Source organism: Anabrus simplex, chromosome 4 (genome assembly GCF_040414725.1).
Source record: "Anabrus simplex isolate iqAnaSimp1 chromosome 4, ASM4041472v1, whole genome shotgun sequence".
Classification (NCBI taxonomy): Eukaryota; Metazoa; Arthropoda; class Insecta; order Orthoptera; family Tettigoniidae; genus Anabrus; species Anabrus simplex.
Window position 1 is genome coordinate 106620819 of NC_090268.1, and position 72089 is coordinate 106692907.

The 72089-nt window shown below is 38.1% G+C and overlaps 1 protein-coding gene across 2 annotated transcripts; it reads left to right on the forward strand.

Annotated features, from left to right (window-relative positions):
• The first annotated feature begins 484 nt into the window (after positions 1–484).
• LOC136872449 (synaptic vesicle glycoprotein 2B) lies at positions 485–58339 on the forward strand. 2 transcript variants are annotated; one of them, XR_010859902.2, is made up of 13 exons: positions 485–573; positions 5296–5346; positions 14049–14210; positions 15892–16054; positions 19229–19350; positions 19461–19705; positions 22972–23153; positions 27409–27574; positions 34939–35053; positions 37575–37734; positions 39420–39547; positions 39756–39886; positions 58216–58339. XR_010859902.2 is itself a non-coding variant. In XM_067146268.2 (12 exons), exons 1-12 carry the CDS (start codon positions 516–518, stop codon positions 39803–39805), a joined length of 1602 nt encoding a protein of 533 aa, XP_067002369.1. In that variant the 5' UTR covers positions 485–515; the 3' UTR covers positions 39806–42273. The 2 variants fall into 2 exon arrangements, 1 of the variants encoding a protein (XP_067002369.1); XM_067146268.2 differs by lacking the exon at positions 58216–58339 and having other exon boundaries at positions 39756–42273.
• The last annotated feature ends 13750 nt before the right edge of the window (positions 58340–72089 follow it).

Genomic DNA, 72089 nt, shown 5'->3' on the forward strand with positions numbered 1-72089 from the left:
AGAGTGGATTCAGGACTGCCTTTGTCTCTAGTAATTAACCTGGTTCTCATTTTTGGTCTAGGCTGAGTGAACCTCAGGTGTCATGTGAATCAGGCATGCCCTTATCAGTTCGGCTAGGTAGGTCCGACCTTGCATAGATGATTTACTGCTTAATAATTTTGTAGCAAAAACGTCTTATACTGCGTACACATCTTTAAAATCGACTCCTTATGTATCTCTTCTTGATAAATTCATTGAATTGTCCAGTATCATTATCTTATTCAGAGCAGTTTCATATAATTAATTCCATCATGGTATCATCTAGGTGTTGTTCAGCATCACTCCATACAAGGTATTACATCACAAGTACAGTGGTTTCATAGCCTATTCTTTCCTTATCTGATAATTTATTTGTTTAACTTAAAATTACTCATCATAAATCAAAGTTGTAGGATTTGTGAAGGTTGGTGCAAGATTTTGCAATTATATAGGAAAGACTCTGACTCCTATGTACCAGTGTATCACACATACTGATAATGGTGAATAATTCCAATATGAGAATAACACGAAAGAAAAGTCAAACAGTTGTCAAATGTGAGTAATTGATAATTTGCATGATATATAATTTGTAATCAATAGAAAATAATTGTATATTGGAAGAACATGTTACTAAGATACAATAGTAGGGGCAATAATATTACTAGATATTCCTGAGAATTTTATAACTTAGTTACTTATCATCTGTTGTGTGTGTCCTTGGTAGGTCCTATACTAAAATGCTGTACACCTGTGTGGAGCCCTTGTTATTGAAGCTCTATCCATTGAATAGATTCAGTAAAACATAAATTTATTCATTTATACAGTAATTATTTAGAACAGGGCTGGCCCCGTGGTGTAGGGGTAACGTGCCTGTCTCTTAACCAGAGGCGCCGGGTTTGACTCCCGGCCAGGTCAGGGATTTTTACCTGGACCTGAGGGCTCTTTCGAGGTCAACTCAGCCTACATGATTAGAATTGAGGAGCTATCTGATGGTGAGATAGTGCCCCTGGTCTTGAAAGCCAAGAATAACAACCGAGAGGATTCGTTGTGCTGACAACATGACACCTCGTAATCTGCAGGCCTTTCGGGCTGAGCAGCGGTCACTTGGTAGGCCAAGGCCCTTCAAGGGCTGTAGTGCCATGAGGTTTAGTTTTTGGTTTATTTAGAACAGGGCTCCTCAATGATAATATTGATTATAGGATTGGAACATTAATTAAATCTACGGAACATAGTCTATCACAATGTCTTGAATATCTCGATATATTTCTCATTTAAAAATGTTTCCATTGTTTGGTGACTTGCTCGCAACTCCTAGAAAAAAATTAACTTCCATATTCTTGACTGGTGCTAAGAGCCTGTGTGGTTCAGGCGGCAGCACACCGGCCTCTCACCGCCGGATACCGTGGTTCAAATCCTGGTCACTCCATGTGAGATTTGTGCTGGACAAAGCGGAGGCAGGACTGGTTTTTCTCCGGGTACTCCAGTTTTTCCTGTCATTTTTCATTCCAGCAACACTCTCCACTATAATTTCATCTGTCAGTCAAATAATCATTGCCCCAGAGGAGTGTGACAGGCTTCGGCAGCCAGCACAATTCCTATCCTCGCTGCAAGTTGGGAGCTTCATTCATCCCATCCCTGACCCGGTCATTGACCGGAAAAAAGGTTGTAGGTTTTAAATACAATTCTTGACAGGTGCTATAGCCCAAATGAGAGAATGATGAGATCCTTAAACAAAGTGGATATTGATGTATTTAACTGTTCATTGTTTAATTTCAGAAATCACTTACATATCTGTATAAGTGATATTTTTTTCTGTGCTTGCTTGTACTATAATCTACATAATTTTTGTAAGTTTTTGAGACCTTCCATTGGTTGTAGTCTTGATAACGAGCTTTTGGGTTTTTTCTACGTCAAGAAAACAAGCCGAACTTCTTTACATTTCACAGAGAACTTTGCTCCGCGTCTTCAGAAGAAAATCTCGTCTGTTCACGTGGATGACTTCCTTAATAATGAAAGTTTGAATTTAAGTATGCTCAACCATTGGTCTATTGCAAGTGGTACTCTCGTTCGTCACCAGGTGGCTCACTGAGGACTAGCCTTCTGAGTGCGAGGTGATGACATTATCTTAACTCCAATTGAGATATTCCTTTTTCAATCGTATGTGCGTTTTGGAGTAAACAGCAAGGCCATCAGACAAACCAGGGATGAATGTGATAGAAAAAAAAAACAAATAAAAAATATGAAATAAAATAAAGTGGAACGTAGACTGACAGGATAGAAGAATAGAACAGAGTTGAAAAAGGAAAGAAAAGTGTTTAGCAGAAAAATGAGAAAATGAGTGTGTCAGATGGGGAGAGAGAAGAAGGAACTAGTACAATGAGTTGAGGACAGTAACAGATGTACAGAGATTATGAAAGTATAACACATAGTACATAGCGTAGAGTGAACCATCTGGTGATGAGGAGAATACAAATTTGGAAAACACCAAAACAAAATAACAATAGTGAAAGGACATTTCACTGGTTCTTCATTTTCTCTTTATACTGTGTTTTGTAATGTAGAAAGATGATATTACCATAAAATCTTCTTTTCCCTGGCCTTTTTTTCCACTTTATTGGGGTCAGCACTTGATGTGGTTTTGGTCTAGTTTTAGGGCCTGATGCTCTTCCTGACACCAACCCTACCAGGAGGGACGTATTTACTATTGTGTGTTTCTGTAATCATTAGCAGTGTAATGTGTTTTGCATAGATGAGGAGAAGTGTGCTAAGACAAACACAAACACCCTGTTCCTGAGCCAGAGGAATTAGCCATACACATACACTGAAAATTGCATTTGATTGTTTAAAAAAGTGTTCGTCGATCTGAAGATCGGACCCTGCACCTGCAGGAAAATGCTAATTTGAAGAAGAAGTTAAAATCTTCGATCTGGCTGGGGTCAAACCCAGAACCCTCTCTTATTAATATATATATACTCTAAGATTGCAAGTCTTCCATTCTGAGTGTATGGGAGGTCATGATGCAGTAGGAAATGGACCAAAGGATTTTATCTTTCAAAAATATTTACACCTGCTTGAAATTAGAAAAATGTCAGACTTCCTTTTGTCTCACACATGCTCTTTTGTGAGAACTGTACTAATCAAAAATCAAGAATTGATGATTGGTTTTAATGATGTTCCATCCAAAAGAATGGATATTGGCCTAGGAGATTAGCACATTTCCAGCCCCATTATGTACAGATAGCATACCTGGCTCTTACCTGGAGGCTCCAGGTCAGTCCAGGATTTCATTCTAGATTGAGGGTTAAAACGAGGTTCACTGAGCCTCGTGTAACTAGATGAGGAGCTGCCTGATATGAGAGGCAGTGAATCTAGTTGAGGAAGCCAAGCAATACAGCTGAGGATATTGTCACGCTGACCATGTGGCACTCTAGTATCTGTAGAACTTCTGGTTGGGCCCTTAGTGGGTTGCTGCATTATGGCTTTCTTTTTTATTGTTTTGACATGAATAAATATTGTCTTTGTAATAATGTAAAGCTAATGCAGTGAGCTTGCAGTTGTGAACAACAGTATTATGTAAGAAAGAAGTCAGTTCCTAGACTAAACTATCTTTACACCAGTCTGTTTTCAGACCAACTTGCTTTATGGGAGTGAAAGCCGGGTGAACTCAGGATATCTTATTCTTAAGCTAGAAGTAACCGACATGAAAACAGCGAGAATGATTGCTGGTACAAACAAGTGGCAATAATGGCAGGAGGGTACTCGGAACGAGGAGATACCGTCTAAGTTAGGTATGAACTTGATGGATGAAGCTGTATGCATAAACCGGCTTCGGTGGTGGGGTCATGTGAGGTGAATGGAGGAGGATAGGTTACCTAGGAGAATAATGGACTCTATTGTGGAGGGTAAATGAAGTAGAGGGAGACCAAGATGACAATGGTTAGACTCAGTTTCTAATGATTTGAAGATTAGAGGTATAGAACTAAAGGAGACCACAGAACTATTTACAAACAGAGGATTGTGGCAGTGTTTAGTAAAATCACAGAGGATTTCAGACTGAATGCTGAAACGGTCTATTATGATGATATATGTATTTTTGAATAATGATTCAATGAACTACGTTGCTACCATTAAAATTGCAGCTCTATAAACGATTGGGTGAATGGTGGATATCTTATTCATAAGTTAGAAGTAACAGACATGAAAGTAGTAAGAACGCTCGCTGGTTCAAATAGATGGGATCAATGACAGGAGGGTACTCAGAATGAGGAAACAAAGGCTATTTGGGAATGAATTTGATGGGTGAAGCTGTATGTATTAACTGGCTTTGGTGATGGGGTCATGTGAGGTGAATGGAGGAGGATAGATTACCTAGGAGAGTAATGGACTAGCCGTGGAGGATAAGAGAAGCAGGCGGAGAAAAATGCAATGATGTTTAGACTCAGTCTTCAATGATTTAAAGATAAGATATGTGTGATATCTGAAGCCATCTCTTTTCAGTTTTGACTCAGTTAATTTATAACTGTTAGGTTCTCCAGTCTGCTGAAATTAATTTTGAATAAATACATTTATAATCTATCTGAAAAAGATCCAATGTAGATTTTAATCATGGTACAGCCAGGCAATTTTGGAGGACAACATTAGAGAACTGTTGGCTTAAACATGTAGTTCTTTTATTTTTTCAGTGTTCGAATTTTGTATTATTTCATTGTATTGTTGTTGTTGTTGTTTTCTGGCTCATGCTAATTAATGTGTCTCATTTGGGTTTAATGTTATGTATAAGGTTAATTTTTTTATTATTTAACCCTCCTTTTCTATAAAATAAAATTTCTAATCACATACTTTAACAATTGGGAGATATCACTTTTAAAAACCAGATTTTGGGTTTTGAGTCTAATATTAAAATAGGTAAATTAAAAATGAATACCCAAACACAATGTTCATGTAAGAAGAAACTACAGCATTAGATCCATATTTCTGTTGCATAAGCTAGGTAGATATTTGAAAGATATTCTTTTCCAAGAACACAAGTAATTTGAGTTAGAAGCTGTATCATTTCATACTGTTTTACTGGAATATTAGTGCATATGATTCTACATCGTAGTGATCACCTTGTTATATTAGTCTTCATGATATGTGCCTCACTAGGTGTGGTTTTTGTATTTATAAATTTCTCATGTCTTGATGCTGTCTCAAACCCACATCCTACCACCTTGACTATAAGCAGAAATTTTTTTAAAGATAAACTATATTATGTTTCATTCTGTTCTCCACTTGCAGGTGGTGATGATCAAGAGGCTGTTGACTTTGAAACAGCTATTGCAGAGACAGGTTTGTAGTTTTTGAAGTTGCCTAAACCATAACTCAGTAGAAGACTGTGCAGTCCAGCTGGTAACATAACCAGTCTAAGATTGTAAAATTGAATTCTGGCACAATGAGTCAGTGTTGAAGGATGCTTAGAGGTTAGGGAGACAAGTAGATATACTAGCATGCTAAATAATTTCTTCTAGGGAAAAAATCATGGCATTGCAGTATCTTTTGGGATATTAACATTTATGGAATTGTAATGAAATCTTATTATGCTGCTTAACTACACCCTGATGGGGTTGCTGGTGTGGACTGTGTCTCATATGTGGACAATGTCCCTGTTTTGTAGCTTACCATACATTGCTGCTGCTCTGATGTCAACATTGTTATTCTTAGTTGCTGCTCTCTCTGGATAGAATGTGAATTATTTGCTCTTAAACATTTTCCTGGTAATTATATATTTGATTCCAGTTTGAGTGCATTATGGACAAAGTGATTAGTTTTCTTGAATATTGTTGAACTATCATTCTGCATTAGTGTGTTGTTTATCTTTTGTGTCCTCTGGCATGACTAAAATAAGAATTAGCTACATTCTAGCAATGTAAGTCCTACATAAGTATCAAATCAATATCTTTCATAGTAAGGATATAGTAAGATTGTAGTAAGGATGTAAAGGAGAGAGCATATTTGTCTCTGGTGAGACCCCAACTAGAGTATGGTTCCAGTACATGGGACCCTCACCAGGATTACTTGATTCAGGAACTGGAAAAATTCCAAAGAAAAGCAGCTCGAATTGTTCTGGGCGATTTCCGACAAAAGAGTAGCGTTACAAAAATGTTCCAAAGACTTGGGAGAAAGGAGGGGAGCTTCTAAACTAAGTGGTATGTTCCAAGCTGTCAGTGGAGAGATGACGTGGGAGGATATTGGTAGGATAAAAGTAAGAAAGATCACAATATGAAGTTAAAGGTGGAATTCAAGAGGACAAATTGGGGCAAATATTCATTTATTAGGGATTGGAATAACTTACCAAGGGAGATGTTCAATAAATTTTCAATTTCTTGCAATCATTTAAGAAAATGCTAGGAAAACAACAGATAGGGAATCTGCCACCAGGTCGACTGCTCTAAATTCAGATCAGTAGTGATTGACTGATTGATTGATACATTATTGACAAGAAATTTGCAAGACTGGAGACGAAGGATGACAGTTATCATAATTTTAGGAAGGATTTTCCGTCATAATCAGAAGTGATAGTGGAACTAAGGTTATATTTGGACTGTTTCTTGCATACAGATTGTACTTCCGTGTGAACCTGAAAGTAGAATCTACTTCTGACCTTCAGAAAGAGTAGACCCCTTGAATATCAACTAAGGCACAGTTCTGGTGAAACGTTGGGAGCTATTAACTCAATCTGACCATGGTCTACAAGCCTGGAAAATAATTTCTTCTATATTAATCAAGGTGCTGGCTGTGAAAGCCTAAGCTGTTATAACGAGTCTTTCATGACAGGTTTTGCCGGGCTGAGTGGCTCAGACGGTTAAGGTGCTGGCCTTCTAACCCCAACTTGGCAGGTTCGATCCTTGCTCAGTCCGGTGGTATTTGAAGGTGCTCAAATACGACAGCCTCGTGTCGGTAGATTTACTGGCACGTAAAAGAACTCCTGCGGGACTAAATTCCGGCCCCTCGGCATCTCCGAAGACCATAAGAGTAGTTAGTGAGACGTAAAGCAAATAACATTAGTATTATCATGACAGGTTTAAGAAGGTTTGTGCTGAAACAGATTATGGCTCTCACTACTCAGAGAAGTTCACCTGTTCTACCTCACAATTGTTTCTCCAGAATTCTGAACTGCTCAGTGAATGCTTGTACCTTCACCTGTCGCAAGACTGTCTTTACATTACCTGGATGGGCCGATGACCTTAGATGTTAGGCCCCTTTAAACAACAAACATCATCAAACATCATCACATTACCTGCATAATAAGTGAAACCTTGACACTTGTTAAAATACCAGCACTTTCTAATAAACTGATTGCCACAACACCTGTTTATTAAAATTGTAAAATATCTCATGTATCATAAATCAGATGTTATTAGATTTTTAGGTTCTTCCAATAGTAAAGAAGTATCTGTTATAGATGTCTTAGCATCTCACACAAGAAATCTTAGGACATTTAGGGTACACACTTTTATTTATCAAAAACTTGGATTTATAAATTTAAATTTTTCTTTATTGAATATAGCTCTCCCTTCAATCTGGTGAAAGACAATTTAATCCTCTTTCTTACTTCAGTTAATTATTTGGGAGATAGTGGGTTCAAACCTCACTGTCGGCAGCCCTGAAGATGGTTTTCCATGGTTTCCCCATTTTTCATACCAGGTAAATGCTGAGGCTGTGCCCTAATGAAGGCCACAGCTGCTTCCTTCCCACTCTTATACCTTTCCTGTCCCATTATCGCCATAAGACTTATTTGTGTTGGAGCAACGTAAAGCAACTTGCATGTTATAACAAGAACAGCTGGCAGACAACCAGACATCCTGGGGGTTGGATAAGACAATTACTAGGCTTGTTAAAATTTCAGTGTGGAGAGATGCTCTCAAAACAACCGGAAATGTAACAGCAGTTCATGCTATGGCTGGCAGGACTGGGGACAGCAAACATTGTAGGCATTGCCACAACAAGATTTAAACATTTGCGCACATTCTTGGTCACTGCTAGCACTGTCTGACCATATTGCAAGACAGAAGAAGATAAGATCTTCGATAGCTCAGGCCTTGAGAGAAACAGGCTTCATTGTGAATGAAGAAGTCCATGCGGATAAAGGGAGTGCTTGTCGGATTGACACCATCGCCTACGACACCACAGGCTACATAATAGACCCAATAATCCACTTCGAACCCTCTGCTAACCAGCTGGACAACGTTGATCAGGAAAATAACCACATTTACAAACCCAATATACCAATTTACAAGAAAGATTATGGCAGAAGATTAAAGTTATTGGCCTGCTAGTTGGAGCTAGGTGAATAATACCAAGGAAATTTCTTACATTATGTCATGTTTTTTGATTTTCGAACACACTGGTGAATGAAGTGACACTGATGGCTTTAAAATCATCGATCAGCATTTTACAGAACCACCTTCACTGAGACACTTTGTTGTTGTTGTTGTTGTTGTTGTTGATTTTTCTAATCTCTTGGACCTTCTTGAATATTATCATTGTTGTGTTATACTTTGCCTTTTAGATAAATAACCCTCAAGTGGGGGAAGTGTTTGCGGAATTTCTGTAGTAAATATTTATTTCTTCCAAACTGCAAAATATAGAAACACGATTCCAACGTTCCTGGAAAGAAAAAGAGTTCAATTTTCACTTTTGTAAGGTTTCAATATGAGCACCATGTGTTGCACGACAAATGTCAAAGCGGTGGTTCATTTCTTGCCACACATGAATCAGGTGGTCGCTAGTTATAGTATTCACAGCTTCAACAATTTGCTGTCGCAATCTTTCAAGAGTGTCAGGCATAAAGGGGATAAACACATGGTCTTTTATGTAGCCCCAGAGATAAAAATCACAAGGAGTGAGGTCTGGAGACCTGGGAGGCCACAGGCGATGAAGGTTATCTTCTGCTCCTCCTCTTCCAATCCAACGTCCTTGAATGATGTCATTTAGGTAACATCAAACATGCTGAAAGTCATGAAGTGGGGCACCATCTTGCATGAAGATGAAGTTGTTGGAATCATCTTCCATTTGAGAAAATAACCAGTTTTGAAGCATGTCTTAGATAGATTAGTCCTGCAAAAGTCTTTTCCATGAAGAAGAAAGGTTCAAAAATTTCCTGTACGGATATGGCACGGAAGACATTCACCTTCGGTGAATCTGTTTCATGTTCAATAACTGACGTAGGATTTTCACTTGCCCAAATTCTAATGTTATGCCAATTAACTTTACCGGAAAGATGAATGCATTCATCTGAAAAATTAATCGTTCAGAGAAATTGTCTTCTTCCATATCATCTAGCATGCTAATGCAAAAATCGTACCTTTTGTTGTAATCGTCTGGATGCAATTTCTGCAATAACTGCGGTTTGTACATCTTCAGGTGCAGACGGTGTTTCAGAACTCGCCATACCATTGGTTGAGGAATGTTAAGTTCCTTGTTTCCTTGTGCTGTGGATTCCTTTGGGCTCCTTTTGTAAACTGCACGAATACGCTCAACATTTTCATTCGATGTGCATGGACATCCCATGCTTTTCCTTTTGCAGATGCAACCGTCTTCTATGAACTTTCGATGCCACTGGTAAATCTACTTTTGCCGAGGCAGCTGTTTATTAAACTGATGGCGAAAAGCACATTGAACTCCAATAATGGACTCTAGTTTTGCTAATTGCTGCATAAAAAATCTTTTTCCTGTTGTGTTGCCATTTGCTTATACTCTAACCGACAAGCACCAGCGCGCTGCCTGCAATGCAGCCGAGCACAACCAGCACTAGTGCCAATGCTGCCGAGAATGGAATTTGCAACAGCGGTGCTTCTTCATGGATTGTTCAAATTTTAAACATTTGTTTGTCCAGGAGCATTGGAATTGTGGTTCTACCTTTTGTAATTTGGAAGAAATAAATGTTTGAAATCTGTTCCTTCTTTTTGAACAACCCTGTATATACTGTATATGTGTGGTAAGTATGTGAAAATTTGTTCAAGTAGCATTTGTAGTTGGTGAGCTATAAACATTTGAATATTACAAACTTTAAGCCAGCGAGTTATACCTTCTCCCTTAAGTGAAAAGGTGTGTTAAGCTAAAGAACACATTTTCTGTTTGCATAGGAACCATACTTGGGCCAGTGTACATTAGAAGAACATAAACGATTTAAAATTCAAATAATCTCTGGACGACATGTACAAAAACAATATTCAATACGTTATTTTAAAAGTGAAGCATCAGTGTACTGCCCCCGTTTTACCGAGTAGCTCAGTCGTTGAGCGAGAGTCCCAAGGTGCGGAACATTCGCTAAACGGCAACGCAAAAGTTTTGAAGACAGGGATAATCTAAGGACTAACGACAATGAAAAACACTAAAAATGGGTTTTAACATTTATTAAAAAATTAATAGCACTTTCCAAAAACCATCTATTATTTTAAAATCTTGGAATAAAATAATTAATTCTTCCCTGCTGGAATCCATCCGAAATTCTTCACCAAATTACAGTCTGCAAAGATATGAAACTGAATTTTACTAAATCACATTAGAAAATTAATTATCTCCTTATTTGAGAAAATCCTATCTTAATATATCAAAACCTGATTTTTTTAATCATTAATTGAATTGACAATATTTTTGCTATTTACTCATAAATCGACGAATTTTTCACCTCACAGCAAAAATCAAACAATTATTTCTTTTGATTAAATATTACTCTGATAAGTTATTTATACTTTAAATTACTTAATTAATTTAGTTTGAAATCCTTCATCCAACATATTATATTTTTAACCTTGTATAAACCGACTCAATGTTGTGCACAACTCATAATAAAATGCTTAAATTTTACGATGTATTAGGTTACTCTTTTTACACTTTGTGAGCTTAGTTCATTGACATGATCCTTGCTTAAACATTTTCCTCGAAGCACAAGATCCTAATCTATCTTATTTCACCATAAAATCGCTTAAAGATTTATAACTGAACCAAATAGTCTCACCGCAAAACATTAAAAAAAAATCGAAGAAATTACGCGTATTGCGTACTCATATCATGACGAAATATCACCATGAAAAATCATATTTACAAAATATCATCCATTCATCCATGTCACACTCAAGCTTAGGTCCACGGCAATATTATCAAATAAATTTAACGAAACCTAGCCCTTGATTTTTATTTTTGTAATTATTTGAAATTTGAGAAAATTTCCCAATGACGGTGTTGTATAAGGACTACCATTACGATCATTTGACTTGTGATGGTATCAGGATTATCACTTTTCAATGAAATAGAATTCACAACGATGTTCCAGGGGAATTTTACAATAGAAATCATCACTAAGAATTCCTTAAATTTGCCTACAGTCTCAGATAAATAAGCATTCGCGTATGCGGTCTATGAGTCACGACTTCAATATTATTATTCTCCTATTCTCTCAAAACATCGACCAATATGTGCTTCCCAAGAAGAAGTTATGTTCAAAGACATACTCTCTTCCTTAATCGACTCATGTAACGCACACACAAATAAAATCCTATCATAAAATCCATTTACAAGTCTCAAAATCCAAAATATCAGCAAATGTAAAAATGTGAACCTTCAAGTCACGACCATATTCCAGGCCCTATTTCAATAGAGCACATATTAATCACTCTTAAGCACAGTAATATTGATACTCATGACCCTTACATATTCTTTTAGACCGTAACAACGTCACTATTATTATTATTATTATTATTATTATTATTATTATTATTATTATTATTATTATTATTATTATTATTATTATTATTATTATTATTATTATTATTATTATTATTATTACGCGCGCGCGGTCGCATCATCGTAGGCTATAGCTTAATGAAATCATAGATGATTCTATCCTATCTCGAATCTATGATAAACCACGAATATCATCAAGGGAAAATCCTAAGTTTACAGAATACGTCGATATTCTGTCCCAAATAATTCCAAAATTATTTGAAACTAATAATTATTAACGTGTGGATCAAATAATTTTATCACTCTCCTATGTTAATTCTGGGACAGTGAGAACATGTCACGAAGCACGCACTCAAGTAAGACAAAATACAGGTCCCAAATACACTCTCTCACACATCAAATTCTACCAACACCAATGAAAGAAGAATGAAATTTCTAACTACAAAGACTAGTAGAAATTATCGCCAATATCTAAACAAGGACTACGTCTACAATATCATTACAACAGATGAACAGAAAAAATAGTTTGAAGTCTTATCTGTAGTGGACATGGCTTCTGGACTTGGCTGATGATCAGTTAAAATGGATCAGGTTTCATCTCGAGTGATACTCTCCCCTTGGCTGAATGATGCCTCACATTTTAGTTATTCATGGCCGCAGCAGATGAAGACATGGAACAGTTATAGATTTCTTTGTAACGTTGAGGTTCCATCCTTCGAAATAATTCAGGACTGCTTGCGATCTTCCGTCTTCAGGTAAAAAGCTGAAACTAATAAATTTGTTTTAGTAATAATTCCAAACACACACTCGATTCTTTATGATGGCACAGTTCTACGTATTTTAATGTTCCTCAGATTATTAATGAAATCTGAACTGCGACGTTTCAAACAAATATTACAATTTAAAATTTCCTCAGAAGCAGAAATATATCTTTCGTCAAATGGATGCCTATAATTTCCAACGTCATATAGGTCGTCTCCCAGCAATACAGGCAATTTTATTTTACGAAGCAATTAGCCAGATAAAACAGCTAAAGTCAGCGAAGCGAAGAAAAGTAAGGAATAAAGAGAGCAAATTTCCCCAGATACACGGGTATTTATTTCTTCAAGACGTAGGTGTGTCTGTTAGTTGAATCCCATTGGTTGAAATTTTGCGATCGAGCTAACCTTCCAATCCAATTGATGAAATATCATGACGTATCAATTCTCAAAGTATTGATCGCTTTTGGCCTGGTAAACCTGTAGTCACATGTCACACAACTGGGGTCTAGAGCAAGACACAAAAAACCCAAGACTGCTGCCGGCTCGTCAGGAAAAACCTGTTCTGCCGCTGGCGAGCGGAGACAGTGCAGAGTTGAAATCTCCTTCCTGAATGATAAATTAATGCATTGTTCCACCCCGATAATAAAATATTCTTCCCATACAGCCTAATTACCAATTTTCAAGGGTACAGTACCTAGCATAAAGAGTCTGACCTTGGAATGACATCATCGGGTGATTGCGAGAATACTGTCATCTTGAGGCACTAAAATTGCTGTGGTGCATGGCTAACAATTAACGTAGCTCTGGACTTCAGCATGGTAGCACTTTGTGTGAGGTATCATTTTATTTATCTTGGTGAGTTCTGCAAGTATAAGGTGTAAAAAAAAAAAAAAAAAAAAAAGTCAAATTGAGAATTATTGAGAAAGCTGTGGTAAAAGAATTACAAAAATATAGCTTTCTTCTGTAAAATGTTGTGATCTGCAGATAATAAATCAAAACTGCATTTGAGACAATAGAGTAATTTATCAAAATTTGAAATATATATTTTTTACAAGTTGCTTTACATCACACTGACACAGATAGGTCTAATGGCAATGATGGGATAGGAAAGGGCTAGGAATGGGAAGGAAGTGGCTATAGCCTTAATTAAGGTACAGTTTGCCTGGTGTGAAAACGGGAAACCACGGAAAACTATCTTCAGGGCTGCCAACAGTGGGGTTCGAACCCACTATCTCCCAAATGCAAGCTGATAGCTACGCACCCCTAAATGCACGGCCAACTCGCTCAGTGAATTTTGAAATAAAATCAGCCACATCGAGTATTAGATGCTTTCTACCAAGTACCTCAAAGTTAAGTACATAACAACAGTAAAATTTCAATTCTGTAATAAATAGATACTTTATTCTGACAATATTTATCATGCGGTAGGTAAGCATTTTACATAAAAACTTGTGGTCATAACCCTGGCACAGCCCTGTACAATTTCTTTTGTTTTATTCAGTGTGATTTATCATTTTTTTGTAATTTCTCTCTCTCTTTCTTCAGGATATGGCTTGTACAACTACTTGCTCTTGCTGTCGGCACTGTTTTCAGCTCTGAGCCATCAGAGCAATATTCAATTGGTATCTTACCTCCTTCCATCTGCTGAGTGCGATCTGCAGCTAACGCCATTTAATAAAGGTCTTCTCAACGCAGCACCTTTTATAGGTCAGTATACTGTACCAACATAGGTATTAAAATGTATGCTTTATAATATACTCACTTTAGTATATTTAGTATATTCTCTCTTTTAAACCTAAGATAGTAACAAGCAGGGGTGTCAACTTGAAGAACATACTGGAAAGCAAGCCTGGATCCTATATATTATCTTAGGCCTGGTTTTCAGTCTCAAGCAGAGGGTCTTCACATCATTCCCAAAATCTTATTAGAAAGAAACATACAAAGAAATAAATAGACAATATTCTTTTCCATTTATTTCAATTGATTTATAAATACAATATTACACATTCCACTACTGTGGGATTATATAGACTTGTTTACTCGTAAATAAAATTCAGTTTAAATTTTTACAGCAAAAGTGGGCTTGCTTATCTCTGCCCCTCAAATGAAAGTCATTAGCTATAGAATCCATGTCCAAAGGGTTGGACTCCTCACAATGAATGTTCAGGATTGAAAGATGGTTTTTTAGACATTCAAAAGTCATAGTTGACCTTGGGTAGTCTTCAGTTTTTCTGTTCTTTTAGATGCAAAAATGACCTATCTCCTGTAGAAGTTCATACAGGGATCATTTGTAGGAGTCAAAACAAAATTTGATAGCTCAGGAAGCATGGTCTTCATTTACTTAATTGCCAGTTTGGTGGGAGTGGGAGTGGGGTAGGTTAGGTTGAGGTTGCTGAACAGTTCTCGGTCCCATAGAGTTGGTGTCCGGGGTATTTATTAATTTCTGAAATATCTTGCTTTTTTCACTTCATGTAATTAGGCACCATCATGACATTTGCCTGCAAAAGAAGTGGGAAAACCACAGGAAATCACTTGAGTATGGCTGAGGTGGGAATTGAACTCTCCTCTACTCATTAGACCTCCCGAGGTTGAGAGGACCCCGTTCCAGTTCTCATACCACTTTTCAAATTTTGTGGGAGAGCCGGGAATCAAACCCGGGCCTCTGTGGGGGAGGGGGTGGGGGTGGCAGCTATTCACACTAACCACTACACCACAAAGGTGGACTAAGTTATTAACATAATACGTTCTGAAAGATCTTGCTTTATATTTTAGGCTCTAAAAAATAAATACTGGTCCCATGTGAGGGTATGGTAGCATTTAATTTATACTTCTGGCTCAGTCTCTCTCCTATGGATGGTGACTTCTCAGTAGCTCTCAACTTGAGCGTGAATTGGGAACCACGAGCCCTCTGAATTGTATCCACTTAGTTTTTCCAGGCTCCTCATTTTCATCTTTCCTACCTGACTTCTCTTGGTCCACTGTAGTTCTCTTCTAATGCTGATGGTATCAGGTTCACAAAACCTATGGAGTCTCATTTTCAACCCTTCATGGTCTTTCCCTTTCTTTTACTAATATCTTCATTTTTCAAAAAAAGTCACAACCATTCATTTCTTTTCTGATTAGAACTAAGAAGGGCTGGTTATGTAATTTTACTTCCCCTTGAAACGTTAATAACCACAACCAAATTTTGGCTCAATAGGGAAAACAAAGGGAATTGACTTAAAGCAAGATTTGTTTTATGACATTTTATATGTTTCCTTCTTATTCTTGGACACACTGAAGTTTTTCTGAAGAGAGTTTGGAAGTTTCTTTAGGTTTAATCTATTCTCAGTGCATGCTATGTTTAATTGTTAAAATTGTTAAAATATGGAAGTATATATTCTTTCAGGTGGAATAAGCAGTGCCTTTGTATGGGGCTTCCTTTCGGATTACTATGGACGAAGATCACTGCTTGTAATAGCTTACTCTCTGGATGGTGTCCTCACTCTCATAGCCAGCTTCTCTCAGGCATTCTGGTTTCTACTGATGATCAAGTTTTTCAATGGATTTATGTAAGCTGTTAGCTGTTTTCTTGTTTTCTGTTTCTCATATATATATATATATATATACAGGTATGTTATACTGTAATATTTATATTTAACTTGTGTGTTTGACAGTCCGACTCATTGGTTGAATGGTCAACGTTGAGGCCTTCAATTTAGAGGGACCCAGGTTCGATTCCCGACTGGGTTGGGGATTTTAATCACCTCTGGTTAATTCACCTGGCCCAGGGACTGGGTGTTTGTCCCAACACTTTCCTCTTCATATTCAGGCAACACACTGACACTACACTACCAACTACCAGATAAACATGCAATAGTGATTACAGTACATCCCTCCATATGGGGTTGGCGTCAGGAAGGGTATCCGGCCGTAAAACAGGAACAAATCCACATGAGCGACACAGGTCACACCCGCGAGCCCACAGATGTGGAAAAAGCGGTAGAAAAAGAAGAAAGAAGAAGAACTTGTGTGTTTGACAGACTGAAAATCTTTTAAGTTATATTCATTGGGGTAATCACATAAATGGGATTGTAAATAAAGGGTACAGATCTCTGCACATGGTTATGAGGGTATTTAGGGGTTGTAGTAAGGATGTAAAGGAGAGAGCATATAAGTTTCTGGTAAGACCCCAACTAGAATATGGTTCCAGTGTATGGGACCCTCACAATGATTACTTGATTCAAGAACTGGAAAAACATCCAAAGAAAAACAGCTCATTTTGTTCTTGGTGATTTCCAACAAAAGAATAGCATTATAAAAATGTTGCAAATTTGGGGCTGGGAAGACCTGGGAGAAATGAGACTAGCAGTTCGACTAAGTGGTATGTTCAGAGCTGTCGGTGGATAGATGACATGGAATGACTTAGTAGATGACTAAGCTTGAATGGAGTTTTCAAAAGTAGGAAAGATGATAAAATGAAGATAAAATTGGAATTTAAGAGGAGAAACTGGACCGAGCTCGATAGCTGCAGTCACTTAAGTGCGGCCAGTATCCAGTATTCAGGAGATAGTAGGTTCGAACCCCACTATCGGTAGCCCTGAAGATGGTTTTCCATGGTTTCCCATTTTCACACCAGGCAAATGCTGGGGCTGTACTTTAATTAAGGCCACGGCCACTTCCTTCCCACTCCTAGCCCTTTCCTGTCCCATCATCGCCATAAGACCTATCTGTGTCGGTGCGACGTAAAGCAAAAAAAAGAAAAAGGAGAAACTGGGGCAAATATTCATTTATAAGAAGAGGAATTAGAGAGATTGGAATAATTTACCAAGGGAGAAGTTTGATAAGTTTCCAACTTCTTTCAAATCAGTTAAGGAAAATCTTGGTAAATAACTGATAGGGAATCTGCCACCTCAGTGACAGCAGATCAGTTGTGACTGAAGATAAGTGTATAAAATTCTCTCTGCTATTGGCTTTACGTCGCACCGACACAGATAGGTCTTATGGCGACGATGGGATAGGAAAGGCTTAGGAGTTGGAAGGAAGCGGCCGTGGCCTTAATTAAGGTACAGCCCCAGCATTTGCCTGGTGTGAAAATGGGAAACCACGGAAAACCATTTTCAGGGCTGCCGATAGTGGGATTCGAACCTACTATCTCCCGGATGCAAGCTCACAGCCGCGCGCCTCTACGCGCACGGCCAACTCGCCCGGTGTGTATAAAATTCAATTTTTATTTTACATGATAATTGTTTTATGAATCCTCTATGATTGTCTCAGTACCAAACTTACATGCTCTTGTTAAGTTGTGGGTAATGAATGTCTTGATGAGCATCTTCATATAATTATTCAGTTACTAAATAATAATACAATGATATACTTTCTGAGAATAGCTGCCTTGTGCAAATTACTTTGATCTCTTTTCATGTACTGTATGCTTTGGCACACATGCTTCTAGAGTTTAAAGTCTGTGAACCATTCTTGTCTATAGTAATATATCTTCCACTATATTTGACAGCAATTGAAAAATTGTTCTCTAATCTTAATGTGCATTTGCAATGGAAGGAAAAGAAACAGGTATGGTATAAACTGAACACCAAACACCTTAAAGGTGAAGAAACAAAATCAACTCGCCGATCTTCTCAGTGAAAAAGTAAACTACAGTCTGAATTCCCAGATGACCTTTACCATCATTGGTCAGCATTTAAATCAGCAATACTCTCAGCTTGTGAGGAGTCTGTAGGATTGGTTAAGAGGAGGTATCAGGATGGGTATAACAAAAATGATAGAGAAATTCAAAGCCTCATTGACAAAATCATACAGTGCCTGGCAAAATGATCTCAGATCAGCTGCAAAAATGTACAAGGTCCTTAAGAATTATAAGATAAAGTACAGATAAGAATGTTGTTGCTGAAAAAACAATGATGGACTGTAAAATCACCTAACATGCAGAACCTAGCCAAAAGTAACAACACTAGAGCCTTCTTCAACACTGCCAAAGCTGCCATGGCCCATCAACTCAAAGGCCTAATTCCTCTGGTACCTAAAGATGGCACTTAATTTCTCAAAGATATCTCCTCCATTAGCTCCCATTGGAGAGAATTATTCAGGAACTTTTTTAAACAGCAAATTGCACAATGATGGGAAAATCTTCTCAACAGTTCTTCATTAACCTATACAAAACCATTTAGATGAACTTCCTTCTCTTCAAGAGGTTGAAGTAGTCATTTGGTAGTTCAAGCTGGCTCAGATGTAGTCCTTGCTAATTTATTCAAAGCTGCAGGCTGTGGTATTTTATTACTGGTGTGCAGTATATTTGCATGTCATGAGTTTGAGTCTGTTGAACTTTATAAAAAATGTTAAAAAATGCTTTGAAATTACTCTGATACATTCCTGATCATGTTTACTTGTCATAGGTCTTCACAAATTTTCACAATGATTGGACATTCCAGCTGCAGATAGCGATGGTCCTAGCGAGCGAGTTGGCCGTGCGGTTAGAGCTGCGCAGCTGTGAGCTTGCATTTGGGAGATAGTGGGCTCAAACCCCACTGTTGGCCGCCCTAGAGATGGTTTTCCTTGCTGGGGCTATACCTTAATTAAGGCCACAGCCGCTTCCTTCCTTCCCACTGTTCCATTGTTGTCATAAGACCAAGGTGTCGGTGTGAAATAAAGGCAATTGTAAAAAGAAAAAAAGAAATAGCGATGATGCTCACCACATAAGCCTATGTTCAGTACAGTAATTTTTCCAGTGTCGCTGGTCCCATGGCAATGCAGAAAACTTTCCTGGCTGAATTCCATGGATTTCATCATCGATCTCGAGTTATGATGTGGACTGGGTTTGCTGTTGCTAGTGCAAGCATATTTATACCAGGTATGAGGAAGAGTGTAGATAATACCATTGTCTCCAGTTTTGATGTTTTCTAACAGAGTATGGATACATTTATTACAATTTTTTTTCTTTTTATCTTGTTCACTTTTCAGTCATAGCATGGATTATAATTCCTTTGCCGTTGTATTGGGAGTTGTTTGAAGGTATGTTTATCTACAATTCTTGGAGGATGTTTGTTGCTGTATGTGGTCTACCAAGCTTCATATCAGCTGCTATCATATATTCTTTTGACGAGACTCCAAAGTTCCTCATGTCAAATGGACACAAAGATGAAGCACTCAAAGTATTGCAGAAGATGTATCGATGGAACACCGGGAAGGATTCCCAGTCTTATCCTGTAAGTTTAAATATGATTGAGAATATTATTGCTTTATTATGGTCCTGCTCCTTCGGTGAACGATTCGCAAAGTGCCCTTGGGTTCTGAGGACCCCAGATTTGCTTCCCAGACAGACCAGGCAGTTTTGCCAACCTTGGTTAATTCCTCTAGATCAAGGGTTGGGTATTTGTGACCAGCTTAATACGCATCTACATACAACACATCCCATTAACAACCACAATCCATCCCTCCATATGACCTTGGCATCATGGAGCTCATCCAACAACCCACATTAGTGCCGATCCTAGATAACTGGGAAGAGGCCAGAAAAGAAAGAAAGAAAGGGAAAATTGAGTGCTTTATTATGTACAGTAGAGTCTCGATTATCCGACCCAAACGGGACCTGGAGTATGTCGGATCAGCGAAAATGTCGGATAATACAGAATTACTTTGAAAATTAACTAAATCAAACAGGAAGGCCGTACTGTATTACTAAAACAATAACATGTTTTACAGCACTCTATTGAATTATCAGTTCAATTGCACAGTACATGCAGTATTGAACGAAAACATTCCAAGTATCTTACGAAAAGAAACTTGCCAAAAATCAAGGATGAAAGGAGTTTCCACCGATATTTCCTCTTCAGTGTTTCCGGTACACCTCGGTCCACTGGCTGGCATAATGACGTCACGCGTTAGGAGGGAGGAACGTGAATTTGATGTCACCACTTCTAAGTTGCTGTTCATATGGGTGTGATGGAGCGTTGTCTAGTTGAAGAAGAGGTTTTCTAGGGAGAGTGTTTGAAGCTAGAAATTTTTCTACATCTGGAACAAACTGTGTAACAAAACAGTCTTTACAGATGTCAGCAGACATCCAGGCAGCTTTTAGATTCGTGTAATGGACTAGAAGAGCATTAACAGAAATATTTTTATAAATACCCTAGGCTTCTTTGCTTTACCAATCATAACCAATTTTCCTTTTGAGTACTCAGTAACATTACTACAGGCAAGAACAGTAAATCTTTCCTTACTACGCTTGTAGCCAGGTGCAGACGTCTCGGCTTGGGCTGCGAGAGTTTTTGATGGCAGCATCTTGAAATTTCGCTTAGTCTCATCACAATTAAAAATCTGTTAACCGGTTAATCCTTCAGCAAGTATTATTACTTGACATTCCTTTTTAAATTTCAAAACCTCATCGGATTTAGCTGACAATTTTTCTCCACAGATATTAAGTTGCCTAATTCCGTATCGTTTTTTCCACCGATGAAGCCACCCAGCACTGGCAGTAAATTTAGGGTCCCCTTTATTAAACCTCCTTCTGGAAATACACCGCCTTTTCTTGCAGAACGGGGCCAGATATTGGCAGGTCCTTTAGTCTCCACCAAAAGTTTAAAATTAAGTCTACCAGTGTCGGATAACACGGAATGTCGGATAAGCGAAGGTCGGTTGAGCGAGACTCTACTGTATATGATATGAAAGTAACAAAGATCGAGTGGCTCAGATGGAAGACCTTTTGTTTTAAGAGTGTTAGTGGTGGTGGTTTTTTGTTTTAAGAACAAGTACAACTAGGTAACCATACTTTCTGAACAAATTAAGTGGAGGCAAAAATTAAAATTAAATACAATCATTTATTAAACAAGAAAATTTTAAAATTAAGTAACAAATAAAACAAAACATAATTTTACTATGCCAAAATGATCACAAACACATCAAATGGGAATTTAAGTTCCCTGAGTGCTAAAATTGAAAAAATCCACAGCCTGTTTCCAGTCGTTTGACCGGGTCAGGAATGGAATGAATGAAGCCTCAACCTAGTGGCGAGGATAGGAATTGTGCCGGCTGCCAAAGCCTGTCACACTTCGCTGAGTACAAGAACATTCAAAATTTATGTGTGCTTGATTAATCCACTCACACATAAAGTGAATAATGAGATCAGCAGTATTCTTATGATAGGCTAGTATGAGTTCAAGTGTCTCCTGCAGGCCGAGGTTCCATCAGGTCAGATAGATCCACACACTCGGTTAGGATGTGGGCCACTGTGAATTCGGCACCTCAAGAACACACAGTATGTGTGTGTGTGTGTGTGGGGGGGGGGGGTATTTCCTCTTTAGGAGGTAAGAGTAATTAATTCATCTTCCATGACCTAACCTCAGCCTACATAAAACTACGGGATCTCTTCGTTGAAGGCCAGAAAGAGAAAGTCGCGTGAAGATAGTTCTAGTGCCAGCATCACACAATTTGGTTGGCAGGTCAGATTATTATCTGAATCTGAACACTTCATTTAAATTTGTAAACAGTGCACGTAATTTAAATTAATAAAAGAAAAGGAGTTCACAGTTCACTAGAAAACAGATACTGTTTTCAGCATTACTGAGATTTTAGAATTTATCTTCAGACATAATTTTCTATTCGCTGATGAGTGTTGTTACATACACATTCAAATGAAAACTATTTTCACATCTATTTATGTCTATTGTTAGAGCCTTTTAAAGTGAGAGAGGGGTTAAAAGTTCAGTTTTCAGGAATTCTGGAAATCGTTTCTACCTCAGTGCATTTCCATTATCCTAAATAACAATAAGAAGTGCTGTGGTCCTACAGGCAGGAATTTACTGTGTTTTGTATTACTTTTGTATTACTTTCCTGTGCTTACTTGTAATATATCCTGTGTATATATCTGTACATATTTTTTCTACTTATACTCCATTGAACTTTCTTTTTACTGTGTTTTGTCTATACTTCTCTACTGTTATGTAAAATGGTATTTCTGTTAATAAAGTATTATTATTTATTTCCACATCATTAAATTACTATAAAAATACATATTTTTCTAATGCTCTTCAGTTATTGTGCTGTTGGTAACAATAAAATTAATTGAGGGAATACTGTAGGTATAAATTTTGCTTCTCTATTAAAACCCGGGATGATTTAAGTGTCCCAATTTTTTTTTTCTGAAAAATTGTGTGAATAATGGGACTGTTTTGGAAAAATTGGGCCATCTGGTCAGCCTATGTATAGGTATAATTACTTTTGCTTTTATTTTTAAATACTTGTATAATTACATTTACTATAAATGAACTCAATCAATAAATTTTGTCATAGTATTGCAACTGACTTTCACTTGGTAGGTCTTATTAATCTACAGTTGCTTGTCAGCCTAACTGTCTATATGTTACCGGTACAAGTTGTTTAGTTAATAGTTACCGTAATCCTAAATTAAATCAAAGAGAAAAGAGGTTATGTGAAAGTAGACCATAAAGTGTGTTTGTATACTTCTTCTCTTTTACAGGTTAAAGTGCTGAGAGGAAATGAATTAAAGGAACATGAAAGCTCTGCAGTTGGTACACAGCTAAAAGTAAACTTATCAGATATGCTAAAAGATGGATGGAATCAAAGCAAAGTTATATTTATGAATCCTCACAGGCCTAAAGCCATTCTTGTAGCCTCAATCCAATTTCTGACACTTTATGGGTAAGGAATTGAAATACTTGCATAACTGAGGAGTGTCTGTTCAAAAGGAGCTATTTCCACTTCCAAAAAATATTCAGTATTTTGTCCATATGCATTACAGAAGTTGAATACTATTGAAAGCCATGAGCAGTTCAGACCAGGGTCTCTCCATTGAAAGCTAGAAAGAGACAGCCACGTGTGCCAGCATCGCACAATTTGACTGCACTTGATTTAAATTTGTAAATAGCACACTAAAAAGTTGTACCAGACCTGATCACAGATATGTTCTATGTGCATTTTATTATCTGTTTCCTGCATTTTCCAACATCTTTCTTATGGTGGGAATAGCACCTTTTGAACAGAGACTCCTCAACAATATTATGATCAATAAAAACAGGAACGCAACAATAGATCAGTGTGGTGGTAGGGGAGAGAGTACCAAAAGAGTGGCTGTGTGGTTTGGGTCTTATAGCTTCCTTGCATTCAGAAAATAGTGGGTTAAACCTCACTATGGGCAGCCCTGAAGATGGTTTTCCGTGGTTTTCCAGTTTCACACTAGGCAAGTGCTGGGGCTGTACTTTAATTAAGGCCACAGTCGCTTTTATCCGATTCCTAGCCCTTTCCTCTCCAGTGTCGCCATAAGACCTATCTGTGTCAGTGCAAAGTAAAGCAAATTATAAAAAGAAGAAGGTAAAAAAGAAAGAAAGAAGAGACAAAGACAAACAAAGAAATACAGAAGGACATGAACGAACACCATGTTTATATGTGTGTATTCGCAGAAGGGCTCTCTCTCCACCATACATACATACATACATACATACATACATACATAACCATTATAGACTGTTATGCCTTTCAGCATTCAGTCTGCAAGCCTCTGTAAACTTACTAAACACCACAACAATTCTCTATTTTTAACTAATTCTGTGGCCTTGTTTAGTTCTATATATCTTATCTTTAAATCAATACAAACTGACCATCATTGTCTTGGTCTACCTCTACTTCTCTTACCGTCCATGACTGAGTCCATTATTCTCCCAGGTGACTTATCCTCATCCATTCATCTCACATGGCACTACCAAAGCTGGTTTATGCATACAGCTTCATCAACTGAGTTCATTCCTAAGTCCTCATTCCAAGTCCCCTCCTATCATTGTTCCCACCTCTTTGTACCAGCGATCATTCTCACTACTTTCATGTCTGTTACTTGCAACTTATGAATAAGATATCGTGAGTCCACCCAGCTTTCACTCCCTAAAGCAAAGTTGATCTGAAAAGAGAACAGTTAAAAATAGTTTCAACTGGGAGCTGACTTCCTTCTTACAGAATACTGCTGATCACATCTGTGAACCCACTGCATTACCTTTGCTGCACCTTGTTACAGTCTCACTTACTATAAAACCATTCTTGGAGAATACACATCCTAAATATGTAAAATAATCTTCTTATTCCAGCTTTGTATTCCCAACCTGGCATTCAATTCCCTTAGGTTTCTTACCTGCTGACATCAATTTAGTCTTCAAAAGGATAATTTTCATATCATACTCACTGAATCTATTTCCAAATTCCAAGATATTAGACTACAGGCATTCAACACAATCTGCCATCAAAGCCAAGTCGTCAGCATAGATCGAACTGCTTACACCTAACTGAATCCCTCCCTGCCATGTAATACCTTTCAATAGATGACCAATGTATACAATGAACAACAAAAGTTGATGACAAAAAGAGATATGTGTTATTTGTCTACAGTACCATATTAGACAAAAAAAATACCAGCTAGAGGATATTCAGGTGATGGGTCTTACGATTGGTACCAGGGGGGACAATCCCCAGAAAGCTGATGGAAACCACAAGAGTCTAGGAGATCAGCACTGATGAACTCATTGACTGGGGGACAAAAGCTCTCTGTGGTGGGGGGTGGGGGGCAGGTTCTATCCTCATTTTGAGACATCATCTATACTCATCGGAATAAGATGAACTGTCCTCAAGTCTGAATCATATTTTTATTTTAGGTTTTGTAGGAATTATTTCTCATGTTGTTCTATAACTTCTTAAATGTTTAAAATACTTTTCTAGCTTTTAAATTCACAAATTATTTTTATAATTGTTTAAATTTGTAGACCTAACTTCACAATCATTTTTAATTTTTTGTGTTCTTTACTATTTTAAAAATATCAATATTCACCTTATTGCAGCTTACAAATCTCATATTTTGTTCTGTATTGGCTCAACAAAACTAAGGTTATGTTACAAAAAGATTCCCACTTTCCAATACTTGAACGTTTTAGCTCATCATCATAATCACCATATATACTTTAATTGTCCTGTCAATTTTTGTTAAATCTTTTAGCTGAAGATGTTCCATAATGGGAACAAAACATGTTCTATTTATTATCACATTTAGAGATTAAGCTGGATTATGTCATGTAAACAATAAACTAGCTATAAGAAATTGTACAAGTATTGGAAGGTGGGAATCTCCTTGTAACATAACCTTAGTTTTCACTGTATTGTGTACGGTATTCTTTGTCTTTGGACAACCTCTAGGTGGAGGAAGAATTTATGATTTTAAGAAAATCTCTACAATAGCACCCCTCTCAATGAGTATCTAACTCATGTCGGTAGACTGTCAGAAATAAAACTTAAAATTAAAAAGTATCCAGAGAACTGTGCTTCTCTGTAGCATTTGTTATAAGTATGTCAGTTAACGTGTCTTAATATAATATAGTTCTGTGCACTGCCTGGATACTTTTTTGAATTTTAACTTTCAGGATTTAAATTACCTATTAATTAACTGTGAAGTTAGTCTTTTTAGATTGCTTTAATGTGACATTGATTGATATTTTACAAACATATTTTTTGCATTTTGTTTTACTTTAAACTGACACAGATGAGTCTTATGACAATGATGGATAGGAATGGAAGTGACTGTGGCCTGAATTAATGTACAGTCCCAGCATTTGTCTGATGTGAAAATAGGAAACCACGTAAAACCACCTTTAGAGCTGCTGAATGGGGTTTGAACCCACCATCTCCGTATGTAAGCTGACTACTAGCAAACCCAAATTCAATACTAATCTCGGTCATTTTGGACATTTCCTTTCTCATCCCTTCTGACCCGCATGCCAATGAAGGGTGAACTTGGACTTAAAAGGTGTCCAGAGGGTCACAGTTCATCTCAGTGACACCAAACAGTATGAATTTGACACTAATATTGGCAATTAAGTTGGTCCGTTATTGGACATTATAAATTTTCCAGCTAACTCATTCCTGGTTGCGAGCGTTTTTCCCCAGTGTGCTAAGTTGGGCTCATCAGTTGGCAAATTGCATACCTACCGAGACACATGGCTAATGCATACCGTTGAGGTCACAACATAAACTACTTGGAGCCACCGGCAGCGCCAATCCACTATGAGAGACTTTGTCTCATTATCAAAAATTGAAGCCTGCCTGGCGATCAGATTATATAGATGTAGATTCCCATAGGGAACATGAAATATTTGTCCCGAATGAGTAAATTTATAATACCAATATAGTTGGTCCGTTATTGGACATTATACATTTTCCAGGTAACTCATTCCTGGTTGTCAGTGTCCAATAACGGACCAACTATATTGGTATTATAAATTTACTAATTCGGGACACTTATTTCAGGTTCCCTATGGGAATCTACATCTATATCAACTAATATTGGCCATTTTCAATGATTTTTACATGTCACTCCTTCCCAACTCCCAATAGTAGGGGTATTACAGGTGTCTTACCTCCACAGTATTTGGCTCCACAGAGTAAGTCATATCAGTACCAAGTTTAGTTGAAATTGCAGGTTTGGCTGTGGTAGCCGTCATTTTAAATCCTTTAGCTTTGATATCTTTATGTAAAGATATTGCCCCTTAACTGTTTGCAACCAGCTAAGTATAGGATGCATTGCAGGCTAGGTTAAGCCTTTGCCTGCAATTATTGGAGTGATCATTTAATGATTTGATTTTATGATTACTCAAAGTTGATTGAATTTAGAGATCTATCAGTGCTTGATGATTTACTGGGAGGTAATTGCGGAGAGAGTAAAACAAAAATGAAACAAATTGTTCCAGTAGAATGGACTGGAAAAAACTGTTTTTAGGACTCTTAATATATTTAAAAAAGAACCAACTGTGCCATCTGGAAGTAATAGTGAACATTTAATTAAGACTTGTATTCATTTTAAATTTGTTAATATGTTCGTTCACTATTCAGTAAACTGGCTTATGGGTCATTCTGTATTCTTTTACAGAATGAACACTCTGCGACTGTGGCTGCCTCAGTTGTTTGCTTCAATAGAAGAGTATAATCATCACCACCTCACAACCAATGGCAGTTTGAGCAGTGCTTCATTGTGTGAAATAATAGCCTTCACATCTGGGAATAATATTACAAAAGTACAAAATCACTGCAGTGTGGTAAGAAAATATATTTTTGAAATATACTATATTGTAAGGTGACAGGGGTGATAAATCTTCTTCTTTATTCGTGTCAGAAGTATCAACTTTACTTACAGATATTTAACAAAAAGCAACAAGATATCTACATTCCTACTATACAAATATACAAGTCTATTATACAATCACAGATAGAGCAACAATATTCGAGAGCTAGATGATACTTGCCCAGTATTGGGCGACGTCAATAGCGTTGGGGGAGGCTGCAATCAAGTCTTTCATAGTGCACATTGAAGGACATAAAACACACTGACATAGATATTGGATCGTCTGCTGCTCTCCGCAGTCACAAAGTGATGAATCACTTGAGAAGCCCCACTTCCGCAAATTTACTTTTGTTCTGCCGACTTCTGTACAGCGTCTGTTAAGGGCTTTCCATACTGTCCACTTCTCCTGGTGTCCACATGGAAGACTTTCCTTCAGCTCTATCCAGTTGGAAAGGTGGTGGATTCTTTCTTTCCACATTGTGACACTAGCATTCTCTGCTTTCCCCTCAAGGTTAACTGATGTGCGGAGAAAACTTTTTCTAGATTTTAGCATCTGTGTGGCTGGGTGGTATCCATAGAGAGGGTGTGTTTCTGAAGAAGATGACTGGAGCCTTTCTTTGTTAGCTGCTACCTCCCTACGAATCTCACCGGGAGCGATACCAGCTGAAAGTTGGACCTTCTCAATGGGTGTAGGTTTCAAATATCCAGTAATGATCCTGATAAATAAAAACATAATTGGTAGTGTTTTACTTCTATGACTAAGATATATTAGCTGTTAGTACTTGTACACTAACAGACACACAAGACCCAGAGTTTGCACTCTCTCTACTCACACTAAACTCACAAGAAAACTCTTTCAACTGTAAGTCTCCGATCTGATTGAGATTTGGTACAACTACTTCAGTAGGAATGCCTTCTTCAGTCTTATGAAAATTAGATGCCCAGTTGTATGTATAGCACCTATTTTGGAGTGTCAAAGTTTGCTCATTTAAACACTGCATAGTCAGGAGTGAGTAAAAAAAACAAGTATAATTTAATTTTGATAAATTGTATATTGTTTGAGAAGGTCCCTAAGTAATTGGGAGCTGTTTAGCTGAGGTGGTAAAATCATGCTCAGGTCACCTGGAAGGACGCAGGTTTGATACTTCTTAAAGAACTTGAAATTAAAAAAAAAGATTTCTGCTTTTGGAATGGTGAATGGCCACAAGGTTCATTCAGCCTATATCAGAAAAGAGTACTAGGCTAGTTTAACAGGTTAATTCCTAGGGGCAAAGGTGGCCAAGTATAGAACTAACCATGCTGTCCCACTTAGGGCTGAGGTTATGAACAGCGGAAGGTTTTACTTTCCACTCCTCCAGAAACCTTCATGGCCTCTACAGCGATAGCTTAGCTTTGCTTTCCTTTGCTTTATGTAAGCAATTACTGAATAATAGGCTGTGATGTAACAATGATAACCAGTCAATACTTCATTATTTATGCTGCTGACCTTTAAAATTGCAACATGAAAGACAAGAGGAAATAAAGCCATGTTTGTTGTATGGAGGTCTTAACACATTGCTGACCAGATGCTCCTCACACCGTTTATCCCCTGTGGCCGACCATTTCCAGAGCATAGAATGAAATGAGCCTGGCTTCACTAACCTTGTACTGATTGTGATAACATTTGCTGGAAACCTTCTGAAGGAGTCCTAATTATGTTTTCTGGCATGATAAAGTTGTGTAGCAATGACTTTGGTGGAGGGGCATACGGCAACTTATACAGATTTTATGTTGTTTCGAAGAGTGTATATCTTCACCGTCACTACTTTCACTTTCATCAGAAGAGCTTTCAATATCAAACTCATGTTCTTCAATGTTATTTGGGCATTCCGAATAACTATCCGTATACAATTCATTAAATATTTCATCCTGATCTAAACATGCGGACAGTCTGGTAAGCGCCATCTCACCCAACCACATGGTTCTTTGGACGACTTAAACATGAGGTCAGAAACTAAGAAATTGAAGCACAAAACAAAAGGACAAAAAGTAAAGGTAGCATGGAATTAACCTGGGAGGAGTCCTTGTGGCTCCGGGCAAATGGGAGTGAAATGCGTCGTTGCCGGGTATCTGCAACATAAAATATTGGATTCAGCAAGAGAATCCAACTAGCCTCTTTCACTCCAACTCCAGCACGTAACCTACAAGAGGTGTCCCTGTTAAGCTGAGCAACCCAGTGGAAGGTTGGGTAACCAATCCCAGCGGGAAACTGGGTCAGTGAACCGATCAGTGCTGGGGGCTTCAAGGCTTACAACCTTGATAGTCAACAACTCGTCACTTTCGGGTGACCAACTATACACACTTGTGTGATAGACTGTATCAAACATGAAGTACGAAAACAATAATGATAAATCCCCAGGTGGTAACCAATCCACCCCCGTTCATGACGGGGCATATAGGTCATCGGATTCTGGGGGACCTATGCCTTCATGTGACCCAGTCAGAACTAAAAGAAAAAGGAACATCACATACCTAGCTACGATCAATATTAACTCGCTGATCAAGACCGGGAAACTTAAACATACCCTTGAAATCCTGAAAGACAAGAACATCAGCATTGCAGCCTTACAAGAGACACAGTTCCCAAATGAAGATGCCATGGAGTCTCAAGAATATAGAATATATAAGGGAAAGCCTGGTAAGAGAGTCATGATGAATGTACCCTTCCTGGGGACAGGGTTCGCAGTACACCACAAACTAGTTGCTAACATACTTGGCTTCTCTTCGCCCAATGATAGAACTTCAGTAATATCCTTCAGGTCTAGCAATAGGGGATACTCTTTGGTTAACTTCCATGCTCCTACCAATGACTCTAACAAGAAAAACCCAGAGACTACAGATAAGTATTGGGACACCCTTGAGGAAACCCTAGACCACATCCCACATCATCATACGACAATACTGCTGGGAGATTTCAACGCTCAGATTGGGAGAGAACAGAAATACCGGAAGATTGTAGGAAGATACCCCGCCCATAAGAGAACCAACAAGAATGGGGAACGGCTAATCAGTCTGTGCACCAAGTATGGATTACTCTTGAAGTCTACGGCTTTTAAACGCCTACCTAGGAAGGCCATGACGTGGCGCAGCCCAAACAGCATGATGGGCGAGTTCCAAATTGACCACGTAGCAATAGATAAGAAGCACCACTGCGACATTATGAACGTGAAGGTTTTACGAGGAGCTAACATAGACTCCGATCATTACCTGTCCATGGTTAAGATGAATCTGAAACCACTGTATAAGACCAAGGCTATGCTTATGAAGAAAAAGAAGATTCCTAGGTTTGATATCACCAAACTTAAAGAAGACAATGCAAGTTACCAAGAGAGTCTGAACCAACACATCAATAGGATTAACACCACTACAAATTGGGACCCACTTCGGGATGCTATAACAGACGCGGCTCAGAAGACAATCCCCAACAGACCTAAAGGAAACAAGCACCCATGGTGGTCAAACGAATGCGATGAGGCTATAGAATCCAGGCGACTAGCATGGCTCAAATGGAACCATCATAAAAGCGAAACCAACCTACAAGCCTTAATTACACAAAGAAAGAACACCTCCAGCATCATAAGAGGGGCGAAAAGAAAATACAACAAAGAACTGATTAAGCAAGCCGAGGAGGATTTTGGAAAAAACAACTCCAGAGACTTATACAAAGGTCTAAAACAACAGACGACCCAGTTCACACCCCAAACTTTACACTTCCAGAGAACAGACGGATCATTGTGCCTCAATGATGATGACTGCATCAAGACCCTAGCTGATTATTTCCAAGGACTTTTGAATGCTGAAGAACCTGCGCAGCGCCTCCCAGTTAGAGAACCAGCTAACCCGGACACCAAAGACATCCCTCCTCCCACCTACGAAAAAGTAAGAGAGACCATTCAACTTCTCAAGAACAACAAAGCTCCTGGAGAAGACGGAATAGTGGCAGAAATGTTGAAACAAGCTGGTGAGCAAACATTCAGGCACATACACAAAGTAATCCTGGACGTATGGGCTAAGGAAAGGCTCCCAGATGATTGGACATCAGCTGTTATCCATCCAATCCACAGGAAGGGAAGCAAAACAGATCCCAGCAACTATAGAGGAATATCACTCCTTTCAGTATCGTATAAAGTCTTTTCCAAGATTCTGGAACAACACATAACAAGACAACTGGATAAAGAATTAGGAGAATATCAAGCAGGGTTCAGAACTGCAAGGTCTTGTGCTGAACAGATACAAAATCTGAAGACCATCCTTCAATATAGCAAGAAAAGATGCCGACAGTGGGTAGCTATCTTTGTCGACTTCCAGAAGGCATACGACTCCGTGGATAGGATCACACTCTTCAACACCTTAAGAGAACTGGGACTAAACGAAAAAATTAATAGGTTGGTGCAAGCCACCCTGCACAACACCACTTCCAAAGTTAAGTTTAGAGGTCAATTATCAGAGAGCTTCACAATCAAAACAGGGGTGAGGCAAGGAGATGGTATCTCATGCATATTATTTAACTGTGTCCTGGAAAAGATCATAAGAGAATGGACCAGGTCATTACCTGAGAACACCGGATTAAGAATGGGGTTTAAATCAGACAACCTGAGGATTCCATGCCTGGCCTTTGCTGATGACCTTACTTTATTAGCAAACGACATGCATGAGGCCACTATGCAGCTTCAAACACTGCACTCTATTGCAGCTAAAGCGGGCCTCATGATCAACATTGGAAAGACCGAGTTTATGACCAACATCAAAGATGCCCCTACAACAATGGGAGTCAGTGATACAAAACACATCAAGAGAGCTAAAAATGTGAAGTACCTCGGAGAGTGGGTATCGGAGGACCTAAGTGAAACGATGGCTCTTGAACAAAGGAGAATCAAATTAGACAAGGCCTACCATGCCTGCAGAAAACTGTATGCCTCAAAGCATTTATCAAAGAATGTAAAACTGAGACACTATAATGCAGTAGTCAGACCATCAGTCCTCTATGCAGCAGAATGCCTATCCCTAACTAAAAAAACCCCACTGAGAGCCCTGGAAGTGCAAGAACGGAAATTCCTGAGAAGAATAATAGGGCCAAGGATCCTACCAGATGGAAGGCGATGGTACAAACCCAACAATGAGCTCTACCAGCATCAAGAAAACCTCCTAGATGCCATCAGGAGAAAACGTCTGACTTTCTATGGACACCTATACAGAATGGATCCTAATAGATTATCCCATAAGATCTTCAAGGTTGCTAACAAAGGCAAAGCTACTGGATTCCCCTGGACCATACAAGTGGACAAAGATCTTGCAGAGCTTAATATTAATCAAGCCGCCATTACTGACAGAAATGCATACCGTTTAATGGTCAAAACTAAACCTTTCCTAACATCCCTTACATCAGCTAGCCACAAAGGAGCCGGGAATTGGTCAGAGGAGCGCAGGAAAGAATTCAGCGAGAAAATGAAGGAATACTGGGCCAACAGGAAGGCTCAAGAGGCCACTAAGAACACAATCCAGTATGCTAAAAGGGGCAGACGAAGACAAAAACACAGCTAGAACACAAGCACCGTGGTCCACAGATGGCCTAAACGCAAAGAGAGAAAACGTTCAATAACGAGATTCTATCAACCTTGACCACCAGCTAGTTACAGATGTTCCCAGAGATGTCACCGATTGTGCAAGTCTCGCGAACATGAGTTAACTTGGGACCCGTCCACAACATTCAGCCAGTCAAACACGAGTAGACTAGGATCCCTGCCGGGCTGAGTGGCTCAGATGGTTGAGGCGCTGGCCTTCTGACCCCAACTTGGCAGGTTTGATTCTGGCTCAGTCCGGTGGTATTTGAAGGTGCTCAAATACGTCAGCCTCATGTCAGTAGATTTACTGGCACGTAAAAGAACTCCTGCGGGACAAAATTCTGGCACCTCGGCAGCTCCGAAAACCGTAAGAGAGTAGTTAGTGGGACGTAAAGCAAATAACATTATTAGGATCCCGTCCGCAGTGTGTTATGGTACAAGAGGGAAGTAAATACACTTGGACCATTGACCTGATGTTTGGCCCTTAAAACAACAACAACAACATCAATCATCATCATCATCATCATACTTTCAGCTCATTTTGATGTACAGATTGTACAAAAATCATTATCTTCTAGAGAAATTTTGGGAAACCCTAACTGCTCCTCACGGCGCAACAAAAAAAGGGAGAGAAGTACAATGGGTGTCCGGTGTTGAGTGGAGAGGCCGCGCATTTTAACACACTGCGGGTATGGAGCCAAGCTCCTGAACTTGAGAGACAAGTGAGTTTGAACCCAACCATTGGCTGTCCAGTTTTCTGTAGTTCCCATTTTTACTTCCAGTCAAATGCTGGGACAGTTCCTACTCATAAACCACAGCCAATTCCTTTCACCTCCTTACCCAGTTTCATTCACCATCGTTTATTTTGTCTTCATTAGCTCCTTAACTGAGCTTGGCATCAGGAAGGGCATCCAGCTGTAAAAGCATGTCATGTAATTTCATCTGACATCATTCTTGACCCTGTATCAGGAAAGAGACTAAGGGTAGATATACTACATACGATGTGTTCCTGATATGTGACGGTTCATATGGTTTTGACTCGTTGCCGAAATTCATTAGTTACAACTGTGTTTGATCTGTGATATGTTAGTTGCTGTAAGATTATGGATTAAATATTTTTCATAGACAACAAATCTGGAGGGTACACAGGCCTAGAAGAAGTGGAATATTGTTACTAAATATGAAGATAATTTATATTCATCCAAAACTAATACAATAGGTTTATTGCAATCAAAAGTGATATCCATTTCATTTCATAATTCTTTGTATCCCTACTGATTAGCACATAAGTAAGTGGCTTGTTTTAACAATTTTTTAAGCTTTTGATGTTATACTAGATGTTCTTCACTACTTTGTGTGTTTTCCACTGTTACTTTCAAAATTTGCACCCTTGTTCTCCATTCTTCTTTCTTTTAATTACTGTATTGGATTTTAATGATCAAGGAAAAGGATCAGATTTGAGGGTATAAACCTCATTTTTAGAATGAATACGATTCATGAATGTATTTCCTTAAAGTAAAGAAACTTCTATTTGTATGTTCTGATAGATTTCTTTTATAGCATAAACACTTTTGCTATGAGCACATAATTACAGTAATTCAAAACATATCAATATTCTAATTGAAAATGGTGAATCAACAGTTGGCTATTGCTATAGATTGTGGAGAAGTTTAGAACCTTATTTTGTAAACTGTGATATTCTAATCAGATTCATCTGTATTTCTTCTTCTTTACACAGGCCATGTTGGAAGATCAAGTGTACCTTAATGCCATGATAGTCGGAGCAACAACAGGTGTTGCTTTCCTTCTGGCCTGTTACTTCGTTAATGTCATTCGTAAGAAGCTCCTTATGGGTGAGTTGTCATGTATTCTATGAGTAAACTTAATACTGAAATTTTATTTAGTAGCATTACAGCTACCAACCCAACCCAACCCAACCCAACCCAACCCAACCCAACCCAACCCAACCCAACCCAACCCACACCACAGAACACCACACCACATGCTCAGTGTTGTAAAATAACTTTGCAAAGAACATGTTATATTATTATATACCTTTATATTATTTATAAGAAGGAACTGAAACTTTGCTTATGTTTTCTATGAAACAGTGATGTCTCAGTAAAACTAAAAACTTTAGGATGATGATGATAATAATAATAATAATAATAATAATAATAATAATAATAATAATAATAATAATAATAAATACAAATACTGAATTTTACAGTGGTCGTACCCATCGTTCACTGGTTTATTAGCTTCCTCAGGAGATCAGTGGTGGTGTCCGACACATGATCACGGGTTCAATTCCAACCAAGAGAACCTGAAAGACTGCATTCCATTTTAGCAGATCTACCTATAAAGAAAACTATATTACTCCTATAAAGAAAACTGTATTACTCATATAGCCCTGCAGTGTCTTCCTACAAGGATGTAGAAGTAAACGGAAGTGAAATACCAGCACTCTGTTATCTATATGAAGTATGAGATGAGGAAGTATGTACGATGAGTAACGCATGGTTGACAGTTAGCAGTGGCAATCCGACGGACCGAAGCCCAGCACACCTCTCTCCCCGGTCCCCCCTCCTATCCGATATACAGCAGCAAGCCGCCCGGGACGAGTAGAGGGGAAAGGGACGAGTGTCTGGGCTGTGATTTCAGTTTCCGATGCCTAGCTCTCAGAAATACGTGTGACTTTTTTTCCTCACTGCTTTCAAGTTTTGTAAATGGAACAAATGTGTCAGATGCTTACATTATAATGTGCTTTATACTTCCATCATTCTCAATTGAGGTTTGGGCTTCACCGATAGCCTTGGTAGCCCTCAGTATACGCCACATGTTATGTCTTTTCCTTTCCACTACTATTGATTTAGAATACATGTTTTTGTGATTTTTTTAATGCTAGTCTGTATATTCTTTACAGGAATATTTCTCTTTTTTGAATAAATCCACCTTGTTCCAGATCTCCCTCTCACTGTCTTTTCCTCACACTTCATCTCCGTATATTAAGAAGAAAAAAAAATGGTGAGTCTCGCAAGAATTGCCATCCTTCCTGCATGTTGGTAAATGAGGGCATGGTCTCCAGCACACCATTTCTGTATGCTCATAGAAAACCCATTAACACTGATGGGGATACAGAAAGGAAAACAATCAACTTACTCCATTACAGAAAGTGTTGAAAATGTTCTCCCTCAGCCTGTAGGCAAGTGCTGTAGTGTGTGATGATATTGTATTTTGGTTTACTGTCTTTTCTTTTCTTGTCCATCCTCTTTACATGTCCAAACCATCTTAGTTTAATCCTATCACTTTTCTTAGATTTTTTATTCTAAATTTCTTTCTAACATCCTTGTTTTTCACTCTGTCTTTCCTATTATATTTCTTAGGTATATCATTTCACTGGCTTGAATTCTACTCTCCTCCAAACTTATTATCAAGGTCTCAGCCGTGTAAGTCAATATGGGTGCATTGTACATGATCTCTTTACACTTCCTTTTCCACACAAGGATTTTTACACTCTGGTAGAATGCATTGCCCTGTAGCACCCTCTTTCTAATCTCCATGTACAGCCTTGTATTCTGCATTAATTCACTCCCTTAATATTTGAAACCGTCCATGATTTCAAGGCTTTTACCACCGAGCTGCCAATCTTGGAAGACCGGTTCAATTTTCCGTACTTTAAGATTGGTTAAAAAGGTACACACAGTTCGGCTCCATTGGGGATGTGCCTGAAAACAGCTGCACCACCTCGGGGCGAGGACACAAATTTACTTTACCACCAATTTTCACAATGTCTTTCCCTTGTCTTTCTCCTCTTAATATCACCATGGTTTTGCTTCTCTCTGCACTGATTTTCGTACCATACTTTTCATTTTGTCATTCGGTGCATCAAGTTGTTCTTGTACTTCTTTGCTGTTCATTCTCCAGACCACAATATTGTCTGCAAATAGCAATAACTTCATCTCCCTATTTATATATGCTTCCATTGTCTCCTTAACAATTTTGTCCGCAACCATTAGAAACAAAAGAGATGACAGCACACTCCCCTGTTTTCATCCAGTTTCATTTTTAAACCATTCCTTCTTTCCAACCAGAGTCTGTACTCTGTTGGCGCAGTTATTGTACATTGCTTGCTCCATTTGTACATTTTGTGTACCCAGTCTCTTTTTGATCATAGTTTCAAAAACCTTCTCCTTATCTTTCTATCTTTCTATAAATGGCTTTCTTAAATTGTGTTTTCCTTTCCATTACTATTGATTTAGAATACATATTTTGTGATTTTTTTAATGCTAGCTTGTATATTCTTTACAGGAATATTATTTTGAACTCATTATTATTTGACTGAGTTGATCAGCTTCTCATTCTCTCTTTCAGTGATTGGATTTATTATCAGTGGAGCCTGTGGGATTGCTATCTTCTGGTCACGAGATGACGTGACAACATTGTCCCTGTCCTCTGTTTATGTATCCCTGCTCAATGTTTGTCATACAATTTGCATAGCTGTAGTGGTGGAACTCTTTCCTACTGGTGTAAGGTGAGACTATACGTTTTTATATTACATATAAAAGCTAAATTTGAAAGAATACTCCATATTTTATTTTTATGACATTTAAAAAAAATGATATTAACAATTCAGAAAGATGATGCTTCTTGTTCTTCTTCCCTGACCATGCTTAGAAACTTCATTTCCATTTCACCATGTTGAAGCCTATCTTGTCTGTATCTTTGGATTAACTTAGTATCTCCTCATTCTACAGCAAACCCCTCACACTCTGGTGAAATATTCTTGCTAGTTGTATCCTATTGTTCATCTCTTGTATTATAGTCCCAACTACAAATCCAGGTTCCTTAAAGGTGTCTTTATCTTGTTATGCCTTGCCCAGTCCTATGTCCCTTTGTACCTACCATTGCCATACTCTTGTCCTTGCCTATTTTCACTACTACCATTCCACTGTCCTGTGTATATACAGCAAGATGGACAGACAACAAATTGTGCAAATCTGCAGTGTTTCTTTTGCGATTGTTGTTTCACTTTTATTGACCTATATTTTTTGTCATTACTTTGAATCATGTACAGATTGTAGATATGTCACCCTTCTTTTACTGTTCTTGATACCATTCGCCTTCAGAATTCTAAAGAGTTCAGATTAGTCTTCTTCTTGTTCTGCTTTTTCTTCTTTTCTTCTTCTGCTGTCAACTCACACAGAAGGTTGACAAATATCATGGAGGAATTTTTCGTATTTATCTATCTACAGTACATTAAGATCAATCTACATTATTCAGTGTTTTTACCAGATCCACCTAGGTGTAAAGGCCATGCATATGGGCTTGCTTTAATCCTCCAAGTCAGTATTACAGTACTTCATTTCTTTAGAAGCTAAACTGATCTATCTTGGCTGCAATGACTCTCCATTCTTTTGTAAATGATTTGTGTTAACATTTTACATGCTTGAGATTCTAAACTAATGGTGCAGGTCTTCTTGAATGCTTGTCAACACCTGCTTTCTTAAATATATCTCAATGTCAGTAAGTCTGATGAAATAGCATTAATTTCAGGTGTTTTTTTATATTCCTTTTTAAGATCCGTCAATGTTCTATTAAATAATGCTCTTTTTCCTGGTTTTCAGTGAATTAGGACAGAGAGGGGGTACATTTGAACATGGGGTATTTTGAACTATTTGAATGTCCCACCAGGAAATTTTAAATACTTTTTTTCTCCGGATTGTGGTTTAGGAGAAGCATGTCTGCCTCTTACTCAGAGGTCCCAGGTTTGATTCATGGCCAGATCAGAGATTTTTACATGGATCTGAGTACTGATTCGACGTCCACTCAGCCTACGTGATTACAGTTGAGGAGCTACGTGATGGTGAGGTAGTGGCTGTGGTCTAGATAGCCAAGAATAATGGTCGAAAGGATTCATCGCTCCGACCATGTGGCACCACATAATCTGCAGACAGTCAGATTGAGCAGCGGTTGCTTGGCAGGAAGTTTTGTACATCATACAGGCTGATACATATGTAAATAACTGTCAGCTAACAACCATAATGTGAGCTCTATCGCTTTCCAATATTGTATATTTTTTTCTCTCCCTGATTTGATCATTGAAAAACAATCATTTTCTGTATGCATTAAACAATAAAAAGTTGTTTAAATGTACCTTCTCCCCTCCTGATAGTTCTCATTGTCAGATTTACTAATAAAGTACTATTATCATTTCAGGAATATGGCTGTAAGTTTGACACTGATGAGTGGTCAATTGGGAAGCATTGTGGGAAATGTTACCTTCCCTATTTTATTGGATCTGAACTGTGTAGTACCATTCTTTTTTATTGGTGCTATTGTATTAGGTTGGTATCAAATACTGTTATCTCTTGCAAAATTTATTAAAGTTGTTCTAAGAATGATGTTTCTTTTCTTCCATGACTTTCCATTAATTATGACTGTAAATTTGCAAAGTTTCATCTGAAAATAATGCACCATATTTTTTGGACTATAACTTTATTTCCCACTTGTATTATGTTCTGTCACCTGGTGTTAACTATCTCTCTGTTACAGGTTGTGCATTGTTATCTCTTTTTGTTCCAAGAACAAAATTCTTGGAGTGAGAAGTAAAAGGAAGGGACATCATTGATTTTATCACAAGAAGGGCCTGCCAAGATAGTTTGATATTATATTTTTTAAAATTTGTAAGTTCGAATGTACTAGTTTTCAGAATTAATTTATTTCTCATAATCCTCTTGTTGCTTGAGATTGTATTTTCATTATCCATGCTGGATGAGAGTGTTGAAAGACGAAGAGGATGATGATGATGATGAAATGAAATGGCGTATGGCTTTTAGTGCTGGGAGTGTCCGAGGACAAGTTCGGCTCGCCAGATGCAGGTCTTTTGATTTGACGCATTTAGGCGATCTGCGTGTCATGATGAGGATGAAATGATGGTGAAGATGACACATACAACCAGCCCCCATGCAAGAGGATTTAATCAATTATGGTTAAAATTCCCAACCTTGCCGGGAATCAAACCCGGGACCCCTGTGACCAAAGGCCAGCAGTATTCTGTTGTATAAGTATTGCCTTCTTCTTGCTATTGTCTTGTTATTTGAATCTTAAATAATAGGCACTCGGTGTTCCAAGATGATGTGCATTTGGTCTTGATGTTATGATCCACTGTATTTCTCATCTTGAATGATACAGTCTTGAACGGCTCAGACAGTAGAGCGCGGGCCTTCAGAGCCCAAATTGGTGGGTTTGATCCCAGCTCAGTCTGGTGGTATCTGAAGTTGTTGAAGTTCGCCAGACTCATGTCAGTAGATTTAATGGCACATAAAAGAAATCCTGCAGGACAAAATTCCAACTCTTCAGTGTCTTTGAAAACCATAAAAATAGTTAGTGGGACATAAAATCAGACATTATTATAATTATTTTTCTTAAATGATTGGGAATTTCATGATGATTTCTTTTTCTATATGCATAGGTGATACATTGGATGATGATGATGATGATAATAATAATAATCATTGTTCTGGGATTATCGGTGGAACGCAGAGGTGAAAGAAGGTGCCGGTATGAATGCGTCTAACTACAAGGTCAAAGTTAATTTAAAAATTTTAACAAAGGTTATATTTTCAGAAGAAACAACAAAATTATAACAACGTTTCACTGAGTGAAATAACAATTTGGAAACAAGACTTAGAAGGATGCAAGATTTCAGAATTTTAACACTCTTGGGCTAAAAACTCCTAGTTTTACAATTTTGAGCTCCTAGCTCGACATTACAACACACTAATTTGTTCAAAGGGCAGAAATCCCCTAAAACATGGAGCACTTGCTCCTAATTACAATATCGAGCCTCCCAGAGGCACTTTTACAACACTAGAAAAGAGCTGACCCGCTATCAGTTTTTCAAGCTTATTCAAGGAATATCAGAACCTTACAATTACTTGCATCAAGGCATAACTTACAGAAATGAAACAGGGGTATCTTGTACCCAACCTACTGGGCCTTAGCAGAAAAAGAACAGGTTAAGTAAATGGCCCGAAACACCAAATTGAATGGAGGCGAGTACTTGCACTCCTAGATATGCATTCTAAAACCTAAAAGGCACTAGCTCGATGAAACAGGGGCTATTCCCAGACTATGGAGGTGACTCATATCAGAATAATTTAAGACATTACGGAAAGGAAGAAAACCAGTTACAAAACGTAGTCACCTCAAACCAATATGAAGGGGAGCTCGAGAGGGTAAATCACTCTCTATCCCCGAGTTACAATTGCAGATTTTAGGAAAATTTCACAATAGCCGGCAGAAACTTACCTTTTAGAGAAGTAGGTTGCATATTAAAGTTTCGGACCTATCCCTCGGGTTAAACTGCGGAGCGAGCAAGAAATAAAGATGTTAAACGGCCATTACCTTGCTGAAGGACTGCTGCCTGATGAAAGAGGCACCTCCCGCCTCCTGCTTCACATACACACACTTAGTTACATGTTGATCAAGTGGCCAAGAGCCGTGAAAATCCCCAGTTTATAAACCCTCGGGGAAAGTTCGAGACCTTTCATGAATAATCAAGCCACACCCTCTTCCTTTTATTGGCTAGCGTAAAGTTACACACCAAATCGAAGAAGGAGCCTGTGATAGGCCGAAAATTAATTACAGAAATTAGGGATTGGCTGAATTCAAAATTGGCGGAAAGAAAAGATCAATATTGCCAACTCAAAAATGAATGAACATAATTTAGTAAAGAACAAACTTATGAATACAAAATTTCTTCGAATAAAGTTCCTTCACTTCGCACCAGGGTGCATGATGATAGTTTTTGTAGTGACATCTGTTGCAGAAAGTCCAAACTTCCTGATAAATGGTAAACAAAACACGTATAATTTCATACAGTACTGGAAACTTCACAATCACAAAATTAAGGTGGTGACATCTTCTGAGTAAAAGTTTAAGTAGGTCTAGTTTCAAGTTCAGTGCTTCTCCTGTAGAGGAGGTATTATTGGCGCAAGATTTAAATGTGCGGCATAGAGGTGTACCTCCCGGTACAACAACAACAACAACAACAACAACAACAACAACAACAGCAGCAGCAGCAACAGCAGCAGCAACAACAACAGCAACAACAACAACAGCAACAACAACAACAACAGCAGCAGCAGCAACAACAACAACAACAACAACAACAACAGCAACAGCAACAGCAGCAACAACAACAACAACAACAACAACAACAACAACAACAACAACAACATAGATAATTTTATATGCATTTTATAAACTAGTACAAAAATAATGATACAGGGTGTATAGAAGACAAAGGGGTTCTTGAGGTCCCTCAAAAGGAAAAGAATGACGTTTCTGTATGGTATATCATGCCCCAATATTATACTGACACACAGGTCATTCATGATTAATAGCATGACATCATGGTAAATGTGATCGTCAAGAACTATAGCAGCAATACAGCCATCTCTTAAATGAGAAACAAAAGCCGGCGATGCCAGTGATTTCCGTACATTTGCAGGCATCCTTTCAGATTTATTTCCATTTACAAGGGAGCTGTTAATGAAGCTAGTGGTACTTCCTGTGTCAATGAGAGCCTTAGCTTTAACTCCATTAACTTTAACAAGACAAATTTATTTAAAGAAGCCAGCAAAGCCCCACAGAGAGTACAACTAGAACTAATACAGGTATTAAAATGTTGTTGCTACTATCAGCTGTTAGAAGTAAGTAACCTTTATTTTTCTCCCGATCTTACAGTTTTCCAACCTAATTGATCTCAACGGAGAAAATTAGAAACCAACAATTAGAAAAAAATAAAGCAAAACTAGGAAAAAATACAAGCAAAAACAACTGAACCAAGACAACTATAAAGATACAGTAATACTCCACACTAGTAGAAAAAAAAAAAAAAAAAGAATAAAGAAAAATCACTGGCAGCATGACAAACTATACTGAATACAAAACAAAAATACAAAATAATGGCATCACAGCAACATGAGGTTAACTACCTCACTTCCTGGGTACGTGATGGCATGTGTAACTCAATCTCTCCTGACCTAGCATAATACATATGCTAGGATGCCCCCTTCTGGTGACACATGCCATCACCTTTCCCCTTTCTCCACTGCTAGCCAGTAGTGGGGAAGGCCGCCATTTCTCCTGTGTATCAGCTGTTACAGTTTCCTTTTAGACTGATACACTTAGTGAAGTGTTCTCTTTTCTTGTAAGCATTACAAGCATTGCAAAAAATTAGTGCCCTTATTATTCTTAGCGTATGGCAAGGAAATATACAATATATACACAATAACAAAAAAACATTGATTCACTTCAGGCATTAGTGTTATCTGTTATATCTGAATGTCCAACTTTTGAATCCAGTGTAGTGCTTCTGCTATTGGAGATAGGAACTCTTCCAATCTACCTGGATAGCCCGTAGTTGACACTCGCTTACAATGTGGGGAATAGTCTGGCAAGGGGCTCCACAGTCACATTCTGGAGATGGTACAAAGTTCCACTAGTAGAGATAATCCCTGCACCTTCCATGACCTATCCTGATCCTGTTCAGTCTGAACCAAGTTTCACGCGGCAGTTGGGATCCATTTGCAATTTTTCCCCCTCTGAAGATGTTATGCAGGGGCAAGTCAAGAGAGTTATTCCAGCGGCCTTTCCAGTCCTCCCAAGCATTCAAGTTGGTGGACGTCTTCAGAGTAGCATCACAAAGGGGTAAATGTCATGATTTCAGTTTTTGGAGACTAAGAGCTGGTATGTCATTTAGAAAAGGTAGCAGAGGATTCTTGCAGATCTTGTTGTACTCTTGAACAAGAACACTGGATCTTCGTAGGTTAGGTGGCATTATTCCAGACAACAGTGGGAGCCAGTGAACTGGAGTTGATCTGATGGTGCCAGATATAGGACGCTTGCTTGTATTTAATTGTGGGTCAATATACTTTGTATATGGGCTATTAATCCACACTGGAGCACAATAGTCAGCAGCAGAGAAAATCAATGCTAAGGCTGAAGAGCGCAGGATGTTTGCAGTAGATCCCCAAGTAGTACCAGTTAGCTTCTGAATAATATTGTTTTGGGTTTTCAGTTTCTTTGACAAGTTCAAAAGATGTTGCTTGAATGATAAAGTCTGGTCCAAGGTAACATCGAGATATTTTGGATACCTATTGTGATTAAGTACTCGATTGGAGAAGTTAATATTTAGTTTTAAGTTAGCAAGCTGGTTGCTCAAATGGAAGCACGAAACCTCCGTTTTGGCTGTACTGGGTCTGAGTCTCCATTTCCTGAAATATTCTGCCAATGTGGATAAGTCCTGAGTCAAAATGTCTTCAGTTTTCTCAAAGATCTTGCGTTGTGTGGCCAGGGTGAAGTCATCAAGCATAGCAGAACTTTCTGGATATTGTTCCTGGAAGATCAGAGATGTACAGATTAAACAGTAGTAGTGATAAAACTGATCCTTGGGGCAAACCATTATGTAGTTTTCTCACTGAGCTTTTCTTTTCACCTAAACAGACCTGGAATTTCCTGTCACTGATCATGGTGTTGATAAGTTGCACAGTCATTCTGCAGGGTATAGCTCTGAGTAATTTATAAATCAATCCTTCCTCCCATATGGTATCAAGGGCAGCAGTGAGATACACAAAGACAGCAGATGTTTTAAGCTTTTGCTGGTATCCAGCCTCAATGTAAGATGTTAATGAAAGTACTTGATCGCAGCAGTTTCGGTTAGGTCTGAAGCCTGTCTGATCCACAGGAATGACTTCTAAAATGGTTGATCCAATTCTGTTCTAGATAAGCCTTTCAAAGAATTTGTAGAAATAGCTAAGGAGGGCTATTGGTCTGTAACTTTCAGGTCTATTTTCAGGTTTTCCAGGCTTTAATATGGAAATAATTATAGCTTTCTTGAAGTCAGGTGGGATTTGTCCAGTCTGGAGAATGTCCGTGTAGAACTGTGCCATCCATCTCTTTGCATTGTCTCCCATATGTATGAGGAATTCTGGATGAATTCCATCGAATCCAGGTGCCTTACTAGGTTTTAGTTCTTTGAGGGCCTCTTGAACATCAAGGGCTGTAAAGGGACGTGAATAGCTAGATATGCGAGGTGCTAATGTTTTCAGAGCACGAAGCTGGCATCTAACTTCGTATGCTTCTTATCAGCTGGAGCTCAGGAAGTTGTTACAATATTGGAAGCTATTTGGTCAGGTGTCACCTGAGGTTGACCTTTCACTACTGGTGCACCTTCTCCTAGCCTTCTAAGAAGGCCCCAGACTTTTCTGCTAGAATGAGTAAAATCTAAGCTTGGACATAAAGCCAATAATATCATTATTATTATTATTATTATTATTATTATTATTATTATTATTATTATTATTATTATTATTATTAATTATAAAACACCATACTACATAATGGTTTTTTTTTTTTTTGCTAATGGCTTTACGTCGCACCGACACAGATAGGTCTTATGGTGACGATGGGAGAGGAAAGGCCTAGGAGTTGGAAGGAAGCAGCCGTGGCCTTAATGAAGGTACAGCCCCAGCATTTGCCTGGCGTGAAAATGGGAAACCACGGAAAACCCTCTTCAGGGCTGCCAACAGTGGGATTCAAACCCACTATCTCCCGGTGCAAGCCACTAACTGCATGGACAACTCACCCAGTACTACATAATGTAACGATAAAATCAGCTTTGACAACAGTACAGATGTACTATATGTTAAAGTGTGTATACATTATTTTGGAAGACCCTGTGTATATAATAGCTGTTATTCTCAACTTGTACACCTGATTGATCTACAACAACTGTATTTGATGTTCATATATGAAATTACCTTACATATTGTTTTTCAGACATTATAAAATGAAATTTGGGTTCCTGTTTTGCATTTATTATGTTCAAAGTTATTCCTGGTCTCTCTAGGCATTATTTGTGCCAAATTTCATGAAAATAATTTTCATGTTCCATAAAATATAAAACTGTTCAAAATTTTTGTATTGCTACAAGTATGAAATTGTACAAGAATTCCCTGTGTAACCATAATGTTGGTAGTGGATACGTGATATCAAGTCGAACTATCTCGTGAGACAGTTGCTGAAGGTGGTCATTCAGAATTAGTTGATAACACTCCAGTGAGCTGGTTCATTTACTATTAAAAACAGTTGTGAAGTCAGTAGGCATCAACTTCTTCATTAATTCTTATCCTAACGATGTAATAGACATCAGGATTAAAAAGTTTCAATTTGTAATTACAGTCTCATAAATTTCATCATGTAATAAAATGTAAAACAAGTGATTTCATTTAAATAGGTCCACTATGATGTCATTGTACAGTATCATGTTGAATCCTCTCTTCTGATTTTTGTGAAAAAGTTAAATTTCTTCTACAAGATACAAATTATGACCTTACATGTCTAATGTTTGTCCCAAGATGTCTACTTCAATCATTATATATTTCATGCAACCATTAGAAAATTTCTGGTTATAGTTCTAATAATAATTAATAGTGTTAAAAATGGAAAGTATTTACAAAAGCAGAAACTTAAGAAAAAACATTTTCAATACCTTGTTTGATAATTATGCAATGAATAGATTTTGTGTACAAGATTGATTGTTTGTTAAATTTATTTTACTCAAAATAAAGAAACATTGATTTAACTCAATATGATTAATATCTTTTCATAGGTTTTGAAGATTAGATCATACACCAGTTGCAATTTGAAATATTTCATTGAAATGTCCTATGGGAGTCTTATTTCTAAACAAGATTTGATTCAAGTAGGAGCAAGCTTTTAGGAATTAACACAGAGACATGATCTAAGTTATCTTGTACCTCTACATTTCATTTTTAAGGATTGATGAAAGCTAAAAATTGAAGGACTATATTGTTTCTTGTACTGCCTTGGGAGCAGCTATGAAGTCTAATTGATTAGGGTGTTCATCTCCTACGCTCAGTGTTGCAGAATCAAATCTTGGCACAGTCGAATGGCATTTAAAAATGCTTAAATGTGAAAGATGAGTGCTACTGGATTTACTGAGATGTTAACATTCTGGCACTCTAGTATCCCTTAGGAGTGATAATAGTAGAAGGGTTGTTAAAGCAAACATATCATATTTGATGCCACCTAGACTGACTGTGCTCCCTCCTTAAACAGCAACTTGATCAACCAAGCAAAGGAGAACATCAGTCCAAAGATTTCAGATTCATGTAGGTTAAAGGTGAATAGAACTAACAATAAGTGGGGGAAAATGAAACACAAGCAACAGAAGGAATATGAAAAATAAATAAATAAATAGACACTCTCTTAACCCTCCTGTTGATGACTGGATCCTTGGTCAGGTAATGAAATGGCTAGTTAATACGATAGTATTAAAATAGAGGACCTCTCCAGCAATTTAAGGAACTGTACTTTTGGGTATTTCACCATATTTTAAACAATATTTTGCAATTTAAACTGGGCTACGGCAGGGAGATGGGCTCTCACCACTATTATTTAACTGTGCTCTAGAAATGGTAATGAGGGAATGGTTTAGGAAATGTCCCCCCAAAATAAAGATTGGCCAAAAAATCAAAACAAATTGCCTGGGTTTTGCTGACGATTTAGCATTACTAGCAGTGGACATGAAAGAAGCAAAAGCCCAGATAACAGAACTTCAAAACATTGCAAATAAAATTGGCCTCAAAATATCATTTGAAAAAACAGAAATTATGCTGCAAAAACCAACATAGCTAAGAGAAGTCACCATAAATGGTAATAAAATCAAAATAGTAACTCAGTTTAAATATCTTGGAGAAGTAATAACACATAACCTAAATGAAAAAATCTCAATCCAAATAAGAACAAATAGATTAGCTAAAGCACAAAAATTAACATGGGATATCTACAAAAAGAAATGTCTATCAATAAATACAAAAATAAAACACTACAACACAGTTATAAAACCAGAAGCTACATATGCAGCAGAAACACTCTTTTACCTGAATAAACAATCAAAGACTGACAGACTTCAGAAAATTGAAAGGAGGATTGGAAGAACCTGCATCAACAAAAAATACCAGAAAGATGGACAGTGGCGGTTAATACCTAACAAAGTCGTGTACAAAGAGCTAGAACCCATTACAGATACTATGCGTAAGAGGAGACTGGGATTCTTTGGACATATCATGAGGATGCAGGATTCGAGACTTCGAGACTAGTACAACACAATCTCGTCTCAAAAAATACCACAACAGGATGTAAGTGGATCAGAGAAGTAAGAGAGGATCTGAAGGAAATAGGCCTTACAACAGAAGACACCACAAATAAGATAAAATTGAATACAAAACTCAAGAATACAAACCTCCGCTTTACCCTTACACAAAACAAACCAACAACACACGCATTTTCAACTGAGGAAAGGGAACGAAGATCGGAGCGTCTGAAGAAGTACTGGGAGGACCGCAAAGCCCGAACAATCCCTTCAAAGAGACCTGAACGATGGACTGACTAAAGTGATCCTATGTAGTCATAAAAGAAGAAGAAGAAGAAAACAATTTACAGTGATATGAATTATAAAGATGAAAAATAATATAAAAGTATTGTGTGAACATACCAAAATGACTGACTGCTTTGATACAAAATATTAGATCCATTTTGTGGTCCAATGGTTATGTTCTTCGCAGCACAATCAATTACTGATATTCTCTGAACTAAAGATTTAAAAAAAGATTATATCATTAAACTATTCATAACTAGTACCTTGAACGCATTTTACAATCGTAAAAATATTGCACCTCCTCAGTGCACTGAGTAAGTCAGCAAACTGATTAAAAACAGCATCCATTATTATAAGCAATATGAAACAAGTCTCATCTTGTCCGTGAGTGAGGGGGTGGTGTGGCATACAGCATGGTAGATCACAACCATGGGACACCAGAAACAACATTATTCACCATGTCTGCCAGTTAACACAAGGCTGGTTTGTAGGGTGTACACTACATACGGTATGCGCCAAAATATACAGTACGCCTGAGCGTCAGTGTTGCCAACTTATATTTTCAAGATCCGCTAAATACTACTAAAAATACGCAAAAATTCTGCCAAGAAATCCAATCTCAAATAATGAGCAATAAAAATGATCAATAATAATAATAAATGTCTGCACTCATCCGATGTGTGATTTTCACTGGGATTAACCCACTGCCTGCGAGCCAGCGAGCTATAACTTGTAGGCGTTTTAGTGCCGGGTGCAAACTAGGTGAATCCCCTACCTCAAGGTCCACACACAAAACAGGCCAGTTCATTGAACGGTCTTCCTTAATAGCATAAATATAAATGCTACTCTCTCACAGTTTCATTACCTGTCGTCATTCGTCAACTAAGAGAAAAGTACACTTTCCCCACGCATTGCAAATTTATGATACCTTGATTTCATAACATCAAATCCAAATAACATGTTTTTTGCATTTGACTGCTAGCTCCTGACAAGAAATGCGGAATAGCTTGGAGACAGACTGGAGTACAAATTTTTAATAAAAGTAAAATAGATAAAACACTAAATTCTGCTATAATAAATCTAGAATTCCGCCAAAAAATGCACTGTCCACTAAATGATATATTTCTCCACTGACAGTCTTCTAATTCCACTAAATTTAGTGGAAAATCCGCTAAGTTGGCAACACTGCTGAGTGTCTGTGTGTTACATCGCCATGATGAATTGTTAGTTGTGTAAAGAACGTTGTGCTCTGTGACTGGAAGTGACAATGGGTGTCGTGACGTAGGAAAAAGTGTTTATAGTGGAGTAGTCTATTATTTTCGCTCGTACGGAAACGGTTATCAAGGTGGGCCGAGTTTAAAGTTAGTGGCGGAACAATATCAGGAACACTTCAATAAGCCAGCCCCCAGCAACACAGTTATGCTATCTATTATTAAAAAATTTCGTCGTACGGGTAGTGTGTTGTGTCAACGCAAGGGAAGGTCTGGTAGGCCAGTAACTGTGTCTACAAATGAAAATTGTGGACGTGTACTCAATCAGGTGTTGCAGTCTCCAAAGCGAAGTCTTCGGCGAAGAGCCCTGAAATTAAACATCTGCCCTACGTCACTTCGACGATTGTTTAAAGACATAGGTGGATTTCCGTACCAAGTGCAGGTTGGGCAGTGATTGACGGAGCACAATAGGCATGTCAGGGTGGATTCTTGTGCACGATTTTTGGCCATGGTGTACGAGGATAGAGATTTCTTGTTTAACGTGTGGTTCTCCGACGAAAGTCACATTCACTTGGACAGTTTTATCAATTGCCAAACAACTTGCTTTCTTGGTTTCGAGAGGCCAGACACTGCTACATAGTGTGCATGTGATGATTTGGTGTGCAGTGTCAGGAAACAGTGTGCTAGGTCCGTATTTCATAGAGAATGATGATGGTGCACCTCTTGCTGTTAACCAGGAATGCTATAGGAACATGGTGATCAGGCCATTTATTCAGGATCTAAGAAGGTTTTGTCGTGCCAGGAACATGTAGATGAATAGACAGTGGTTCCAACAAGATGGGGCAACCTGCCACACTGCTCGACAGACTATGGCTGTGCTGCAAGAAACCTTTCTAGGATGAGTAATTTCCCATGGGGCTGAGTTCCCCTATCCATCACATTCCCCCAATCTCACACCACCCGATGCTTACGTGTGGGGAATGTTAAAGGAGCAAATTTTCAATTGTCCAGATCCACCCAAAACTGTGCCTGCATTACGTCAGAATATTGTCTCATTCTTCGGCACTCTGCAGCAACCTATGTTCCAGAATATGTTGGAAAATCTGCGTGATCGTTATGAACACTACCTACAGCACAATGGAGCACATTTTGAACATTTACACTATCATCTCGATAAGTAAGGTAATGACAATATGACTAACATAATTTCCAGTACTGTATATTTTGGTGCATACTGTACAAATACTTAAATAAATCATACATGACTTATTTCACATTAGGAAAGAGATGGTTTAAGAGCTAATGATTTAGATAAACAATGGAGAGATTATTCATGAAAGAAACCTGACAATTTGAAATTTAGTACCAGGCTGAGTAGCTCAGAGAGTCTAGGCCTGTCCTCCTGAGCTCAAGTTGACAGGTTTGATCCTGGCTCAGTCCGGTGCCATCTGAAGGTGCTCAAGTATGCCTGTTTTGTATCAGTACATTTTCTGGCATGTAAAAAAATCTCCTGCAGGACATAATTCTGTCACCTTGGTGGGAAAAAGCAATAACATTATTGTCTGTTAAGGGAAAGTAGTACTGCCGCAATGAGAGGTAAGTCTCATATAAGCTGGTGGTTGTTTACAGCGGTGTTCAGTGACTTGCATACAGCTAACATCACTCAAGTATATTTGGTGATTGACTACAAGATCAACATTTACCAGTTCCCGGTTTACAATTGAAATTGCAATGATTAACAGTGATGGAACTAACAGTTCTGTGAATATTAGTGCGTAAAAAAGTCTCGATGATGAGCATACTCAAGATGCTAAGAATTTAGAGCCTAGTTTATTCTCATAATTTCATCCCAGTTTTTAATGTCAATTGTATATATTTGTTCATTTGTTTTATGTCAATTGTGTGTATGTACATTTGTTTAGTTATTAGATGTTTATATTAAGGCTGAAGATGGCCAGCCCAGGCCGAAACTAGTCCCTAGTTAATGTAAATCAAAATATTGCATATACAGTGGAACCTTGGATTGTGAGCATAATTCGTTCTGGCAACATGCTTGTAATCATAATCTATGAGCTTCATTTTCGCATTGATTGCTACTACAACATAAAAATGATATGGAACATTACATTACAAAGCATTGCATATGCTTGAAAACTGACCCAATTTGACAAATGATTAAAAATAAGTTAAATGTTCAAATAGTAAGAATAATAAAAAAAATGGGTCCTTTCCTCTTTAACTTTAAAAGTTACATGTTGTAAGAGGCATGTCACCTCATTATTTTGTTGATCTAATGAACATAAATTAAAATTTTTTACATTACTTATGTACACTGATATTTGTGAAGTTATTATTATTTTCATTTGTGATATTGAGATATTACAATGTTTTAAAAATTATATGTACATAAAAAGTTGACCCGATATAACAGGCCGTTTAAAGAATGAATGAAGTAGTAAAAACAAAATAAAATGGGTCCTCTTTCTACTCTAACTTGTTACATGTTTTTGAAACTAGTTTGATATATGACAGCTGAGGATGACCCCATAGGGGTCGAAACTGGTACTGGATTTACTGTAATTAATAGTAAATAAACACTGTATTGATAAGGTGGAGGCTTCCATATCATTTTAATGTTGTAACATGCTCGTAATCCAAATCGCTCGTTTATCAAAGCAAATTTTCCCATAAGAAACTATTGAAACTTGGATGATTCGTCCACAACACAAAAACATTTATTCGCATAACATTTCTAAAACAAAATATAACATAAAACAATTAAACTGCACTTTACCTTACAATAGAATTATTGTTGGTGTGAGGGAGATGAGAGATGACATGAGAAGAGTTAATGTGTAGCACGAATTTCACTAACGGAATCACTGCTATCGGTTGGCTCATTGGAAGTGTTTTCTTTTTGTGCAACTTTAACGAGGAACCTGTCCAATGACTGTTGCTTTTGCCTCTTTTTGAGGATTTCATGAAAATGTGACATTGCATTGTCATTGAACATATTCTTCCACTGTAATCATCTCCTTCTTCCGACCGAATTCCTTTTTAGCCTTCTTTTCGTTCACAGGGCCCATCGTTGCAGAACAGTTATATCACAGATGACAGAAACAAAACATGTACACTTGTACGGTGTTGACTATGCAAGCGAGGCACGCCAACTGAAGTCCAGTGCGGGAAATGATTACACACACTTTCCCAGGAAAGAGAGTGGCAGGGGGAGGTGAAAAGAAAGGCACAGGGGAGGTGAAAATGTATGTAATCATGATGCTTGTATTGCGAAACCTCACTCGCTTATCAAGTCACAATTTATTTAAAATATTTGCTCGTCTTGCAAAACACTCGTAGACCAAGTTACTTGCAATCCGAGGTTCCACTGTATAGTATTGAAAGGTGGACCATTACAATATTAATTTAATAATTATTATTGTGATTACAATTCAATATGGATCAGAACCATGAAGTTTATATCCTATGAAAATAATGTAAAAAAATTATACATCATAAGCACAATGTATTTTCCTGCTCTGTATTGGTCAAAATAATATGCTAGTATATTTATAACAAGTGTGTGAACATTGTAATTGGATCTAAAACCTACATGGCAATGCCCAAAATTATAGAAAAGAAATAGATAGATAGATAGATAGGTAAAAGTTCGGAAAACATTCATTTACTCTTATTAGTTAACTAGCTGACGTACCCATGCTTCGCTACAGAATTCTACACTGTATACAGAATTCAAAGAAGCCTCCGTGGCTCAGGCGGCAGCACACCGGCCTCTCACTGCTGGGCTCTGTGGTTCAAATCCCGGTCACTCCATGTGAGATTTGTGTTGGACAAAGCGGAGGCGAGGCAGGTTTTTCTCTGGGTACTCTGGTTTTCTCTGTCATATATCATTCCAGCAACACTCTCCAATATCATTTCATTTCATTTCATCTGTCATTCATTAATCATTGCCCCAGAGGAGTGAGACAGGCTTCAGCAGCCGGCACACTTCCTATCCTCGCTGCTGGATGGGGGCTTCAATCATTCCATTCCTGACCCGGTCAAATGACTGGAAACAGGCTGTGAAATTTCATTGGAATTTCATGTACAGAATTCTAGGTTAAGTAATGTACACGCTGTGAGTAAGATTCTATTAAATTGCATAGCTCTTAACTTTACCCCTGAAACGCAATAGGGAGTCACCATACATCCTTCCTGATGTGAAGACTGGGTTAGGAATTTTCAGTGTAAGGGCAGGCCCTCTTGCTTACTATAAGTCACAATCAAGTTGGGGAGTTTTCATTAGCCCTTGTCTTTCTTAGGCCGATACCTTAATTTTCCGAAGTGTCGGACCCTTTCCATTTTCTCTCTGATTAGTTATATAGAGGATGGTTGCCTCCAGTTGTACCTCCTCTTAAAACAATAATCACCAGCACCACCAATCTTATCATAGTCAGTACGATAAAACTGAATAAGACATAAACAATTGGAAATTGTGTTCTCTATGACTTACGTGGTACTTTTCGATAGGACCAATAACATACGTAATTAAAAATGAAATATTCGGCACCTTCCCCTAAACTACCATTTCAACCAGTGTGGATAAAATTATTTTATAGCTTAAACTGTAGTTTTTCATATCAATTTCCATTAAATTCTGTTTACCCTATTTTTTGTGGCTTGGCATTTATATGGACTTAACAAAAATTAAAATTCATGAATATCTCTGTTATCATAGCTGGTATGGTAAATATGTATAAGACATAAATGATCGGAAATAAAATGCTATATTAACTTTAGTTATATAGTATTTATTGATAGGACCACTAATAACATAATTATTTGAGAATCAAATTTTAGGCCTTCCCCTAAAGTACCAATTCACTCAGCGTGAATAAAATTATTTATGGCCTAGATTGTAGGGACTTATCCCCCGACTTTATGTACAGATTTTCATGAAATTCTCTTTAGTCGTTTTATTGTGATGTGCATACACATATATAGACAGGCAGGCAGAAATTATGGAAAATTATAAAGTGCATTTCCTTGTTATTGTGGATATGACCGATACAGAAATACCATTCTTTTTAAATTCTGAGCAGTGTACAGACAAAACTCTTATTTTATATGTATAGAAGATGCATTTAACTGCTTCTCATCTCTGGGTTCCAATCCCACCATCGTTAGCCCTGAAGATGGCTTTCCACAGTTTTCCATTCTGTGGCTGTACCTTAATTAAAGCCATGGTCGCTACCTTCCCAACCTAGCCCTTTCCCATTCTTGTGTCACCGAAAACCTTCAATGTGTTAGCTCAACATTAAATCACTAACAAAAAAAGAGGAAGAAGTAACTGCTTCTCGAAAGCATTGCTAATTTATATATCCAGTGAGTATACCAATATTTTATTTCTTCAGTGTTTAGTGTTCTTTACTAAGTAGGGAAGTAATTGCCTCATAGTAGACATTTTAATTTCTGAGAGCATTCAATCACATGTCCAAATCTACTACTGTCAGCTGCTGCATTTGGTAGCCATGCTAGAGGGGTCATTCCATCCCTTGCGGGGAGAGAGGGGCAGTCTAGCTGCTTGCGTCAGTGTGACTATGCTCTGTTTGGAATGCATTGTGTTGGAGTATGGTCAGAAATGCAGTATGCTGCTTGCTGCCTATGAACATTGAGTCTATACTGTTATATGACGTTAGTCTTTCTAAAGATTATCCCAGCTCAATGTAGTGGTATTTGAAGATGCTCAAATATGTTAGCATTATGCTGGTAGATCTACTGGCTTGTGAAAGTACTCCAGCTGGACTAAATTCTAGCACCTGTGAATCTCAGAAAACTATAAATGTAATTAGAGGGATATAAAACAAATAACATAAATGATATACAGGGTAAAGAGAGGTATCATCGTGAATATTGTGAAGTGTCATGAGGAAAATCTCATAAATAATATGTCTTCATTATACACTTTTTTTTCCTTTCAATGTTCAGTCTGTAAACCTCCATGATTTAATTTTTTTTTAATTTTATGATTTGCTTTACATCACAACAACACAGATAGGTCTTATGGCGATTATGGGAAAGGGCTAGGCATGGGAGGGAAACGGCCATGGCCTTAATTAAGGTACAGCCCCAGCATTTGCCTGGTGTGAAAATGGGAAACCACGGAAAACCATCTTCAGGGTTGCCGACAGTGGGGTTTGAACCCACTATCTCCCGGGTGCAAGATCACAGCTGCGTGCCCCCAACCGCATGGCCAGCTTGCCCAGTCCATGAATAAAAAACAGCAACTATCCCAATGGCCTTGTTTAGTTCCACACCTCTTATTATTAACTCATCAAAAACAAATTCTGAACACTATCATCTTGGCTTCCCTATGCTTCTCTTACTCTCTGTGGCCAAGTCCATTATTTTCCTAGAAAAGTATCCTCCTCTATTCACCTCACATGACTTACCACTGAAGCCAGTTCATATACACAACTTCATTCCTAATGTAGTTTCTGTCTCTTCTTTCCAAGTATTTTCATGCCATTGTTCCCATCTGTTTGTTTGAGCAATAATTCTTGCTGCATTCATGTCTGCTACTTCCAACTAACGACTAAGATATCCTTAGTTCACCCAACTTTCACTTCCGAACTGCAAAGTTGGTCAGAAGGCAGACCAATACAAAGACAGTTTCATCCGAGAACTCACTTTTATCTTGATCCCAACTGCGAGTCCGCTGCATTAGTATTGCTACATCTTGATTTGATTTCACACAGCACACTGTCATCCTGTGAGAATACATATCCTAAATATTTGAAATGATGTTCTTGTTCCATTTTGTTTTCCCTACTAGTCAGTCCTCTTAGGCCCAATGCATACAGAAGCGATGACAGGAGGAGGAGGAGCATTGCAGGTAATGTGGGAAGCACAATGTTTCCATGCTTTCTCAGTGTAAACAAATGGGCCAATGCACACTGAGGAGACGAGGTGCAGGTGCTCATCCCTTTGCCACCACCACACTTCTTCCTCACTTCTCGAGTCCGTTTGAGGAACCATGCCTCCAGTTCAATTCCTTTATTCACTGTGCTGCTAGAGACTATTTTTTCATGAGGCTGTCCCTTACCAAGGCTAGAAGTCAGTAAAAACACTTATAGAACATCCTATATTAGTTTTGAAACCTATCCGGATACATTTCTAGCTCTCTCCATTATGTGTCAAATAGTTCTATTCTTGCTTTACTTTAACAATAAAGGTGAACCCAAAACTTCCTCTGGCCATTCAAGTTTGATAAGACAACAAGATTTAGAAAGTCCTCGTCACTTTTGTCCTTCAAATACTGTTGACCAGTGTGATGTGAAAAACTAACCGTTTCTCCACCTGCAACTCTTCACTTCCCTTTCTGTGTAGCTTATACTTGCCTGTGCTTAGCCTTAACTGTGCCTCACATTTGCTTGTTGACGTTTATTCCCAACTGCCATGACATTAGTTCAAGGAAATTCGAATTTTCATATCATACTCGCTGCACCTCTTTTAAGCTTCAGGATATTACGTTTCAGGCTTCCAGAACAGTCTGCCATTAAGAAAAATCTCTTACAACTTGCTTGCCACCATACATATCCACCGAGCTGAATTTCTCCCTGCCATTTTAAACCTCTCAGTAAATGGCCCATGAACAGTAAGGATGAAATATTACAGCCTAGTCTAATCCCTGAACCAAAAACTCATTCTATCATCAGTTCTCACTGTGGCTCAATTGTCAACATAAATGCCTTTGATTGCCTGGAAAAACCTATCCATTATTCCATAAACCCTCAGTACAGCCAGCATTTTTTCCCTTGGTACTCTGTTGTTTGCCTTCAAAACTTCAGCATCACTGTCTCGTAGCATTTTTCAGTTACTGGTGCAAACAGAAAATCTGGTTTTGGTCTGAAACCATACTGGTTTTCATCCAATTTACTTTCCACCATTGACTGTATCCTTCTTTCTAAAATAGCTGTATTGAAATGAATTGGCGTATGGCTTTTAGTGTCGGGAGTGTCTGAGGACAAGTTCGGCTCACCAAGTGCAGGTCCTTTGATTTGACTCCCGTAGGTGACCTGCGTGCCGTGATGATGATGGAATGATGATGAAGACTAAACATACACCCAGCCCCTGTGCCAGCGAAATTTACCAATTATGGTTAAAATTCCCAACCATGCTGGGAATTGAACCCGGGACCCCTGTGGCCAAAGGCCAGCATGCTAACCATTTAGCCATGGAGCTGGACTAAAATGCCTGTGAACACGTTGCTTGGTATAGCAGTCAATGAAATCCTCAATAGTTGTTGCAATACTTCCTGTTCTCTTGCTTATAGGTTGGTGCAATTTTCTCCTATCAGAAGGTTCCAGATGATGATGATCATCATAATCATTTTGCCAGGCTCAGTTGCTCAGATAGTTGAGGCGCTGGCCTTCTGACCCCAACTTGGCAGGTTCAATCCTGGCTCAGTTCGGTGGTATTTGAAGGTGCTCAAATACGTCAGCCTCATGTCGGTAGATTTACTGGCACGTGAAAGAACTCCTGCAAGACTAAATTCCAGCACCTCTGTGTCTCCAAGAACCATAGAAGTAGTTAGTGGGACATAAGGCAAAAATAACATTATCATCTTCATCTTCTGTGGATCCTTCCTGCAGGTTGGTTAGGATTATGGAACCCGATATAAATGCTTTTAATTTTTCTGTATCCAAAAAGTAGTCGATAATAGACTGCTCTTCTTTACTTAGTAAATCAATCTTTTAAATGTTAACAACAGGTAACACTTTTTGATTTGTAATGACTAGCCTACCATATCACAGAGATTAAACCTGAGAATGTCTGGCAGAATATCTTAGTTTAATTGCTTATGAAAAACTTCAGAATCAAACCATATTTGGATATATATTTGGATATGGATATACATATTTGGGCATATAAAATTGTAGATACTGTATTGAATTAGGTACTAGAAATTTTATAATCAGTTCTTGGTACAAATTTTTAATAAATGGAATTTGATGCTGGTAAGTTTCCCAACTGGATGTTTTTCAGTTTCCTTCCCTGTTTGATAGTTTGAACCAGCAAGAAAATGCATAACTCTACTGATGGTGCACAGGTCATACAAAAAATATTACTGACTTCTACATACTCCTTTGACCTGTTCATATGCAAATTTTAACCTCTTTGAAACTGATGGGACTTTTTGAATGCTTTGCAGCTGCATATGGAACAGCCAAAACATTTTCAAAACCTCACGGACTTGTGCCACTTTGGGCAGTTGCTGTTATTGTGTGAAAGAACAAACTGAAGTTTAACAGATATGGGTCTCAAATATTGTGATACTCCAGTTTATATTGGAATAATTTATGATAAATCTCGGATGATGTCTTGATATAATTTGCCCTTATTGATGTGTGTGTTTGAGCCATCAGTCCATAGACTGGTTTGATGCAGGTCTCAATGCCACCCTATCCTGTGCTAACCTTTTCATTTCTATGTACCTGCTGCATCCTACATCTGCTCTAATCTGCTTGCCATAATCATACGTTCTTACTAAATTGTACAAAAACTATTTTAATCCTCCTAGTCAATACTATATATTTTACGTCCAATTAAGACAAAAATTCACACATAAATAGACAGGTTTTGACCCGGCATTGGGTCATCCTCAGTAAGACATGTATGATGAATTAAAAACGTAGGAAACACACAAAATGAAATGTTAGTTAAATTTTTTTTTAAAAGCATGATGAAAGTTAAAAAACTGTGAAATGTTGATCGTTAAAACAGACTGACTCTCTGAGCTAGTTGCCGTCCATGTTTCACTTCCATACAATGCCATGTTCCAGACGAAAGTCTTCAAGAACATTTTTCTACTTCCTGTATCAATGTTCAAAGTGAGCAAATTTCTTTTCTTAAGAAAGGCCTTTAATACATGTCTTACTGAGGATGACCCAATGCTGGGTCGAAACATGCCTATGTGTGAAGTTTCGTCTTAATTGGGCGTAAAATATATAGTATTGACTAGGAGGATTAAAATAGTTTTTTGTACAATTCTGTAAGAAGTTCAACTGTCAATACGGATTTAACATGAGATTCACAGTCTGTGATCATACCTTGGTCTACCCCTACCATTCTTACTGCCTACACTTCCCTGAAAAACCAACTGCACAAGTCCTGGGTGTCCTAAGATGTGTCCTATCGTTCTATCTCTTCTTCTGGTCAAATTTAACCCAATTGGTCTCCCCTCACCATTTTAATTCAGTATCTCTTCATTCATGATTCGATCTATGCATCTTACCTTCAGCATTCTTCTGTAACACTAAATTTCGAAAGCTTCTATTCTTTTTCTCTCTGAGCTAGTTACCATCCATGTTTCACTTCCATACAATGCCGCACTCCAGATGAAAATCTTCAAGAACATCTTTCTAAGTAAGCAAGTTCGAAGTGAGCAAATTTCTTTCCTTATTGTGTGGATATTCAACATTCCTCAATTGACGGTGTCATGTGTATCGGGAATACCTCATGGAAGGCTGGATACTTAATGAATGCCATTAACAGGCTTCTGGTTAGCACTGTCCTTGGTAACAAACAAGCCACACTGGTTTAGATCACATCCACATGCAATGCAGGGAAGTACCAGATACACATCCAGCAAGTCAGTGCAGTGTTTTTTAATGTCTGTGGGGTGGGCTTAGACATAAAAACTGAAAAAAAGATAGCCATAAAATGGTAAGTTTTTATCCTCTCTGAGCGAATTTCAACAGAGACATAAAAGTTGACAGTCTACCCACTTATGTGCAGTAATAATAATTTTGTGTGGCTATTTCTAGCCAAGTGCAATCCTTGTAAGACAGACCCTCCAATGAGGGTGGGCGGAATCTGCCATGTGTAGGTAACTGCGTATTATTGTGGTGGAGGATAGTGTTATGTGTGGTGTACGAGTTGCAGAGATGTTGGCGACAGCAGAAACACGCAGCCCCTGGGCCATTGGATACACATGTATTACAATTAAAGAGAAGTATGGTGTGATTATAGAATTTAAAGTAATTTAGGGTTTGATTACACAGTAACAAAGTAACAGACACTAGACAGTACTGAACAAACACATTGACTGAGTGAAACTGGTAGACTGACAAATGCACGCAGCAAGCAGGTGATCTTGACTAAAATATACCGCTGCTACCCTTCGTCGCGGAACATACTACACATTGATCCACAGATCTCCACTACTTGCTGTGGTGCTGTACAATTTGGTTAGCAGCAGCAAACAACATTTTATATGTGTTTCCACTAAGTTTTTCTTAATAATTACTGAAATTAAAGGAAAGAATTAGCTGAAAAGACAACAGAGTTTGCACATCTTTTTTAAAGTTCCTACTTTCAGGCAGCTAAAATGGAGTAAAAATGTAGTTTTTTTCTTCACAAAGTGGAGGGAGGGGGGGGGACTGCCCCCCCTCATCTCATCTAATTGCTACTACTGCCTTGAGGACTGGAAACATGTAGTTTGGTCCTATGAGTCAATGTTCCAGTTGTTTTGAGCTGATGGTAGTTTTGCGTGGCTTCCAAGTCATGTTGGGTTTGAAGGGAGTGAACTTGCGGATCAAGCCGCTAAAGAACTGGTACTTTTACCATCTTGACCTATGAACATACCTACTAGGGATATTTGTTCTCAGCTAAGTATCTCCGAGTGTTAACAGTGTTCTGGGACTCCGGTACACAGTTTGCCGAGAAACAGCAACCTCCGAGATGGCTGCCAGCTCTGCTGACAATTGTCTTGCAGGTGCACTCCCATTTTGTCGGGCAGTTAAGGCCAGATATCGGTCCTGCTGTGGGGTGGTTACCCTTGGTCGACCTGGTACTGGCCTATGACTAACATCTCCTGTGTCTCAAAATCGTCTCCAAAGCCTGGAAATTACACTTTGTGGTACATTCAAGGATACAGCGACTTCGGCCTGTGTCTGGCCTGCTTCCAGGTGGCCGAGGATTCTACCCTGCAAAACGGGGTCCAAATGGCATCGTTGTGCCATTATGCTGTCACGTTCACCACGAGGCTACACTCCGCATACTACAACAGGGCAAATACGACTGAGGGAATATGGGATGCAGGCACTGGCTGTGTTTACCTTGAAGTTACGCCGCTAGTCAAAGCAGGGAACACTCCTTTCCTATACAGAGCAAACACGTAAGGTTGGTAGGTGCATATGTAGTGCAATTTGCAGTCTATTTCCTGTTGCCCTGCTTACTCTTAACTTATGCTTAACTTTTGGACACTAGTGTACTCTATACAGTATAACATCATCTACAAATAGCCTTCCTTATCTGTGATTCCAGTTCTTTACTCACATCATCTATATATATGTAAAATAACTAGTCCTGACTGACTGACTGACTGACTGACTGACTGACTGACTGACTGACTGACTGACTGACTGACTGACTGACTGACTGATTCATCATGGCCGAGCCAAAACTACTGGATATAAAGAAATGAAATTTTGGGGATACATTCATATTACAATGTAGGTGCTCTCTAAGAGAGTATTTTTGGATATTTCGTCACTAAGTGGGTGAAAAGGAGGGTTAAAATTTTAAAATGTGTGTATCTATATCTCTAAGACTATACAGTTTAAAGACATGAATATTGGTATTTGGAATGTCCTTTAAAAATAAAGAAACACTTATTTTTTGTTTTTGGAAAATTCTATTAGGGGGGGTGGGGGTGTGAAAAAAGGGTTTAGTACTTTTTTAATAATAATAATAATAATGTTATTGGTTTTACGTCCCACTAACTACTTTTTCAGTCTTCGGATCGCCGAGGTGCTGGAATTTTGTCCCGCAGGAGTTCTTTTACGTGTCAGTAAATCTACCGACACGAGGTTGACGTATTTGAGTACCTTCAAATACCACCGGACTGAGCCAGGATCACCTGCCAGGTTGGGGTTAGAAGGCCAGCGCCTCAATCGTCTGAGCCACTCAGCCTGGCTGAGTACTTTTTATGTGGATACTTATATCTCAAAAATTGAAGATGTTGCATTCATGAAAATTGGTATTTGGAATCTCCTTTAAAAATAAAGAAACATGTATTTTTTGTTTTTGGAAAATTCTGTTAAGGGGGTGAAAAAAAAAGATTAAAAAAGGGGTTGAATCCTTTTTATCTGGATGCTTGTATCTCAAAAACTGAAGATGTTACAGTCATAAAAATTGGTTTTTGGAATCTCCTTTAAAAATAAAGAAACATAATTTTTTTGTTTTTGGAAAATCTACTTAAGTGGCAGTGAACAGGAGTGACAAAATGCGAATTCTTAAAATGAGTAAATTCCCAAAATGTAACATGTTACAGATGTGAAAACTGGTATTTGGAATCTCCTATAAAAGTAAAGGAACATGCATAATTTGCCTGAAAATCCACTTAAGGGGAAGTGTTAAAGGGGGGGTAAATTTTTTAAAATGAGCTCATATACAGTATATATAAAAAACTTAACACATTACAGACACGAAAATTTGTATTTTAAATCTCTTTTAAAAATAACAGTAACACGTAATTGTTTGCTTTTGGAAAGAAACACTTCAATGTGGGGTGGGGGGTAAAGGACTGAAAAGGGGGTTGAATTATTTTAATGTGATACTTATATCTCAAAAACTGAAGATGTTACAGACATGAAAACTGGTATTTGGAATCTCCTGTAAAATAAACACGTATTTTTTTTGTTTTCAGAAGATCCACTTAAAGGGGTGGGGTGGTGAAGAGAAGTGAACTTAGTTGAATTCTTTTTATGGGGATATTTATACATGAAATATTGAAGATGTCACATACCGGTACGTGAAAATTGCTATTTGGAATCTCCTTTAAAAATATGGAAACATTTTTGTTTTTTGTTTTCAGAAAAATCTTCTTAAGGGGGTGAAAAGAGGTGAGAAATGGGTTGATTACCTTTTGATGATAGTTATATCTCAAAAACTGAAGATGTTACAGTTATGGAAAGTTTTATTTGGAGGGAGATGTTCAATAAATTTCCAATTTCTTTACAATCATTTAAGAAAAGGCTAGGAAAACAACAGATAGGGAATCTGCCACCAGGGCGACTGCCCTAAATGCAGATCAGTAGTGATTGATTGATTGATTGATTGATTGATTGATTGATTGATTGATTGATTGATTGATTGATTGATTGATTGAAAACACGTATTATTATGTTTTTGTAAAACCTACTTAAGGGGAGGGGGTGAACAGGACTGACAAAGGGGTTGAATTTTTAAAATGAGTATAACTCAAAAATGTAACATGTTATAGACATGAAAATTGTTATTATTAATCTCTTTTAAATATAAAGTAAGACATATTTTTTGTTGTCGGAAAAATCACTTGGGGAGCGGGGTAAAAAGGACTGAAAGTGGGGTTGAATTATTTTTATTACAATACTGGTGTCTCAAAATCTGAAGATGTTACAGATGTGAAAATTGGTATTTGGAATCTCCTTTAAAAATAAACAAACACTCACATTTTTGTTTTCATAAAATCCACTTAAACGGGGTGTAAAAAGGACTAAAAAGGGTTTGTATTCTTTTTATGAAGATGCTTATATCTCAAAAACTGAAAATGTTAAAGGCATGAAAGTTTGTATTTGGAATCCTCTTTAAAAATAAAGAAACATGCATTCTTTTGTTTTCAGAAAATCTAAGTTTTTTTTTTTTTTTGCTATGGGCTTTACGTCGCACCGACACAGATAGGTCTTATGGCGACGATAGGATAGGAAAGGCCTAGGAGTTGGAAGGAAGCGGCCGTGGCCTTAATTAAGGTACAGCCCCAGCATTTGCCTGGTGTGAAAATGGGAAACCACGGAAAACCATTTTCAGGGCTGCCGATAGTGGGATTCGAACCTACTATCTCCCGGATGCAAGCTCACAGCCGCGCGCCTCTACACGCACGGCCAACTCGCCCGGTGAAAATCTAAGTAAGGGTGGGTAAATGAAATGAAAAAATTTAAATCTTTGTATGATGATACTTATATCACAAAAATGAAGGATGTTATGATATGAAAATTGGTTTTTTGGAATCTTCTTTAAAAATAAAGAAACATTCATTTCTGTTGGGGGGAGGGAAACAAATGAAGGGGGATTTAAAAGGAGTCGAATTCTTTTTATGAGGATTCAAATAAGAAGTGAACGTAAAACAGCACACCCCTAAGATGTTTTGACTGGGGGATGAGGAATGATGACAAAAATTTACATTTATAATAAACTGTTTGAATTACAAATTTAAAATGTCAAATGGTATTCCAGGTGTTAAATAACAGATGGTTTGAAACAAATTTAATCCCTCAGAGTGTTAAATGGTAGTTAAGATCCAAAAACAAATATATTAATTCCTTCCTCTGAAATGATTTAACATTCGAAGACAAAATTCCAAATAGCTCTATATATTTTAAATCCTAGGTATGAAATAGGAAATATTTTTAAACGTTCCACCTCTAAATTGTTAAATGAGGTTAGCTTCATAAACAAAATTATTCATCCCTCCAAAATCGTTTGACGTACAAAGTTGTAATTTTATGAGAAGGGTCTTCTTTTATGTCCTAAGTGTAAAATATTTTATACTTCAAAATATTTTTCCCCTAAGGGGTTTAGATGGTGGTTGACTCTCAGAAACATAATATCATTCTTCCAAAACCATTTCAGGCACAAACTTATTATTTTTTGTGAAGGGTGGTCTCTATACCCTAGATATTTTTCAAAAAATTCACCCTTTAAAAAAGTATTCATTCCTCCATTACTGTTCGATGTACAAAATCAAAATTTCACAAGTTGGTCGTTTTTACATCCTAGATATCAAATGAGATAGGATTTAAAACATTCAAATTCTTCCGCATGGGGTTCAAACTAGTGTTAGATTGGAAAATAGTCGTTCACCCAAAACCGTTTGACGTACGAACTGAGGGAGTATTTTACAGGCTCAACTGACCAAAATGTAAAGCTTTGAATACAGTACTAACTTTCAGTTAAAAACCATAGCATAGCACGGGTATCTTGCTAGTTTATATATATGGAAGAAAAAATAAAGGACCAACCGTACTGCCCTGTGGGACCCCCTCTTAATCATTTCAGGAACAGGTAACACTTCACCTAGTGTAATTCTCTGAGTTCTGTTTTCTAGAAATTTAGCCACATATTCAACCACTCTTTTGTCTAGTCCAACAGCCCTCATTTTTGTAAGTATTTTCCTATGATTTTCTGTATTAAAAGCCTTGAATAGGTCAATAGTGATAGTCTATTTGACTTCCTGACTCTAAAATATATGCTATGTCTTGATGAAATTCTACAAGTTGAGCCTCACTGGCATAATCTTTCCTAAACCTCAACTGCCTTCTATCAAACCAGTTAGTAATTTTGCAAACATGTTTAATATACTCAGAAAGAATGCTTTACCAGAACTTACAAACTACATGTCAAGTTGAGTGGCCTGTAATTATCCGGTTTATGTTTATTAAGCAGAAGAACAATATGGACATCAATGCATTTGCATTTGCAGATGATGTAGTAATTTGGGGAAATACAGAGGAGGAAGTCCAAGAGAGGCTGAACACCTGGAATGAACATTTGAAAGCACACGGATTAACAATAAATAAATCGAAAACTGTTACTATGTCTGTCAACACGCAAAAGAAGAAAGGAAAAATAATGCTGGAAGGTACACAACTGGAAACAGTAGACCAATATAAATATCTTGGGTGCATCATTTCAAGTGATAACAGAATACAGCATGAGATTAACAACCGCATTCAAAAATCAGCTCAGTTTTACCATCAAGTTCGGAACCTCCTCTGGAACGAACAAGTTCCCTTAAGATCAAAGCAGATTCTATTCCAATCTTACTTCACCCCCATAATAACATATGGCCTAGAAACCTGCACAACAACCCAACAAGCGGACAGCAAACTACAAGCCGCAGAAATGAAGTTCCTACGAACTATGGTACAGAAGACAAAAAGGGACAGGGTAAGGAATGAAAGAATAAGAGAGCAAGCTGGTGTGTACCCATCCCTGAATGAAAAAGTGACAAGGGCCCGTTTGAAATGGTTTGGCCATGTCAAACGAATGGACGATGGAAGGACAGCAAAACAATGGCTACACACAGTCGTGGCCGGAAAACGACCGGTAGGAAGACCTAGGAAGAGGTGTCTGGACCAAGTGAAAGAGGACATAGGAACAAGAGGAATCAGCTGGGATGTCGTCTTGAGAGAAGAGTGGTACATGGACAGACAGAAGTGAAGAGTGCTCGTAAACCACACCCGGGCAACTGGAGTGGAAAACTGATGATGATGATGTTTATCACCCTTTCTCTTGTACAATGGGGCTACCATTGCAACTCATCATTCATTGGGTATCCCTTCTTAATGCAAACAGTTATCAGATAAAGTATTTCAGATATGGCACTATATCCCAACCCATAGCCTTTAATATGTCCCTAGAAATCTTATCAATCCCTGCTGCTGTTCTAGCTTTCAACTTTTGTATCTTTTATGTAAATGTCTTTATTTTCATAAGTAAATTTCAGTAATTTGCCTGTATTAGTCACCTCTTCTATCTGGAAGTTAGCATTATATCCGACTACCTTTACATATCGTACTGCTGACTGAATACTTCTGCCTTCTTTAAGTCCTCACATATCCACTCTCCTTGTTCATTAATGATCTGTGGAATGTCCTTCCTGGAACCTGTTTCTGTGTTAAAGTATCTATACATTATCCTTCACATGGCTGCCAATTATTTTAGCCATTTTTCTGACTTTTTTACTAAATTCATTTTTTTAGTAAGCTCCTTCAATCTTTCCTTTCTCCCGCAGCCAAACTTAATTATTTCTTTCTAATATGTACCTCCTCCTTAATTCTTTATTTCCCTGTTATTAACAAGGGTTGGCGCAAAAGTCATGGCAACTTTTTTTTTCTTGAAGATACCAGTCCGGTTGGAAAATGTGACATATACAGACGAAAGGACAAGGTGTTAAGTACATGTGTGGACAATGAATAGCACTGAAATATCGTAACACATTAATTTATTACGGTAGTATACAGGGCAATATGGCCTTCCCGGTGCAAAAGAATGACAACACAGTACACATAAAGTTGACATGACAAACCTGGGCCTAAAGACCCTCAAAGTAGTCCCCTGCTACTGACACCATACGCTGCCAACGATGTGGGAGGTACTGAATACCATCTGCCTCAGCAATTGCCACACCATGTGTGAATAGGGTCACCTGTTGACACACAGCATTAGCAATGTCCTCTCGTGTTGCAAACCGACTACCACGTAGTGGTTCCTTAACCTTTTGAATGAGATCAAAGTCACAGGGCGAAATGTCGGGAGTGTACGGTGGGTGCTCCAATTCTTCCCATCCCCAACGTCGCAGTAGCTGCCCTACACACTCTGCTTTATGTGGTTTTGCATTGTCGTGCAGGATTATTGCACTGTCCACAAGATCCGGACGTTTCTCCCGAATGCCACGTTGTACCTGTCACACCAGGATGTCCCTGTAGTACTCTGCAGTCACTGTTCTGCCATATGGAACAAAGTGGCAAATGGTGACACCCCTGACGTCATACATGATGATCACCATCAATTTGATTGGGGAAGGATTCTGATGGACCTTCTGCCTCCTTGGTGATCTAGCATGTCGCCACTCTGCGGACTGACGTTTCAGTTCTGGTTCGTATGCCCTGCCCCAAAATTCATCGATGGCGATTATTTGTGACAAGAATTGATCACCGTCCTGTTGTCAGCGTGCAAGGTGGTCGGAGCATATTGCATAGTGCACCTACCTTTGAACTTCCGTCAGTGCATGCGGTACCCAATGCGATGTGATTTTGCACAGTTGCAGCTCATTATGCAATATCCTGTGGATGGTGTGTTTCTCGATGCCACTTACCCTCTCTAACTCCAGTAGCGTCCATCGTCTGTCTTCATCCAGGAGCTGCTCGATGACGGCATGTGCCACATCGGTCCACACACTGACAGGTCCTCCCGAACGTTGCTCATCACTGGTTGACATACGTCCTTGCTGAAACTTTCCTACTCACCGTGCTACTGTACGGTATGGTAGGGCATTATTCCCAAGGGCTTCCACTAATTCACTGTGACATTCCATCACATTTCTCCATTGGAAAACGGCTATTTTGATGTAAGCACGCTGCTCAACACGGGTTATTCCATCTTGCTCAACACTCACCAACTGACTGATTTCACAGCCCTCACTGCGCTACTACCAGCTATCACAGAGCCATCTGTTGTTATGCATACACACTATGCCTGCAGAACTTCCACATGACACATATACGTTTGTGATCCGTTCACATATCTACAAGAAAAAAAAAAATAGTTGCCATGAATTTTGCCCCAATCCTCGTATAATGGTTCCTTACCATTCCTTATCACTTTTAACCCTTAATTATTCACATCGGGTCACAGCGACCTGAATGAATTTTCTTTTGTCAATTTCCTATGATATATGGTAATATAAAATATTGCCAGGACTATGTAATTTCATCTGCTGTTTAATTATTTGTCATTGTGCAATAGGAGTCATTGTTGACAATAATTTCTTGCACATCTGCTGCTTTTATGAGATTTGACCTGATGTGAATGTGTGTGTTCTGCTAAAGATTTATGTAGAAATGACTAGAAATTTTCTTATTTTGTGTGTTATGTTATGGCATGTTTTAAATTGTTAGCATGCTGGCCTTTAGTCCAAAGGTTCCTGTGTTCAATTCCTGGCTGGGTTGGGGATTTTGACTTCCACTTGTTATTTCATCTAGCTCGGGACTGGATGGTTGTGTTACCTTCAACATCAGATTTCATCGCGTGTATTTCTCGACTGTCACTAGTAGGCAGGTTGTTTATGGGCATCAACTTGAAATACTTGCAGCAGGTCTCTCTGGAGGCCAGACGCCATACAAAAATACTTATAACATTCTGTAATAGTAGGTAGTGTGGTGTGTACTGTGTGTATTAAGACAAAGACAAATATCCAGTCTCTGATCGAAAGAAATTAACCATACAAAGTTAACATCGTCGGCCCTACCAAGAATCATTATCAGGGCCCTTTGAACCGAAAACCACTATGCTGACCATTCAGTCAAGGATTGGTACTTCGAATTGTGTATAAGAATTTGTAATTGCTTTAAAGTTTTCATTTTGAACCTTAGGTCATAAAGATCTGACACGAGTGTTTATGAACCTTTCTGTCACGCCAGTACTTAAGGGTTAAAGGTACATACCTGATTTCACACTCCTTAACAATTACTTTAAACCTATCCCAAAGGCTGCTTACATTCTTATTTACCAATTTCCATTAATATTTCATTAACGATAATACAATTTCTTACAAATATTTTCAATTTCATTAAATGAATAAAACCCCAAGGTCATTAACTTATGAAACAGGAGTTAGAATGTTGTTATTACTAAATTTGTTATGAAATTATATTTTCTTCTTGTTTTTAAAAACAATATTATTTTACATTTTTCATGATTAAGTTTCAACCCCTTTTGAATACAGTATTTTTCCAGATGATGTAAATCTTGAAGTTTTAATTTGCATGAAAATTTTTGCATCATCAGCAAACAACAGTAATTCAGAATTCTTAAGTATATTTTTAATATCATTTATGTAGAGACTAGAAAGTAAGGGCACAAGGTGAGACCCTTCAGGAACTCCACTGGTAACAATAATAGGCGCAGAAAAATGATTCCTTATTTTAACAATCTGCAAGTGATTTTTAAGATACGATTCAAACCAGGAGAGGAGAGGTCCATTAATTCCATAATCTGTTAGTTTTAGCAGCAAGATATTGGGGTCAACAGTGTCAAAAGCTTTTGAGAAGTCTGTATAAATGCAGTCCACCTTTGAGTGGTTCTCTATTGCATCCAAGAGGAACTTATAGAATAAAAGAAGATTGCTGCAGGTTGACCGTCCCGAAAAGAATCCATGTTGCTCATCAATGATGATATTGTTCATAATCACTTTTTAAAAATTTCCACATGCCTCTCTTATCGGTCATATGGTATTTTCTTATAATGTTTATTTTTAACCAAAACATGATCATGATCACTTATACTATCTATCACTTCAGTTTCTCTATAGAGCCCACATCTGGAATAGTTTTCCATTTGATCATGCTTTCCGTCATTCTCATTCCCTTCCCAGATTACATTTGGTAAGTTCAGGTCACCGCTGCTATAACATTCCTTTCTGTGTTGTTTCCCACATAGCTGATTATCTTATCAAATAATTCCGCATCAGCGTCAGTGCCAACCTTACCAGGTCTGTACACCCGAAAAACATCAAGTGGCCTGCTATCTTTAGAGATAAGTCTTACATCTAGAATTTCATGTTTCACATCCTTAACTTTCTCATACCTTACAAATTCTTCTTCTTTCACCATTATGAATACCCCCCTTCTATCGTTCCTAACCTGTCTCTATGTTAAACACTCCAGTTCTGTGATTAACTTCATGCTTCCTATAACGTCGTCACTGCTTCCTAGATCACCCTTTTCTCTGAATGTACCTCCCTATAACTCTTTTAAACAAACCCCCTAACATGCATGTACCATTGCAGTTCAAGTGAAGGCCATTTGAACATAGATCCCTATCTCCTACCCACCTATTAGGATTTACAAATCTCACTCTCATTTTCCCATAAAACCATTCCATAGTCTCATTTAAATTCCCAATCACCTTCCAGTCAGTATCCCTCCTACACAGTACCTCATTGATAACAATCTCTGCTTCTTTAAACTTCTTCCATGGTGCCGTAACCAAATCCCACTCACCTCCAACTATGTTAGTACTTATTCCTGCTTGCTTTACGTTATTCGTACCAATTTGGGAAATTACTACCTTCTCCCTACTTTCCTCCTTTTCTTCTATTTTCCTCAACATCTGTCAAAATGTAATTCCTGGATAACACTCTACCCTGGTTCTCTTTCTTCCACATATCTTCCCCACATGCCTAACATGTTTAACCAAACAGGAGCACAGTACTCAGCAGTAGAAAAGTCAAGATCAAAGGCACAAGTGTTTCAACAAGGTGGCTCTTTGTACTGTTTGTAATCTCCCTCTTCTGCAGATCTTAATGAGCTTGTTCATATCCACTCATCCTAGTGTGATCCATCTTCTTATCTCATCTTCACAACTTCCTGTCATGGATGATTG

Bases quoted from the DNA above. Each gene is read 5' to 3' on its own strand.
- LOC136872449 (XM_067146268.2), top strand. From the start codon at position 516: ATGGTGAATAATTCCAATATGAGAATAACACGAAAGAAAAGTCAAACA. The intron at 16,055-19,228 runs GTAAGCTGTTAG...TAATTTTTCCAG, and splicing joins AAGTTTTTCAATGGATTTAT to TGTCGCTGGTCCCATGGCAA. The intron at 19,706-22,971 runs GTAAGTTTAAAT...TCTCTTTTACAG, and splicing joins AGGATTCCCAGTCTTATCCT to GTTAAAGTGCTGAGAGGAAA.